This window comes from Chrysemys picta, chromosome 2 (assembly GCF_011386835.1).
Source record: "Chrysemys picta bellii isolate R12L10 chromosome 2, ASM1138683v2, whole genome shotgun sequence".
NCBI classification, from domain to species: domain Eukaryota; kingdom Metazoa; phylum Chordata; order Testudines; family Emydidae; genus Chrysemys; species Chrysemys picta.
Window position 1 is genome coordinate 215616794 of NC_088792.1, and position 72089 is coordinate 215688882.

Sequence of the window (72089 nt, forward strand, 5' to 3'; positions counted from 1 at the left end):
CCTCTAGGAAACAGAAATGTAATTTCCATTGCAAAAAATAGTGAACCAGATCCTCAGCTAATATACTAATAGGCATACATTAATTGACTTCAATGTAGCTATACCAGTTTACACTAGGTAAGGATCTGGCACAGAATCTCTACTACTTGTCTCCAGGAATCTAGTAAATTACTTTGTTTTATTATTTTACAGTGGATTCATTTATCCTTCCCCAAGACAAATATTAAAAGGTACAGGGTACAATTTTTTAAAGACTGCTTAAGTGACTTAGGAGCCTATGCCCCATTGACTTAGGCCCCATTTAGAGGGGGACAGGAATGAGCCCATTGACTTAGGCTCCTAAATCAACTTAAACACTTTTTAAAAATTGTACCCATTATTCTTTGCAGTGGAGTTTATAATTGAATAACAGACAGAGGAATATTGCAAATTTCTAATGCTTTGCTTCCTCTGATTAAGAGGATATCTTTCTTTAAAGTGCTTTAGAGGAGTGGGAAAGAGAAGGAAGACAAGTGGAGGAAAAAGCAGACCTTTCATATTTTTAGAACACAGCAAAGCTATGACCTGAACTAATCACTAGGTGGCATTCTTCTAACACACTGAATCGTTTCACTAGAAACTATGAAGACTTTATTTTCTACAGTAACACTACTAACCAGTCTTCTTCTGGTCTTGTGTAGAATATTACTATTGCTATACTATAGTCTGTATTCATTACAGCCAATTCCATGATATGCACAGCTGGCAAAAGAGTTGTTCTACTATACAATTACTAGAGGTGGGTGATTAACACAAACAGTGACTTGCAAATAAAAGCATTTAATGGAGTCACTTTGAGTGTTCAGTCACTGTGTATTCATGAAAATGTTTGTGAGTTCCAAAGGTTTCATTAATAGTCTGAGGTATGATTATTTGTTTCAAGGTTCATACTGGTAATACATTATTCACTAATCATTGACTATTTTCCTGTTATTTTGTCAGTCATCCAATCAAGGCACAAAAACGATACTATGAGACTTAGGTGACCAATCATATCCCATGAACAACAAAAAAAAGTGAACAGACAAAGTGAAAAATCAATGAACAACCCATATGCAGAATTCTGTTTGCATAAACTATTTGCCAGCCACTTTTGTACATTTGTAGAAATCAAGGCTGATTTGAGAATGACTTATGAACTGGAAAAAGTCTCATGATATATCTGAAATGAATAATTCAACCAATTCTAGTTATCACCTTTTTCCAGATAAATGGGAGAGAAACGGAGGTGCTACAGCTCCAATCTACTACTCCATTTACCCTCCCTTCCCTGCTTTTCATCTACTTCCTAACTTACTTGTTCTAATTTCCCCTCTGTGTCCCCCCATCACTTTCCCTCAATTTTTTCTTTATATATTATGTAAAAAATTACAAACGAAATCTGTGTGTGTAACTTTTCAAACTAGAAGAACTCTGTTTTGTTCTTGCTCTTACACGGAGTCTGGGTTTCCACATACAGTTCACAGTCTACTGAAGTATATATGTAATCTCTGAATCAACCTAACAGAACAATGCTGAGCCACAGAGAGACACAATGATTCACAATTAACAAGTGGTTATGTGAAATCACTTTGCTACAAAACAATGATGTCAGCAATGAAAATATACTGTGTAGGGATATAAAAGAAGGTACTACCCTGTTTCCCCGAAAATAAGACATCCTCCGAAAATAAGGCCTACTTACAGTTTTGCCTCTCGTTGTAATATAAGGCATCCCCCCGATAATAAGACCTCCCCGATAATAAGGCATCCACCAATAATAAGGCATTTTTCATTTCTGAAAAATAAGACATCCCCTGAAAATAAGACCTAGCGCATCTTTGGGAGCAAAAATTAATATAAGACACTGTCTTATTTTCGGGGAAACAGGGTAGCAGTGATTCCCCCAAGTGACAGTGACCCCCTCATAATTTGTCCCCCACACTTTAAAATCCAACAGTTTCACCAAGTACAAAAATCTCTTGGGTCTTCTGTTAAAACTTGTAAGCTACTGTCTGTAGAAAACATTGATTATATCTATCCTGTGAAAGATACTTTATTACTATGTAAAACTTACAAACAATTTAATTGACTGTGTTCTTGAAATAATTGATACAATGTAAACAAACACTATAAGCTGTTAAGTGATTTTCACTTCATTCAAGGGCTCCTAGGACAGACCCCCCACGCTCTGTGATTAAAGGGCCGGGAGTCTCAAATGAATTAGCACACACTCTGAAAGTGGTGGAGACAGTAAATTAAAATATGGTTAAGATATGAAACGTATGCTGATGAATGCTTGATGTACATAAATGGTTAGGGAGGTGCCAGCCTAGAAAGGGAGTATCCATCGACTGAAGAATGTGTCAAGTAGGACCACCAGACAACCCCCTGAGGGTAAACTGGGATCCACCCCATCACCTGGAAGGATGAGAAACACAAACTTTGGACAGTGTGGAGCCACCAGGAATGTGCCACTTTGGACAGGAATGTGCCATCTGCTGATTGAGTCAGCAACAGCAGAATGAAACAGTTCCTATAGACTAACATAGGAATTAATTTCTATAAGAATGGACTCTAAAGACTGATGACTTTGAGTCTCTGGTTCTGCTGCCAACCTCCAGGAGCATCAGGTGCACCTGACACAGACTCGGCTCCATCCTCATGACCAAGATACCTGGCCAGTAACTTGGCATGAGCAACTTCGAGGCTGGTAACTATAACACCTATACAGAACTTGAATGAATGATTGTGTGAATGAACCTCTCTCTCTCTCTCTCTCTCTGTGTGTATAAGAAATAGGTAGTCAAACAATGTTGTTTACTTTTATCTTTTGCTTTATCAGTATATTTACAATAAATGTGGCATCTTTGCCTTATCCCTCTTAATAAGATCCTGCTGGTTTTTATTCTATTGGTATAACAACTGCAGTGTATTTTCCCCCTCCCCCTTTCATTATGACATGATCCTGAGCACCCTCAATTCTTATCTTTACTTATGCTATCACTCCTCTCCCAGGAGAAGGGTTTCTTGAGAGCAATAAGACTAGTTGTGTGAGTAAAGGATACTCACATGACTAAGACTTTGTCAAGCTGGATGCTGACACAATAAGGGAAGCCAAACCTTTTCACAATTATTTTTTTTCAGATAGATGCCCAACACTCATTCTTTAATCTACAGAGGAAATTAGCATGAAGTTGCTACTGCCAATAGCATAAAATCTGCAGTGATGGGCAGCTTGGATATCAAAGTCCCAGTTCTTCAACCTTTACAATAAACCAGATTATGCCCAGCTGCTCAAGTAAGGGAAGAGGCAAGAAGTTCAATACACACCGCTGTTGCACTTCTGTATAGCAGCTGGGCACAACTGCAGTTCTTTTCAGAGTAGGGACTGCTCCCAGCTAGTGTGAAGGTGGGGCTATGATGTCTCCCTGCCTCCGCTCCTGCACAGGCTGGCAGAATGGGTCAGATGCACAGTGGGAAGTATGCCTTATCCCCTAACGCAGCATGTGTGATCCTGCTGCATACTGGGGAGCTCCAGGAGGGACTCTGCCTTCTCGATGCAGCTCTACATAGTCTGCAATAGAGGACTGTGCCTGCAAGACAAGAGAGGTCCCTGTGAGTGATACCTGGAGGATCTAGCGATCTACATGTTTCATTGTGATTTTTGCAGTGTATACAGCAGCATGTTAAACTGCAGCAACAAGCTAGTCAACAACATTCTAGGTCCAGGCCTGCAAACCTTTCCTCATATAAGTAGCCCAACCGAAGCTAATGGAGCTACTTTTGGGTTGCAGGAGAATGAGTAAACATGAAGCAAAAATATAGAAGGGGGAGGAGAGGATGTGCTGTTTTAAAGCAGAGGGAAAAGAGGCAGAATGTAGGAGAAAAATCAAAACCTGGGTGAAAAGGGAACAGAAAGAAGCTGCAGTATGTTCTGTAAATAAGCTATTTTTGTCTGCTAATTGTTGGAAGAGGCAATGACTAGCCTATGTTCTAGCAGACTGAATTCCAATAATGCTCAGCAATTTAAAACCACCTAAGTTAAAGATCTCAAGTGGTGTTATTCTTTCTTAAACCACAAGTGAGACGTGCTGTGCAGAAGTCTTACTGAGAAATTTCTAAAATAAATAATGGCAATGCCCATAAAATCTTCTCTCGCAGCTGTTATCAGAGGCTCAGCAGGAACTAAAAATTGTTGGATTTCATTGTTTTTCATTCCAAGAGGTAGCAGAGCTGTGGTGTCATTTTGCAATTCTATTTACCATCCTGTGTCAATCTTATGCTAGGAGCAAAGTAGTTGGAACCCTTATAGAAGATTCCAGTCTCACCACTTTATATGAGAAAGCAGTAGGCTGAATCTGCAAAGACCACCAACTTGGAGCTATTTAAAAGACAATCACCATTTCAATTAATTTTCAAAACAACAGGCAGTAAGGAAAAACACAAGTAACTATCTATTGATGTTGTCAGATATGATCATCTTTTGCATAGTTGTGTGGGCCTGCAAAATATGTTTTGCCTTCCATTTAAATGCATGGCAACACCTATAATCACAGCACTGTGCAAAAAACACCCAAAAACCCTTACATTATTCCCTCCCCTGGGTTTTCCCATGTGTCCTATCTTCTCTGTCTCAGTCTTTTGAAGTTCTTTAGGGCAGGGACTGTTTCGATCATTGCATGCAATACAGCACATTGCCAAATATTAACCAGTTGAGTGAAAATAATTTGCATAAAATGGTATAAGGATTAGAGGCAGGGTTATAGAAATTTCTTTGGAATATACTCAAATTGTAACAGTCTCATTTTGCATAAAGTTTGTGTGTGTGTGTGTGTGTGTGTGTGTAATCTTTAGGGACCCCAAGCTTCCCAGTGTACAAGTGAACACAATTTCTTAGGCTATTGTGGGTACATAGTTGCCAATATTTAAAGAAAATACAATTCTTCTTCTTAGCATATGTGCAACATGCCTCAGGTGACACGTGACCAGGATTCATCATCAAGTATGGTCAGCTGCTTGGATCATTAATGTCCCCTGGGCAGGGGCGGCTCCAGGCACCAGCGCAGCAAGCGCATGCCTGGGGCGGCAAGCCACAGGGGGCGGCATGCCGGTCGCCATGAGAGCGGCAGTCAGGCTGCCTTCAGCGGCCTGCCTGCGGGAGGTCTGCCGGTCCCACGGCTTTGGTGACAGATCACCTGCAGAAACGCCGCCAAATCCACGTGACCAGCGGATCGCCCGCAGGCATGCCGCCGAAGGCCGCCTGCAAAAAACATAGAGCCACCCCTGTTGACAGGGAGGGAAACATGAATGCTGATCCATGCCCCCCAAAACAATTAGGAGCATATGAAAGGTGGCATGCTCAAGGAACCTAGAATCATAGAAACATAGGGCTGGAAGGGAACTTGAGAAATCATCAAGTCCAGCCCCAGGTGCTGAGGCAGGACCAAGTAAACCTAGACTTTCCCTCAGAGCTGTTTGTCCAAACTGTTTTTATAACCTACTATGACAGATTCCACAAATCTCTCTTACAAACCTATTTCAGAGCTTAACTACCCTTACCGTTACAAAGTTTTTTTTCCCCACTATCGAACCTAAATCTCCCTTGCTGCAGATTAAACCCATCATGTCTTGTCCTACCTTCAGTGGACATGGAGAATAGTTGATCACAGTCCTCTTTATAACAAATATAATATATTTGAAGACTGTTATGTGTCCCCTCCATTTTCTTTTCTCAAGACTAAATGTGTCCATTTTTTTTTAAACCTTTCCACATAGATCAGGTTGTCTAAACTTATCACTTTTGTTGCCCTCCTCTGGAGTCTCTATGATTTATCCACATCTTTCCTAAAATGGGTTGCCCAGAATTGGATGCAGCACTCCAGTTGAGGCCTCACCAATGCTGAGTAGAGCCGGACAGTTATCTCCCACGTCTTACATACAACACTCCTCTTAATACACCCCAGAATGATATTAGCATTTTGGGCAGCTGCATCACATTTTTGACTTATTCAATTTGTGATCCACTAAAACCCCCTGTTCCTTTTCAGCAGTGCTACCACCTAACCAGTTATTCCCCCAATTTGTAGCTGTGCATTTGAGGTTTCCTTCCTTAGCAAAGTACTTTGCACTTGTCTTTATTGTATTTCATCTTGTTGAATCCAGACCAATTTGTCAAGATCATTTTGAATTTCAATCCTGTTATCCAAAGTGCTTGCAACCCCTCCCAATTTAGTACAGGGCTCTTCTGTTAAATATATCTTTAACCTTGGTGCTGGAACTGTGCAAGACATATATAGTAATTTCTGCTGACTCCTGCTGGCAGATAGAACTTGGCTTCAATCAGGACATAAGAGAGGGTGGAGTTCCCCTGACTCAGGGGGAGCTAGGAGCTGGAACAGAAGAGGTCCTGCAAATAACTTGGGGAGCCAAGGTAGGTGAGGTAATATCTTTCATTGGACCAACTTGGGGAGAAAGTTTAGGCTGACACTTACATTTTCTGGCAATTTACATTACCAACTAGCAGATCACACATTGAATTGCTTCTGAAATCCAAGTGTACCAGGGACTCTGTATCCCTCCATTTTCCCCAGCCCCAAAGCTAGCACTCCATTTCCTGGTGTGTCAGCCTCCCATCCCCCCCTGTTTCAGTGCCACCATTCCATCCCCCTCTATCTCAGGGATTTCCTGCAACACCCTCATGCCAGGGGCTCTGCGGGTCCCCCATTCCCCTCTCCCCCCACATCCCAGGGGCTCTTCATGATACCCATGTCCCCCTTGATCCTATATTAGGGTTGCCCAATTCCCCTGCTTGAGGTTCTGGGTGCACCTCATCTCTCCCTTTCCCTCCCATGCCAGGGGCTGTGTGTGTGCACATTCTTATTTCTTTTTTACCATTCTTATTTCTTTTCTGTCTGGGAGACAAGTTATTCAGTGTGACAACATTTTAAAAACTGTATTAGGAGTTTGGGGAGAGCTCAGGTGGAGGGTATTGATCTGTAGGAAGGTGTTAATGTCTGCCATCAACTTAAAAAAAACCCACTATAAACACTTTACAGAAGTGGTTTGAGCTGCTGGGTCTGTTACGTCAATGCCAGTTTCTCTGAGTCCTCCCTGTTCTATGTTTTTGGTTTCTCCTATTCCCCTTCCCCCAATATCAATAGGGATCTGAAATTTTGGAACTGATGCAGGGTTCAAAAGCTATTGCACTACAAACAGACAGACAGACTCAAGTATAATGCCTTGCTTTGCTTGGCCATTAAAGCCAAACCCAAGCAAATGGGTAGGTTTGGGCTATATGTAATGTGTGTTTATATTCTCTATTCTGAACAGGTTGGAAATTCACCTGCTTCTTTGTGATGAAAACACCATCTGTTCAAAGTGGAAGAGGGTAGTTACTGCAGTTCAGTGGAAGAAGTCCTGAACCAGCTGTCTGGACCTTTTTCTGATGGGAAGGCACAAGACGTATCAAGCCCCAGGGGAGAGTGTTGCTAGAGGCTACTGGCCCATAAAAACCACTATTTTGAACCAGTTAGGCATCTCCAAGGAGAATTACTGGCAGAGGTTTCAAAATCAGCTTTTATTTCTTTGGGGTGCAGCTGCATGCCTCTGCCTGACACCAGACAGAGTGGATGACTCATTGGCTCAAGCCAAACACCTGAGCTGTAGGAGAGATGATGAACATAAATAATGGAGTAGAAGTTGAATAGTACCTAGGTGAGTGCACACTAGAGTATGCTAGCACTGGACATCCACACTAGAAAAGCTGTGCAACAAATGGAGGATGAATCACCACCTTGAAAAAGAACAAAGGGACTACAAAGGCAGAAGCAAAGAGGACAAGGAAGCTCACCGGAAAAATCGAGGGAAGAGACTCCAGCCCCAGTCTGTTTTGCTTTTAATGGTAGGGGGCAAACACAAATCTTCCCATTTATGAAATGTGTCTATGGTGAAATCAATGGCCTGGTGAGCACCTGGAGGCATAAGGTGGGGGGAAAAGAGAGAGATGCATAGATTTTTTTTTTTTTTTTTTAAGGCCAGAAGGAATCATAAGTTAACCATCTAAATTGACCTCCTGCATAACAAAGGCCATAGAACTTCATACAGCAAGTCCTGCATCAAGTCCAGTAACATGATCATATATATACACACCATGACTGTGAATCCAGAATTTGGAGCATGCCCAAACATTAGTACAGGACAGCTTAATTTAAACTGCCATTTGTTCAACAGTTCCCCCGCCCCCCCAAATGTACATTAAATTTGGTTGAAGATAAAAAGTAGAAATAATAAGGCCTTCCAAAATACTTGTGCAGTATTCTTTTTCTCTCTTTCATCATCATTCAAAAGTTGAATTCCCAGTATAGCTACTCTCCCCTCCCCCCCACCCCGTTTTGTTGTGTGTGCAAGGAACTTACAACAACATTCTTCTTAGAAACTGGTTCATGAAACTTGTTTGACTGATAGCAATGGTAAAATAATGGCTAGACAAGAGAAACCACTTTAAGTTCTCTTTAAAACAAAGAAAGATTTGCCTTTTTAAATTACTGAAACTTGCAGTTTTGTATAGAGAAGAAAAACAATTTATTGTACATTACTATTGGTTATGCCATAACAAATATGTAGCCACCTAGGAACTTCAGTTGCCCTCAGAGTGCTACACATCACATTCACATGAAAATTCCAGGGAGAGTGGATATAGAATTCAGAACCTACAGGTGTCTACTAGCTGAGCTAAAGGAAAATCTTCATTGGCTATTGGAAGTAAAAGCCTTCTGACACACAGCTGAGCAGTTCCAATTCCACACAGTAGGAGGCAAAGGTACACTATAGAGCAGGGATTGGCAACCTTTGGCACACGGCCCGCCAGGTGTTGGCCGCCACTTCCTGCAACCTCCATTGGCCGGAGTGGCGAACCACGGTTAGTGGGAGCCGCAATCGACCAAACCTGCAGATGCGGCAAATAAACAGACCAGCCCGGTCCGCCAGAGTGCTTACCCTGGCGGGCAATGGGCCAAAGGTTGCCGATCCCTGCTAGAGAGACTATCCCTGCTATAGAGACTAGCTCCTCACAGTAAATCTGCTTCAAAACAGAACCTTCTGTTAAATGCCAGTTACTACATGTTGTTTCAGAATGTTGGTGTCCACAAATGATTGAATTATTGTTGTTTCCAAGCTGGGCCTGCTCCTGCTCCTACTAAAGTCAATGACAAAACTCTCATTGGCCTCAAGGGAATGAGGATCAGGACCTATGTCAAAGTTGCATACTATTCTATATAGAAGCCTTGCAGCCTTTCAATTAAAGATTTAAACAAGTTAAGAACAGAAAAACTAGTCTCATAAAGAAGACTAATATAATTTCCCTTTCAGTTGTAAAATCCTTTATGCTTCTTTCACAAGATTTCTACTGATATGAGGAACAGACAAGAACCTCAGCTAGCAGTAAAGTTGCTAGAGGCCTTGCCAGTATCAGTGACAGGTGGCTCAGTATTGCAAATAGTTATCCCAAAAGTACCTGTCTGTCTATTTATGGTATTTACATGGGCCCGTACCATAGTATCCTTGTGAGGTAGGGAAATATCATCACATGGAGAACTGAGGTACAGAGAGGCTAAGTGACTAGCCTAAGGTCACACAGGAAGCCAGAAATTGAACCCTGAGTTTCCTGAGTCCCAAGCTTATGCCCTAACCACTGAGCAATCCTACTCACCACCAGTAGTAAAGAGAGATGTTAAAATATCTATATTTATTCTGGCAAAATTAATTTCAATTTAAAAAACAAAGCTAAAAGCTTTGGTATGTGAGTCTGTAACACAACATAATACATTGCTAAAACTGTTCTCAAATACTCCACAATACAATCAGTTAGTAGGGGCTCTGGGTTTTTTAAGCATTGGAACACATGATCTCTGGATGTGTGTCCGCATACTAAAATGGTATTGAAAAGAGATAAAGTTACTGATGAGAAAGTATTCACCAGTAGTCTGCAAAATGTCAACAAAAAAAAAAGCGGGGGAGGGGGGAATACATAAACATTAAAACATTTGCTTTTGCTGCAATTTCATTTGAAACTGTAGGCTGTGCTTCTGAATTAATTTTCTAGCTGTGGCACAGCTAATCCCAAGGTTATCTTGTTATATCTACTAAAGATAAACAAAACAAGAGACAACAGAAACACTTATCAACAGAATACTGCACTTTAAGCCCTCATCTGGGAGGGCTTTTCCTCAACAGGAAGTTTTAAGACCATATTCAGTGGCAAATTAATACCTTACAGCTCAGCCCTGCTAACAGGGTGTAATTGGATGAAGTCCTCTGTCCATGCAGAGACCTTGCTGAAGATTGTGTGGTTTTCAGGCCATCTGCAGGCTTAGGGGTCAAATCACTTAGGGACAAAACAATATGGAAGAAATACCACAAATGGAAATCCATGTTGTTTCTTGTTTGTTCCATGAGTTTCTCCCATGGAGGGAAAAATCTAATGTGGATATTGTGAGTGCTATAAAAATCAAACTACTTTGTTACTTGATTGTTTAAAATAGCACAGATTTTCTTGCCCAGGTATCATTCATTCATGTTAAACAGGAGTTGTGTCAAGTGATGTATTATATATACCCTCCATCTTAGACCCTAAAACTGGAATTCTTAAGACAGGAATTTACCCTGGCACATCTGCAAATTTTTAACTTCCAAGATGTTACTAAAGTTGGTAAAGTTTCATATTTAAAACAAATAAATTAATATTTTCTAATTATGCCTCAATCACATTTCCTAGGAAGGGGGATTTGAGGGAGGGCCAACTGGCCAAGCAAGTCCCAATCTTTGCAGTTACACCTCATAGCCACACAACCAGAATGTTCAGCAGCCATTGCCAGAACTTTATTTGATTTTAAGAGACCTATTCAAAGCCCTGTCCTTGGTATGAGGAGGAGGAAAGGAAGGGGAGAGTAGTAATAAGCCAGACCGTGTAACACTTAGGCTTGATCTACACTTAAAATTTAGGTCAACATAGCTATGTCAGTCAAGGGTGTGAAAGAGCCATATCTCTGATCCACACAGCTATGCTGACCTAACTCCTGGCACAGCTGCAGCTAGGTGAATGGAAGAACAAGTTAATTGATCTCGCTACTGTCATTCAGAAAGTTTCCACCGGTTAGGCTGCATCTATGCTCATAGGTGCTGGAACTAGGGGTGCTGCAGCACCCCCTGGCTTGAAGTGGTTTCCATTATATACAGGATTTACAATTTGATTCAATGGCTCTCAGCATCCTCACTATAACAATTGCTCCAGCACCCCATCTATGCTATGGGGTTATGCCAGCATAGCTATGGCACTGTAGCTATTTTGGTATAGTCCCTGTAATCTAGACATACCCCAAGCTCCTGTGTGTGCGCCTCTCTCCCGATTAGGTCTCTGATCAGCAAAGCAGTTAAACTCATGTGTCACTTTAAGCAATGATTTTCAGTGGGACCATTCACATTCCTAAAAGTTATGCGAGTGCTTAAATGCTTTGCTGGGTTGGGGCTTAACATACCACTCTTTGGAAGGAGATATTAGAAAGGATTTTGAAAAGGGAATAGTTATTAGAAGCATAAGCAATGAAAATGCATTTTAAAATGAATGTGACAGAGCTCAGGAATAGATTCTCTCTCTCTTTGCCCTGGTACTTTTAAAGCAAATGAGGAGGGCACACTAGTCAGATCCCCATCAAAATCATAAGTGGTTCTGTGGTTCAAACAGAACAATAGCCTACATGAAATCTCATGACAACAAGGAAATTCATAGCTAAGGTGGGAATTAAGTTGCTAATTATGTAGGAAATCTAGTGTAAACAAAATTACTTTTATGGTGAAAGTCATGATATTAACATGTTGTAAATGGGCAGGACTCACCCCTGCAGTGCCTCCTGCTGGCACCTTCTGGGAATTAGCTCACCAGCCCCGGAGTGCCCTCTGCAGGCCAAAGTCTCACCACTCACTGCTTCTGGGCCCCCATGTCCCTTTCTTCAGGTGCTACCCCAAGGCAGTACACCTACTCTCTCCACCCACTATCCCCACCTCGCCTCCCACTATCCCCACCTCACCTCAGTATATGGCTACTGCCAGCCCCCATCTAGCCCCCGCTCACTGGGGCAGACTGCAGTCTAATTGCCACTCATCACAGGCAAGGAGGGGTTTGGACCTGCTGCCTCTGCCTAGCCTTGGGCTGTCCCCTGCAACCCCAGTACCTGTTTGGTCTTATACTAGGCCACAGCCTAGGGGAGTTTCCAGGCTGTTTGCTCCCCATATCCCTTAGCCTTCCCCCAGCCCTGCTCCACTCTAGGTACCTTCTCTAGCTCCCCAGCAGCCAGGCCCATCCCTCTCTACAGCCACAGAGAGACTGTCTATCTGCACCTGGCTTCCCTGGCTGTTATAGGGCCAGCTGGGTCTGTTTGGGGCGTGGCCACAGCTGAGGCTGCCTCCCCAATCAGCCCAGCCTAAGGCTCCCAGCCCCAGCCCTCTCCAAGGGCTGGCTTTTAACCCTTTCAGGCCGGGAGCAGGTGACCACCCTGCTACACATGTGTACTATTCAAATTCTTGAAAATCTTAATGGGAAAAATAAATTTACTGCACATGAGTGACTTTTAAAAGCTCAAATATCTTGACGTTTTCCTAAAATTTAGAAAATGTACTTCATAGTCCAAAATGTGAGCTAATTGCTTGAGATATATTCAGAAGAGGTTCATAGAGATTAATAGGATTGTCATTAACATCAGTGAAAAGGCTGACCCTTTATTAGTAAAGGGGGGGGGAGATTTTTTCTTTAAAAATCCAGTCTAGAATGGCATCTTTCTATTTACCTTCGCACATCTTGCAAATAGAATCTACACAGAGGACTACTGTAAAAAAGAGTCAGGGGGTAAAATACTTGTTCTTGGCCCAAGACATGGTCATGTTTAAATCCAGACACACTGTTTATTGCATAAAGCCTTTAAAAATAAAGATTGAAAACACAATACTGCTCCAACCTGTAATATAGTGATGGTGCCCCAGGTTCTGCTCTTTCTATGGCATACTCCGAATGCAACGTTTACATTCAAAACTAAAAAATAAATGATAGAATAAGTAATCAAATGAAGGGAATTTTGATTCTGGTTTTTCATTGTCCCTGTTTTGCTGCTGGCAGAATTACAGCTGCTCTTTAGATCCATTGTTCCAGCAGTGGAGCTGATGGCTCGTGCAGTCAATATATCTGAAACAGTTTCTCTAAGTAGGACCAAATCTGGAAGTCTTTAGTTAGAGCCAGATATCACAGGAGGAGGGTCAACACATGTGGGAGATACTATAAGGGCAAGAAAATTCTGTGAGGTTCCTCCATATTATTCCTTTGAAAGGGGAAAGAATTTGCATCCTTATGAACAGTCTGCTGTTTCCTTAACTCTGGTTTCCCTGGGATCTGCAGGAGATGAAGGCCAGGAAGCTTGGGGAAAACTCCCGTTCAAAGGGAGTACAAGTCTGAGTACAAGAAGAGTAAGACCCTCAGGGTCAACTCCTCAGGTCAAGTCTAAACTAAAGTTTGTGGTCCTGTTTTGCCAGGACACCTAGGGTAAATCACTAATGTTTGCATCCTGGAATTGTATCTAGATTTGTATTTACTTAACATCTCTGTAACTCAAGCTAATTGGCAAACAATTAACTTGAGTTAAACCAGGGTCTCAAATGTGTAAATATTTAAGATCTTGTCTAGACTAGAGAAAAAGGCTAACACATTTTAACTAACATGTTTTAAAAATCTAGTGTAAAAACAGGACAAAGTGTATTTTAAACACTTGTGGGGTTCACCTCAGCCTGCTAACACGTTAATACAACTTGTCCTGTCAATGCTAGGGTTTGAATAAACCTTGACTAATATTTAAAAAAAAAAACAAAAAAAACCCCACACATACATCCTTTATCCAAGTATAGATATACCCTAAGGCCTGTCTACCGCTTTTTTGGGGGGGGGGGGGGGAAGAAGTGTATTTTAAAAACACAGTAGCTGACATATGTAATCCTAGTGTGCATAGGGCAAGTTGCAGTTTTAAACATGTTAGCTGGGCAAGGTAAAACTTGCCCTGTCTCCAGTAAGATTTTAAATATTTAGCTACTGTATCACATTTCAAAGCCACATTTTTTCCTAGCATAGAACTATCCTGAGGGCTTGTCTACACAGGGAGGTTAATGCACAGTACAGTTGCCAATTTTGGTTGGATGCACTCCTGGAGGTTTCATCACATGACAATCTTTAATTAAAGATTAATCTTTAACTCCTGGAGGGCTGACAACTCTGCTGCACAGTAAGTCAGGTTTGAATTTAAAACACTCTAGCTATTCTGCACTAACTCTCCATGTGCATACTCTTACTGAGCGCGAAGAGTGCCTTAGTACACTTTCAAAGTACATTAAGCGAATGAGCACAAAAGTGTCTCAGGCTACATCTACACTACCCCACTGTTAGGACTACACACTGAATAGTGGTGCACACCAAAGGACTGCATTGTGACTCCCCTGTGTGGACACTGCAGGTGCTAAAGTTCCTAGTGTCGTCCTCTTCAAACAGGACTACATTAATGCTACCTAGGAAACTTATAGTTCATGGCCGCAGCATCCACATGAGATGTTACAGTTCAGTACTTTGATGTGCACAGCTATTCACACCCCCTTAACCCAAACTGTGGGACAGTGTAGACAAGCACTTATTGAGCAATAAGAGTGTCCACACAAGGAGTTACTATGGAGTGTCTAGTGTCACCAACTACTGTGGACTCCCCCCACCCCCATAAATAAGCCATAAGTGTACACACACAAAGGGCCTGATCGAAAGCCAATTGACTTCAAGAGGGTTTGGATAAAACCTTCACAGGCGTGAGTATGGTGGCAGCCTAGGAATACTTAACACAATTTTTAAAAGGTGTTTAAAATGGTTCTACAAAAAAAGAAAAAAAAATGCTAGATGGTGTTTCAAATTATTGCTAGCTAACTCAATTTAAGGGAAAACACCTATTTTCCTAGTCTAAACAAGGCCTATGAGGGCTAGAAATAAAGTTCCTAAATGAAACTTTTAAATGAAAACTGAGATTCTGATGTAGTCATATCATAACCCTAACCCTAGCACAGGCCCATAGCCAGATTAAGGCATAGGCACTATGTCCTGAATCCTTATTTTTTGAACTATATAGTTTTACCACCAGGGAATTATACTAACTACAAACAGAATATCCATCAACAGTTCTTAAGAAAACACAAATCCACTAGATTAACACTCACAGGCCCAATTCCATAGAAATGATGACCCCATTGTTCTTTTCCTGTATAAAATATATCTGGGTAGCAAATTGTTTTTGGTGAAAAAAACCCTTTCTTTGTGTATCAGAACATCAGCCCTTGTGTCCTAACTGAAGTCCTTGGTCTTATCCATTATAACATACTCAGCATAAATTACTTCTTAAAACTCAGTCATAAGCAAAGCCTGATCATTACTTGTGACTAATCCATTCTCTACTTAGAAAGACATATATGGAGTTAGATTTTTTTTTTAAATGGTTTTCTTTAGGTGACTTAGAGATTTTGTATTGGAACCAATGATGTGTGAACCACTTCAGAAAAAAAAAAATCTAATGCCCTAAAACTAATCTAAACATCTGTGGTTCAGTTCTAGTTATTTAACACAAGTGATGCCTGAAAATAACTTGCTATTAGCATAGCCCATAGCAACATGGAGTCTAAAAGGGACATATACCTCATTTTGAATGATTTACAACAAGACGGCAGAAGAGAATATATCACATGAACACATCTCAGGCCCAGCTACTACCAAGCATTCATTTTTAGAAGAGCTCTGCCACTCCAGTGACATGGCAAAAAAATCCCAACCTGCATGTGAAACAACCAAATAAAACCCATCACTTTAAAGAGGAAATACGTACACTAGAAATTGTATGGCACCGGATTTCAGGCAGGCAGGCAGGCAAAGCAGCTACATTTGTTTATTGAACACATCGTCAGTGCCTAACACATTACTAACAATAACATACCCTGCAAAGTGAATCTGCAGTTTCTCTTTGAAGTCTGTTTCTGAAGTTTTTTTGTTCAAGTATGGCTACTTTTAAATCTGTTATAGAATGTCCAGGGAGATAGAAGTGTTCTCCTATTGGCTTTTGTATGTTACCATTCCTGATGTCTGATTTGCGTCCATTTATTCTTTTACATAGAGACTGTCCCGTTTGGCCAATGTACATGACAGTGGGGCATTGCTGGCAGACGATGGCAGCAATGCCCCACTTCAGAAACAGACTTCAAAGAGAAATTGCAGAACTAAAATTCATTTGCAAATTTAACACCATTCATTTGGGCTTGAATAGGGACTGGGAGTGGCTGGCTCATTACAGAAGCAACACTTCCTCTTCTGGAATAGACGCCTCCTCATCAATTATTGGGATTGAACTACATCCACCCAGATTGTATTGGCCCTGTCAATACTGGTTCTCCACCTGTGAGGTAACTCCCTTCTCTTCATGTAATGCCTGCATCTGTAATTTTCACTCCATGCATCTGAAGAAGTGGGTTTTTTACTCACGAAAGCTTATGCCCAAATAAATCTGTTAGTCTTTAAGATGCCACCAGACTCCTTGTTGTTTTTGATGATAAACTATCCTCTCTCCACTCCTGATCTGTCCCCTTCTGTCCAAACTAAAATGTCAACCTGTCTCTGATATCTCCTCATGGATGTCCAGCTGTCAGTTTAAGCTCAATATGGCTGAAAACAGACACTCAATCTATTGACCCAAGCTCTTCCTTCTTTTCACAGTCATTGTGGACAAAACCTCCATCCTACCCATCACTCAAGCCCATAACTTGTGGGTGGCCTTTGACTTGGCCCTCTCTCCAAGCCCTTATGTTAAAGTAGGTATTTGACTAAAGAGAAGGTGTCTGTTTGGCATACAAGAAAAGGGAGACTGCTCCAAGCATATTGTTCTGGAGCTGGTGTTGTTTAACATCTTTATTAATTACCTGGATGTAGAAATAGAAAGCATACTGATAAAATTTGCAGATGACACAAAGCTAGGGGGAGCTGCGAACACTTTGGAGGATAGAGCTAAAATTCAGAGGGATCTCGATAAATTGTACAACTGGGCTATAGAAAACAAAATGAAATTCAACAAAGACAAATGTAAGGTGCTACACTGAGGGAAGAAAAACCAAATGCACAAATACAGAATGGGGGAATAACTGGCTTGGCAGCAACACTGCTGAGAAGGATCTGGGAGTTGTGGTGAATCACAACCTCAACATGAGTCAGCAATGCGATACTGTAGCAAACAAACAAACAAACCAAAAAACAAATACAAATTTTAGATTGCATAATAGAGGGATAGCATGCAAGACACAGGAGGTGATAGTACCACTCTACTTGGAACTGGTTAGGCTTCAGCAGGAGTACTGTGTCCAGTTTTGGTCACCAATGTATAGAAAGGATGTGGAGAAACTAGAAAGGATCCAGAGGCGAGTGACAAAGATGATCAAGGGGATGGAATGCGAGCCATATGAACAAAGGCTGAAGAGAAGATTAAGGGGGAACATGATGGCAGTCTTCAAATACTTCAAAGGCTGCCTTAAAAAAAAAAAAGGAGAAAAGTTGTTCTTTCTTGCCACAGAGGGCAGGACAAAAGGCAGCGGGTTCAAACTACAGCATAGCAGATTTAGATTCAATCTCAAGAAAAAATTTCCTAACTGTAAGAACAATAGGAGAATGGAACAGACTGCCTAGGGAGGTTGTGGAAGCTCCTTCACTGGAGGTTTTTGAAAGAAGGCTGTATAGCCATCTGTCTTGGATGGTTTAGACACAACAAATCCTGCATCTTGACACAGGTTTTATTAGATAACCCTTGGGGGGTGGTCTTCTAACCCTATGATTGTATTGGAAAACATGGAAGAAAGCATCAAGGAGTCTGGTGGCACCTTAAAGACTAACAAATTTATTTGGGCATAAGCTTTCGTGGGTAAAAAATCCACTTCTTCAGACGCATGGAGTGAAAGTTACAGATGCAGGCATTATATAATGACACATGAAGAGAAGGGAGTTACCTCACAAGTGGAGGTACTGTTGGCCCAGTGTTGACAGGGCCAATACAATCAGGGTGGATGTAGTCCACTCCCAATAATAGATGAGGTGTCAATTAAGCATGAAACTAACTAACCAGACACTGGTTCTTGTTAAGACTTTCTCTGCTAGATTAAATAGTCCTTTAATATTCAGTATTTTCTTCTCTGAAGATAGTTATACACTACACCTCTGTTTATACATCCAAGGCTCACATTAGCTCTTTTTGCCACAATATGACATTGGAGCTCATGTTGAATTGTTTGTCTCTTTTGACCGTACAGTAGAACTCAAAGTTATGAACACCTCGGGAATGGAGGTTGTTCATAACTGAAATGTTCGTAACTCTCAACAAAACATTATGGTTGTTCTTTCAAAAGTTTACAGCTAAACATTAGCTTAATACAGTTTTGAAACTTTACTATTCAGAAGAAAAATGCTGCTTTGCCTTTATTTTTTTAGTTGTTCACATTTAACACAGTACTATACTGTATTTTCCCCCTCCCCCTTTCTCTGATGCTGCCTGATTGCATACTTCCTGTTCCAAATGAGGTGTGTGGTTGACAGGTCAGTTCGTAACTGAGGTTCTACTGTATATCCTTTTCAGAATCACTGCTTTCCAGGATATAGGCCCTCATTCTGTAGGTATGGTAATGTATTCCTCATTCCTAGGTGTATAACTTCTCATTTATCTATATTAAAACATATTTTGTTTGAGTGGCCCAGTTTACCAAGCAATCCAGATTACCCTGTATGACTACCCTGACCATTCATTTACCATTCCACAAACAGTAAGTCATCCACAAATTTTATTAATAATTTTATATTTATTGTCAGATCACTGATGAAAATATTGAATCGTATCAGGCCTGGTATCAGTCCCTGGGGGACCCCACTAGAAACACCCCAATTCAATGAAGATTTCCAATTGACAGCTATTTTTTGTGATCTGTCAGTTAACTGGTTCTAAATCCATTTAACATGTGCTATATTGATATTGTATAGTGATAATTTTTTTTTTAAATCAGAATGTCATGCACTTCTAAATCAAACATCTTACAAAAGTCTAAGTATAATACTTTTATGAACCAAATTTATAATCTCAAAGAATGAAATTGGGTTTGACAAGATCTATATTCCATAAACCATGCTGACTGGCATTATATTCCTAGCCTTTAATCAAGTAAATCCTGTATCAGCTTCTCAAATATTTCCCCTTGGGTTGATGTCAGGGTAAATGGTCTATAATTACTTGGGTCATCCCACTTACCCATTTGAATATTAGCAATCTTCCAGTCTTCTGGAATTTCCCTAATATTCCAAAAATTATTAAAATTTAATATCAGTGGGCCAGAGATCTCCTCAGCCAACTCTTTTAGGATCTTTGGGTGCAAGTTATCCAGACCTGCTCATTTAAAAATGTTTATCCATAGCAGACATTGTCTAACATCCTTCTCAGTTACTAATTACTAATTCTACTATTACTAATAGACTGGAAAAATATTTCAGCCTCATAAGATATGAGTACATCATCCTGCTTCTTTCCAATACAAAACCAGAAATACATACTGAACACTTCTGCCCTTTCTGCATCATTAACCATTTTACCATCTCCATGTTGTAATGGGCCTATACCATTTCTAGGTTCTCTTTTCTTCCCAATGTACTTTTAAAAGCTCCTCATTGTCTGTAGCCCTGCCAGCCACAGATTTTTCCTCTTAGTTGCTACACTTCATAACTTTCCTTTGATATTGATTGCTATCTAGCTACCCTTTTTCCATTTCATAGATATTGCTTTTTGTTTCTAATTGCTGCCTTCACTTTGCCACTGAACCAGGATGGGCTTTTAGCCAAAATTGTCCTCTTTCTTGATAGTGTAATAATGGCGTTTTGGCCATCTAATAAACCTTAAAGAACTCCCAAATTACATTTTTCTGTCTAAATGTTTCCTCCTAATCAATATGACTCAAAACTTTGTTCAGCTTTAGAAAGTTAGCCCTTTTGAAGCACCAAATATATACATGTTGCTGGCTGGCTGATTGTCCTCTGTTTACCCATAGTGAATGTAATCAGGCCAGGATCATGGGTCCTTAGGCAACCATTAGCTTTCAGGCCATTGATTAATCATCTTTATATATCATAAAGAGATTAAAAATAGAGTTACCTCATGTTGGGTGCTTATTCCCTTTTGTGTTAGAAAAGATGAGCAAATCTCAAAACCATATGGAAAAGCTATACGATGTAGACATGTTTGTCTGAACTCATCCATCCTCTTGCAGTCTCCTGTGGGAAACCAGTTACTGCATTTTGTGGAACAATTAGTTTTCTACTGAATGAAGCAATATGTTTTCTACCTTTGTAATAGATCCAGGTCTGAAGTGGGAACTGCAAGTAACAAGACATTTGCCCTCTGGGCTAATTCTTACCATAAGCTTGTGTCATAAACAGATAGTTACGGGTTAATGCCTCTTTTACCTGTAAAGGATTAAGAAGTTCACCTAGTCTAGCTGACACCTGACCAGAGGAACCAATGGGAGGGCCAGATGGTTCAAAGGGAGGAGGAAAGTTCCCTTTGTCTGTTAAGTTTCAGTTTGGACCGGAGTGGGAAAGCTCCAGAATTCAGCCTCTTATTAAGTAGTGAGTATTAGGAAATAAATAGGTTTATGTTTATTTCTTTGTAACCTGTCTTGTGCAATTAGAGGAATAGTCAAATTGGGTATTTTGGGTATTTTTTTGTGTGTGTAACTAAGGGTTTGTCCAGGAGAACATCCTCTGTGTTTGGAATCTGTTGTCTGTGAGAGTAGCTGGTATGCTAATCTCTCCCAGAGGGTTTTCTTTTACCTTTCTTTTCTTTAATTAAAAGCCTTTTTCTTAACACCTGATTGATTTTTCCTTGTTTTTAGCTCCAAGGGGGTTGGATCTGGATCCACCAGGAGTTGGTGGGAGAAAGGAGGGGGGATGGTTAATTTCTCCTTGTTCTAAGATCCAAGGGGTTTGGATCTGTATTCACCAGGGAATTGGTGAAGAGTCTCCCAAGGCTACCCAGAGAAGGGAATTAGCACTTTGAGAGTGGTGGCAGCGGACCAGATCTAAGCTGGTAGTTAAGCTTAGAAGTTTCATGCAGGCCCCCACATTTGTACCTTAAAGTTCAGAGTGGGGAAGCAGCCTTGACAGCTTGCATAGCTGGAGCCAGGGACAACTTAAGGCTGGTTCAGAGCCAGTTCTACACCACCTGGTTCTGGCCACATGTGCCCTGACATCTTCTGTGTCAGAGTAGGAAGGGGGCCATTACCAGCAATGAGGCTGCTCTAAGTTGCTCCAGGAGCTTAACTGGCCACAAGTTCCCCCAGTGTACATCAATCAGCCAGACCTAATTATCTTACCCTCTAAATCCATTTGAACACCATGTTTAAACTGATGGTGGCAGGATGAAGGAGTAAATATATGAAGGCCTGTTATAGCAAATGTAAAGGGCCCTAAATATAATCTGGCCGTGGGTGTTTGAAATTCAGCAGGCAGCAGAAGGGGGCAAAGTATTTTGCCAAGTGTTCCCAGGGAAGATACACTTGACCCTACCAACAAGGGCTTTATCCAGTCTTTGAAAGTCACTTAGTATTTTGCAAACCACTTGAAAAACATAGGCCAAATTCTACTCTCAGTTACACTGGTGTAAATCCAGAGTAACTATTCAAATCAGTGAAATTGCTCTAGATTTACACCTCTGTAAATAAGGAAAGAATTTGGCCCATTGCCCAGGATACTAATGTCTTCCATTCCCACTCTACTTATGTCATAACAGGCTGGTCTACTCACCAACAGGCTATTAATGTCTACACCTTTTAGGCGGCGGCAGGACAGAAGTCTACTTTAAGTATATCGCTAAAGAAATGTTCTTATTCTGCACATCCCTCTCCCCTTTCAGCAGCACATGAACTCTGCATTTGGAGTGCACCAGCCAGTCCCTAGTTGATTGTTTTGGTTGCTAAAAAAAGAAAGAAAAGGAAGCACTCAAAGTCATCTGATTTTCTCTATGAGCTGACATCTCTGAATGCTCACAACAGCAGCAGTAATGGCCTGCACGTGAGATTGAACTGGGGTAAAAATAACTTCTCTCCCAGGAACACTTGTTAATTATCTGTGGCAGAAAAAGCAGGTCAAGTATGCAACTCAATATTATGACGTTCATTCAGCCACCACTGTCTGAAGCAAGTGACAGGTGGCTGCATGTGCCTTCCTCAAATGCTCCTCCAGTACAGTACAAGTTGTGAATGAATAATGTGCACGTAGAAGGCTTCCTGCAGTTTCATTGGGGAAAAAAAAAAATCTTTCCCTAACTAGACAGAGAAAGGTGAGGCTCTCTCTCTCTGCTGCATTTCAGACCATTTGTATTACAATACTGTTTCTTTTAATAGGAACACACACACAAAAGAAAAACCCACCACCACTTTAAGAAATTAACTGCTACAAGTGAAGGGATCTTTCCAGTGAAGAAGCAGCCAGCACCTTTTTCTTGCCTTTTGAATAACCAGTGCAATTTAGTTTTGGCAGCTAATGGCCCAGACCTTCAGCTATGAACAAGGATTTCAAAATGCAGCTTGGTATGGGCACGTGCAAAGGCAGCTTTAACACACTTTTGCACTCCCCTGAGCGTGGGGTGGCTGTGCCCACAGCATTAACTAGAGTGCTGGAAGGTTATTCTAACTTGCCGTGGCTGTCACCAACCCCAAGGAGTCAGTACAGCAGCTAGGGATCCATAGAGCACAAAGATTACCATTACCATCAGCCATGCTCTCTCTGCCAGACAGAGCAAGGGGGTGTGGTGTAGGAGCTGCTACATTCTGTGCCCTTGGAGGCGTTCCCTACACTGTGTGAGCCTCCCGTGACCAGTTATGGTGGCTTTCAAGCTCTGAAGTCTGTAGCTTGAAGAAGCTACACCACAGCCCAAGATCTCTAGCATGAGGTTACAGTATTTAGAGGAAGGGTACAGGTTGAGCACCGACATATTTGTTTGATCTGGACATATTTAACTTTCATCCATTTCTATACAGAACTGCAAAAAAGTAAAAAGGAGGGTGAGGAGAGAAAGTTATACAGGAACATATAACCCCAACCCCTCCCACTCACATTTACTTTTATTGATGAAAATCATGGGTTTCCCTGTCACCCTAATCATTATTCTAATATCTTGTTGCTGAGAGACTGCTGGCACAAGCAGAGATGCTAAAATCAAAATGTGAGTGAGCCACAAGGTTTTGCAAAGATGTTGATTTCTAAAATTAGAGTTGAAGAAACAAATGCTTTCCAAGAAAAGGGTGTGATAGCAGAATTTTATGGCATGGACGTTACAGTGCTAGTGGTGGAAATCTCACTCCGTGGCCAAGCAGTTGCAGCAGAGAGTTTTTAAAAGCTCTATCCTGTGTCTGTGGTGGAAGGTCAGAACATTATTTTCTTGCACTACGTAGGATATTCAAAATCCAGAGCGGAGCAATATCTTGCAGGGTTAGATACTGTGCTGAATCTGTCCTGCCTCTGCTCAGAGACAGAGTTAAATATTTCTCTATAGAAGAAGTGTTCTAGCTACCAGTATTTCGTAGACAAGTCTGATCATATCCAAGTCAGGTTTACAACTTTCATGATGGCAGATATGTCTGGAAAGGACAAATGAAACATCTCCTCTGGTTGAGTTTCTGTCGGCTTCATTCACTGAGGGAGCTTGGATTTGCTTACTGGAAGCTGGATCCATGCCCACCTGATAGTTAGTAAATGTAGTGGGGTGAATATTGGGTCAATTGTTGATTGAGCTGTCATTGAGGCAGATCAGGTTGCCAAAGTAGTAATTGTTATGACCATGGTTATCAACTCTTCCGTTTCTCTACCTTATCTAGGATTATACTGCTCTCATACCATAGCACTTGGACACTATGATTATCTCTTGATGGTGGTGACCCAGTTGATGAAAGTTATTGAGAAATTAATGGTGAAAGTAACACCAGCATCACCTGACATCCTCAGATTTCTTTGATCCTGGTCATTCTGGCTTTTTGGGGTTGCATAAGGCTGGGAAGTTTTGCTAGTTTCATGTAGTAATTATCTCTTTCTGGCAAAGGAGAGAGAATAGGTATGGTCACTGATTGTCTTAGATACTTCCACCTTTAATACCTTTGACCTCGAGGTTTTGTTGTCTTATCTGACTACTGGTTGGAAGAGAAGGATTTCATTATTTTCATCTCTGGTCTTGTCTATAGAAGGGACTTTTAGTGGAAAAATTCCTACTATTGATAACACCAGTTCAGTGAACCAGTGCTAGCCTCAGTAGGACCCCTAGTGTAGACAAAAGTCTATCAGAATCTAGCATTTTTGCCACCTAGTCATTTGAACCTCCTCTTCAGCTGAGTTAAGGAAAGCAACAGTGAGAATGTAAAATTCCGTAGCATAGAGATACCAGAGGATGGTGGGCAATTTCTGATGTGCTCCGAGGGTATTTATGTTGCAGTCTGTAGGGTTCTCTTCTACCACTGCTTTTATTCAATGTGTATGCAAGGTTCTTGAGGGACACAGCAAGATGTGTGGGCTGTGAGGCTAACACTATGTGGATTATTTGCAGCTTTATGGCAGTTTTTTTTTAAATTGAACTTGGACAATGCTTTGCTTTCTCAATGTCTGGCTAAGAGAAGATTTGGCCAACATTGAATTGGTTGGTGTTCAATCCATAAAACAGAGGTGAAGCTAGAAGGTTGGGGAAAGTCATTTAGGGAAAATGAAGAGGAAGGTGTCCACTCATTATTGAGGGAGCCTGTCCAATTTTGTCTGGCACTCCGAAATGGTGCAGAATGCAGCTGCTGCAGCATGGTGCAACCTGCCCTCTTGATAACATTCGCTACAGGGAAACTATACGAATCATTTGAAGACTGCACTGGCTTCTTATTTCCTTGTAGGTGCTTTTCAATGTTTTTACATTAATCTTAGAAAACTAGCTAGCTGAGCTCTCCATGTGCCATGGCAGCTGTGTCTAGCTGAGGAACTATGGTTATTAGTCTCTCTAGGTTTAAATATCTTTGTGCTAGGACCACAGCCCCAAGGGCATTGGTTGAGGACCCTCAACCGTGGAATTCAATGCTGATAGTGGACCTCCACAGGCCAACGTTGTTGACCTTCAGGATACAGTATGCGAATGTTCCATTTTCACAAGCTTATGCCCAGGATGGTATTTTGAATGTAATACAATTTTATCATGGGATAAAATGAATCATTTTTATACATAATCCAAACAGAGACTGTGTAATGCAGGCTTTTAAAAATTGGGAAGAAAATAAAGACTTTTTATTTACAGTAAAGGAAAGTTGATTAAAAATGTAGTGTTTGAACTTCCAACTTGTGTGCAGTGCAGTAAACATTTCTGCAAGACATTTGTTTTCTGTGGCACAAAGGGGTCATAAAACTAGCCTAACTGACCAGAAAGGGAACCTCGTGAGCAAAGAGCCTGTGGAACGAGCCATAAGCCAGCTCACTAGGAGACCTCCTATAGATGGAGAGGGTTGGTTTTGCGGGGGAACCGGGGATGGTTCTAGCAATGGGAGAGGGCATAGCTGGAGTGTTGCTGTGCTCTCGGAATCTGTAGCTGGAATAACAGTCCCTTGGGGTGGATACCAGTCAGGATTACTTAAAGCAAACTTGAGCCTGCATTGATTTGTGCTGGGAACCCAACTGGTCCATGGATCAGAGATGTGCAAAAGGTAAGAAAGCAACCTGTACCTCTCCCTCTCGGGTCCTGCACAAAGCCAAGTTCACCCACACTGAGGAGATTGAGCATTGAATTGAACCTCAAAGATTTTTATAATTTTCATTTCTTGGGGATCGATGACAGTGCTTTAAAAAAGGTGAGTTAAGTCATCTGCAAGAGGTGGCAGAATTTTTCCTGAAAGGATCTCGAGTTTCCTTACTGCGGTTGTATTGCTTCTATGCCCCCTGCACAAAATAAACTTCATGTTCAGCATGAAAGGATTTTCAACTCAAATTAGCTGCTTTCCAGCTTTGTGAAATGATAAAATGTGCCAAACAACTCCAGAGGGCAACAGCTAGTAAGAGCTCAGAATAGCTTTCCTCCCTTTTGAAAAAAATAAATACATACAAGAATGTTAAGCTTCCAAAATAGCCACCCAGGAAAGGATTTCAGAGCACGTTGCACAGAGGCATGTAGCTGCCTTACCCTGTCAGTCTAATGCATGAGAGCAGGCAAACTCTATTTATAACTATAGATGTCAGTGGAGTGCAAAGACGGAGGCGAAAAAAAATGGAGAGGAGAAACAATTCTGCACTACAGCAAAAGTTGCCCTTTGTGTTTCCCTGCAGAAAATATCGACCTAAATATCAAGCAAGACCATGAATTGTGCTATGTTTAAATTAAAGATAACTAGCACATTTTTAAATGAACTAACTGTAGGATGATGCAGTGAATATCCCCAATCACATAGGTATAAAAGAGGCATTTTGCATCTGCTATTAATTATGTTAAGCATTCATCTTTTTCTTCATTTAAGTTACAGTAAATGCTGAAACCTCTTCATACCCATGATTTCAGGAGTTTAGTGCATAAACCTACTACAGTGTCATTACAAATACTTGCAGATCACCTTCCAGCAAGATACCAACAGATTTGACTGATGAGGAGCTCAAGATGCAGCAATATTGTATGACTTCAGAGGAACACAGGAGTGCTATGCTGGATGAGACCAGTGGTCCATCTTGTTCAGTAGGGCTGGTCTACACGGTCACAGTAAGTTGACCTAAGTTATGCTATTTCAGTTACATGAGTAACATAGATGGAGTTGACGTAGTTTAGGTCAATTTACCACAGTGTCTTACTCTTCTCGGCGAGCTGGAGTACAGAAGTCGACGGGGGAGCGCTCTGCCATCGACTTAGCGGGTCTTCACCAGACCTGCTAAATCAATACCACTGAATCGATCACAGCAGTGCTGATCTACCAGTAAGTGCAGACAGGGCCTCTGGTCTTGGAAGCAGCTAGTATCAGCCACTGTTGGAGGAAGGTACAGGAAAGCTTGTGGTAGACAGCTATGTTATAATCTGCCCAAAGGAAAAATTTCCTCCTAAAACCCCAGTGATAAGGGACTGGCAAAAACCCTGGAGTATGAGGATTTATAGCCCTACCACAAACTTTTGGTTTTTTATAGTTTCCTGTTATAATTCTGGATCTTTTTGTTATCCATATTAGTGTCCAATCCTTTGAGTCCAACTGAACTCTTGGCCTCATTGATAGCTTGTTGGGCAGGGGAAGTGCAGTCCGCAAGTGGAATAAGTATTTTGCTTATTATTCATGCTACCACCTGCCTTCTGTGCTTTTGTAGTCACAGTTAGAAGTTATTGTTGTATGCATTTCCTTAGTTTAAATTAATTGTAACTAGCTAATTATTACATGCAATTATGGTACATCTTGTTAAGTATCAATAAGTCAAACAATTGTGATGAGCAATTATGTAATTATACATAATTACTTAATGGAGTGATTATGCAAAAGTTCTTATTAAGCTTTCAAGAAGGAAAGCAGTGGGACTGGCTGCTACAGAGTCAATTTCACAGATGACATCACAGCATAGATGTTGTGTGGAAGTGCTTGGATTTGGCTGTGAGTTAGCCAAATACTGGCCCACTTTCTGCCTTAAATGCAGAACTTAGCTAAATCCACAAAACTGGGGATATAGCTGTGGAAGTAAAATACTACTTTTTGCAAAACAAAAATAAAAATAAATAAATAGAATTTAACTGAATATTACCTTAACAGCATAAATGTAGAAAGGGAAGTCTAAGCACTGACCAACTGTAGTCTGCATTTTGTAACAATGGCCATTAAAATATCAGGCTGTAGGATTATGCCCTGAGCATTCAGTCACAATCAGGAGTGGGAGAGCATTTATCCGCTGGGATAAGAAAACACTATGCTCTCCTGGATCATCAGTAAGATGTTATATAGCAAAAGAGGAAAATGGCAAAAGAGAAAGGCCAAAGGAGGTGGTGAGAAGGCATAGCTGGTATGGAAAGAAAGAGAAAACAAGAGACAGAGACAAACAAAGGAGACAAGGAGAAGCATAAAAATTAAAAAAACATTCTGCCAGAAGTGGTTCCCATTGTGCATCCCAGACAACACGTCCAAGTTTGTTTTTTCTTTCACTTGACTCCTTAGCTGCATATCATGAGCAAGCATCTAGCCCTCTCTCACACATACTGTTTGTAGGGGAAAATGTTTTTTCCTACAACTTTTCTTGCTGCACAAAATTTGGAGCACCTCTGAACTGATGTGTGCTGACAGTCTGGCACTTTTCCTGAAAACAAAATCCTGACCTTGTCATCTGCCTGCTAGAATCAAAGAGAGAAGAGTAGGTGATGACGCTTGAGGCTGCATCTATATGGGAGCTAGCAATCACCGCCCAAGCTATAGTGGACATACTTGAGCTAGCTCTCAATCGAGCTAGTGCACTAAATATAGTAGTGTAGTGGTAGCACAGGCAGCAGTGGCACAGACTAACCACCCCAAGTACAAACCCACCTGAACCCTGTTGGGTATGTACTTAGAGTGGCTAGCACATGCCGCTGATGCCTGTGCTACCATGACTACACTACTCTTTTTGTAGTGTGCTAGCTCAAAGGAGAGCTAGTGCAAGTATATCTGCATAAGCTGTGACTCACCCTCCTGCCCTCCTCCTCCTCCTCCCCCCCGCCTCCAACTAGTAGTGTAGACACAGCCTGAGAGGAGCAGAAAAGTACATTGGGTCTGTGTCTGTTTGGAGCGCGATGGAGGTGTGTGTAGTTTATACATATATACACATGCAATTATCATGTACTTCAGGTTACCTGTGTGATATGGGGGAGGGAGAGCGAGAGCTCAGTGGTTTGAGCATTGGCCTGCTAAACCCAGGGTTGTGAGTTCAATCCTTGAGGGGGCCACTTAGGGATCTGGGGAAAAATCAGTACTTGGTCCTGCTAGTGAAAGCAGGGGGCTGGACTCGATGACCTTTCAAGGTCCCTTCCAGTTCTAGGAGATAGGATATCTCCATTTATTTATATTCTCCTGACTGAATGCACAGGGTTAAGTCAAAGGTGTCTGTTAGAGGAACCAAGGAGGAAAATCAAAACAGTGACACAGAAAAGAGTCCCTGAGGAAACAATGGGGAATATTCCCTTCATGGCTCCATCCCAGCTAAGAATGATTTACTCTTCCAAAGACTAAGCAGGACGGGTTGCTTCTCACAGACAGAGATGGGGTTAGCAGAAAGTTGAAGGCAACTTTCAAGTGCTTGCAAAGAAAGAAATAAAAGGGCTAACGCCCAGAGATGCAGTCTAAGATTGGAGAGATCATTGGATTTCACCCTGAGTGATCTGCAGTTGCCAGGCCTGTCACCAGAGGGTGCACTTCAGAGGGACAAAGGAGTCTAAGGCGGGGCATTCATGGTAACTTCCATTGAAGTCAATGATAAAACTCCCATTGACTCCAAATGGGAGAAGACCCATAATGATGAACTGCTATTCTCCAACTATCGCTGATTCAAACAAACATCCTCATGCATACCCTGGCCTAGTGTAGCCATTGCAGTCATCCCAGAGTCCATTGTCCACTGCCACAATACGGGGGCAAATCTTCCGTGAAATTTAAGGACAAGACAAAGTTAGAGGAGCCATGCTGAGGAAATTGCAAGTCTGACATTGGAGGAGTGTTTAATAATGTTACAAATTTTAAAAACTTCCCTTTTTTCCCTTACTGATTCTTATGAATGAAGTTATTGCTATTTCAGATTAGATTAGTGACCCTTATATAGTCTCAACTCAGCTGTATCCAGTACCCAATGCTTCAAGGAAGGTGCAAGAATTCCCGTAGTGGACAATTATGAAATAATCTGCACATAGAGAAAGTTTTATACTAACCCTTTCCATTAGTGGTTGGCTTGCTCCCTGAAATATGAGGGTTGATAGCCCTAACTTTTCAAATCTTATCTGATGTTACTGCTTCTCAGTGAGATCTTGTGACAATAGATTTCCACAATTTAATTGTGTGCTGTGTAAAAAAAGCACTTCCTTTTTCAGTTTAAAAGTTACCTTTCAATTCCGTTTACAGTCACTTTCCTATATTGAGAGAGCAGATAGGAGCATCTTATTTACCTTCTCTACACTATTTGTTATTTCACATACATCAAGCATGCTGCTTACTATTAATCTCCTCTTTAAACTGCATGGTCCCAGTCTTTTGCCATCTTGATTCCAGCTTTTGAACACCATAAAAATAGGGTTTACAATTTTTTGTGATTTCTCAGCTGATGGAACATTGCCCTTACAGCATAATCTTTAGTGATTCAAAAAATTGGGTAGAAAAAAAATCCCCAAACTTGTACATTTCCAATAAAGCGGGGTTAAAAAACCATCACTAAATCTCTAGAAATGGGTTTACACATAAGCCAGCTGCACTCCCAGAGCCATCAGATGTATCATCATTAATAAATGGGGATGAATGATGAAGGATTTCTAGGGAAATGCAACCTAGGTGGAGCTACTATATGGTGGGTGCAAAACTGGTTAGAAAACCATTCCCAGAGAGTGTAGTTATCAGTGGTTCACTGTCATGCTGGAAGGACATAACAAGTGGGGTCCCGCAGGTATCAGTTCTGGGTCTGGTTCTGTTCAATATCTTCATCAATAGATAATGGCATAAAGTTTGCGGGCGATACCAAGCTGGCAGAGGTTGCAAATGCTTTGGAGGATAGGATTAAACTTCAAAATGATCTGGACAAACTGGAGAAATGGTTTGAAGTAAATAGGATGAAATTCAATAAGGATAAATGCAAAGTATTCCACTTAGGGAAGAACAAACAAACAATCAGTTGCACACATACAAAATTGGAAATGACTGCCTAGGAAGGAATACTACAGAAAGGGCGGGGGTGGGGGTGTCATAGTGGATCAGAAGCTAAAATGAGTCAACAGTAACACTATTGCACACAAAAAAAGGAAACATTTTGTGATTTATTAGCAGGAGTGTTGTAAGCAAGACACAAGAAGTAATTCTTCTGCTCTATTCTGCATTGATTAGGCCTCAACTGGAGTATTGTCTCCACGTCTGGGCACAACATTTCAGGAAAGATATGGACAAATGGAAGAAAGTCCAGAGAAGAGCAACAAAAATAATTAAAGGTCTGGAAAACATGACCTCTGAGGAAAGATTGAAAAAATAGGGTTTGTTTAGTCTGGAGAAGAGAAGGCTGAGGGGGCACATGATAACCGTTTTCAAGTCCATTAAAGGTTGTTACAAGGGAAAGGGAGAAAACTTGTTCTCCTTAACCTCTGAAGGTAGGACAAGAAGCAATGGGCTTAAATTGCAGCAAGGGAGGTTTAGGTTGGACATTAGGATAAACTTCCTAACTGTCGGGGTGGTTAAGCACTGGAATAAATTGCCCAGTGAGGTTGTGGAATCTCCATCATGGGGAATTTTTAAGAGCAGGTTAGACAAACACCTGTCAGGGATGGTCTAGATAATATTTAGTCCTGCCATGAGTGCAGGGGACTGGACTAGATGACCTCCTGAGGTCCCTTCCAGTCCTGTGATTCTATGATTCTATGTACAGGCCCAAGGATTTCTTGGTAAGGTGGAGTGGGCGATGTTCCTCAAATCCAACAGAGCTAGAGAACAAGGAAAGGAGGCTTAAACTTAATTAATTCCAGGATATCTACAGGGAGGCCCTGCTCCTCATGGCTGCCCTGAGACCCAGGACTGGCTCTAGGCACCATCAAAGCAAGCATGTGCTTGGGGCGGCACAATTCCCAGGGCAGCATTCTGGCCATTTTTATTTATTTATTTATTTATGCACTTGGGCAGTTGTGCTCTTGGAGTGGCAAAAAACCTAGAGCCAGCCCTGCTGAGACCGCCTCTCCCTAGTAGTTTGCTCCCTGAAAACTGTACTGCATTGTCTCTTCCACTACAACAGTGTATTCCTACTCTATCTGGGGAAGGAAGTGTTGGTCAGTGATGTGCTAAGTACCACAGTTGCTTGTTAAAGTATTTAAACCCTTTTAGCAGGAGACCATGATGTTTCTCCTCTTACAGTCCAATAGGTCTTTCCCTCCACAATCCCAATAGCAGCTGAGCCTCAGCCATACAACACTAGGGTCTCATGCAAATTCCACTGAAGTTCTTCAGTGAGCACTGGAGCAAGCTTCTAATATACAAGTGCTTCCATGATATGAGGGGCAGGGAGAAAAAGTTGTTTGCACTCCCTTCTTTTCACTGCCCTGCTGGTTGTCCTTTCCTTACCCACTTCCTCTTCTGCAGCACAAAGGGCAACTATCTGTCCCTTGGCTGCTTTTATTATAATTAAAGTTTGATTTCAAGGTAACCTTAAGGTTTGTGTGTTACAAAACCAAGCAGCCCAGTACCAGTGAAGTGGGCTTTGAAATATCATGAGTAGCAACACATGGACATAATGCAAACCAGAGTCAATGAGGCCAGTCTAATCAGCCAGACCATTTACAACAGAGGGCAAAGGCCAATCCAATCAGCCTATGATAGTAGAATTTAGGTGGTGTGGGGGAAGGTGCTGGGGAAAATAAATCTTATTGTGAAATGTGCCAACTTATTCTTATAGGTCACTCACGGGCTGAGGAACTGCTCAAATACCACCAGCTTCTGTAATTACAGATGTCCTTTGATCCTGCCTTAGCTCGAAGACCTGTCAAAACGGCTTGGACTAGTGTTCCACATCTTAGAATTTAATAAAAGTGACCTTTCCCTCTAGTTAATGCCACTTGGTTCCATTCTGGCCACTTAACCTCTCAAAATTCAATTTTAGAAGAACTCATCATGCCTTCCCCCCTCCAGCATCAAGACAGACATTATGTAAATAAATGGCGAATAATACTCTGTTCCAAATTGTGATTTCAGCTGTATTGATGCAAGTCCAGTATAATTCCAATGGAGTTATTGGAGATTTGCAACAATTTAAAAGAATAGAATTGGACTCTTTGTTTTTCTAGTTTCATGGTGGACGTTTCCATAAATTAACTTTTAAATCTGAAAGCCAGGATTTCATACCTGTGTGTGTCACGTCATGCAACAATGACCCCACTAAAACGAGGTGATCCTAGGACCAACCTTAACACCAGCTGTAAGTTTCAAAATCCTGTAGAGGTAATTGTAGCATCAGTTTTCAGAGGGAGTTTTGGACATTCAAGGAAAACACAGTATCAGCCCTGTTTTATTTTACTGTAAAAAACTGCTCCACATGCAGTGCCTTTATGCTCTGTAACAAGCCAGCATGAAACAAAGCTTTTTCACTGCATAGAAATGTTGTCATGCTCATCTCTGGGGGTTGCCAAGTTTCAGCCTTTATAACCATTGTCAAACTTTGTCCGTGTGCTGCTGAAAACAGCTTAGACATCTTCCAGTGATTCACTGATACTCCTGCCCAGGAAGACTGGTGGTGCAACACAGGCCTTTTAAACCCAAGAACCAGGCTCCTTTGTATGAAATAATTGTTTTCTTCTCAAGTGTTCTGTAGGAGATAGTTTCTTATTAATAAAAAACTGAGGGTTTCATTCTGGGAGGATTATATACTCTCTCTGCTAAGATTGTGGTCCATCCATTGTCCCTGCCTGCGAGATATCTGTGGTGGAAATGAGTATAAAATACATTCACACCCACTTATCAGAACACTAAAAGTATCTAAGTAAGTTTAAGAGTGAAGAGGGAGTCGAAATTGGTGCCACTTACATATTTGTGGGCAGGCAGAAGGTGGTTTGAGTAGCAAATTGTTTTGCCTCCCCCAAATCTATTTAAGCTACACCAACTTAGACTCTGAACTTGTTCTTTTGTCTCAGTACATGCTTGTATACAGCAAAGTGCATGTTTTATTAAAGCGAATGTTAAAAAATTATATAATACACAGGTTAAGAAAAGAGAGTGTCTGTACATCTGGGTATAGTGCTTAGATTATCCAAAAATACAAAGTTTATTTTAAAAGTCAAAATATATAATCAGCAGTAACCCAAATTTAGGTGAATAAATTTCATGATACAGTTTAGATATTTGTACTACATTAATAAACAATCCTTAAGAAAATGTTTACTTCGAATTCCTCCTGTGGTTAGATGTTTGGCTGTGTGTGTGTGTGTTCTCCCTGTGTGCTGCCCCAGCTCTGCGCAGACAGCCGGCACAGCAGACCTTGAGCAAACCGCCCAATGACCACAAGATCCGTTAAGGTACAAAGGCGCCACGCCAGGTTTATTGTTGACAAAGCACAGTAATAGCACCTGGCAGACTCTACAAGGATTGAACCAGGGACCTTTAGATCTTAGCCCCATGACAATGGATGTCAGTGAATGGCGGGACTTTCCATTCCCCCCCTCGTCTGGACAAAGATACTCCCTCTGAGATCTCTCTTTATTCCCTGATACAAACAAGTTACTTACTGCTTTTGACATATTAGTTACTGCTCCCTGACATGGCTAGCTATCACTACCTTTTACTTGTTGATTTGATCAAAACATCTCTATTATGTACGGTCATCCTAACTTTATCATTTAAGAGGGGTCAGTGTGTTTCTGTTATTCTTGGGGAATGGTTTTGTACCATCCTTGATATCGGGATGTTCTGGTACCACTTGATATCAGGATGTGTGTGCGTAAATACTCTGTGCTTAGCACTTCTTAGGAATGTGTATTTCTGCAACACCAGCCCTGTTCTTACCAGATACTGTGAGCAGGTCCAGCCTCATACCAGGCCTCTGATACAAGGGCTTATGTCTCAGGCTCTCTTCCTACTACACCTCCATCTCAAATCCACATACAAATCCAGACTACTGTATAATGAACAACTCAGGTTAAAATCATAGAAACGTAGCAAAAAGCATAACGCTTAAAAAGTTGCTACCATTTGCCTCATTATACAGTGGTGCATCAAAGCTGTATGCGTACAGACAAGAGCCTCTCAGAAATATGGAGATCCTTAGCTGGCCTAAATCAACACAGAACCAAGAACCTAGCCCAGAAATCCATCTAAGGAGGTGCTAAATGGAGCGAGGAAGAACCCCCAAGTTTAGAACAACAGGTATAAAGAATGTGAGAGGCAATGCTGATGGTGCTTTCTTCTGGAAGCTATTAAGCTGAGAGGATGTCATTTTATTTGTATATGGGGGAAAGCCTTAGTTATAAAACTGTTAAAGTTGACATTTTCCTGAAGCAGCATAATGGGCCTTATCTGTTCTAGGCAAACCACTCTCTGCTTCTTAATCAATATGGTTAAGCACCAGACTGCAAAATAATAAACAAATATTGATTTCCACTGAGGTGAATTTCAAGATATATTAGGCTGAGAAGTAAAATATTGACTAAGGATCTTCATGTAAATAAAGGTAGCTTTTGAAGCATATTTTCGGCTAGAAAGTGTTTATTTTGTTTGTAGAGCTCAGTTGGGTCAGGCTGTGCAGAAGGGTAGGAATAGAGGGAATTACAAGCCTTCCCCCCCCCAAATCCCCCACAATTCCCTAGCTTTCAGAGGCCAAACCCAAAGCCAGCCCATTTATTCTTCTCCAGTGTCTGCACTAGAGGTCATAACTCATAGCTCCACCATCCTACCATGGTCTTTCTTTAGGAATGACCATAATTTTTGCCTTTTTCCATGAATCTGGACTCTCATTCCCTTGCAATATACCATTAAACAAATCAATTAAAATAGGGACCAACACTTGCTATAGAGCTCTATAAGACTCCCCAGAAAATGCAGCGGGACCTGAAGCTTTGCTGAATTTTAAGTTCTTAATTATAACTTCAACATCCCCTGTTGTTATATGCCTATCAAGAGCTGCCACATCGTCCTGTGAGAGCAGAGGTAGTTTTCAAACTTCTCAAACAATATCTATTTAAATTCAGGATTTGGATGTTCTGAAGCTACAAAGTATAGGAAACATTAGCAAATGTTTTAGATTTGTTTGATGCTATTAAATCTTCCTTTTTATTTCTAATCAGAGGGATGGCTGATTTAGCCTGTTTCTTTTTTTAACTTTCTGGTTAAAAGCATGTCTGCTTTATTGCCCTTTTCACAATATTTCTGTTTGATATATCTCTATTTGCTCAGCCTTACCTATTAGTGACAGCTTAATCTTCTCTCTTATTTCATTTATTTTCTTACATACTCATTTAGAACCTGTAGATTTGTCTGCTTTCCCAAACAGATCTTTAACCAGACTCTTCTTCAAGACCACTCATCTTTTTGATGTATGATACTTTATTTATAAGGATCCCCTTCATTTCACACCCCACAGAACACTTTTATTGATCCCTTCCTTATAATTTTCTTCTATATTTTTATGAAAAAAATCTTTGAGCTCTTGAATGCTATGGGGGCCATACAACAAAGTTCTATTCAACTGCCCAGCCCTGTTTTCCTACTGAGCTCCGATCTTTTAATATAATATATGCAGGGGCAGATCAGACAAAGTTAGAACTCCCAGACAAGCTTTTTTAGCCATATTAGCCTAGAAACAAAAAAATTACATCAATCCTGGAATAAGATCCATGAGTAGCAGAATAAAATGCATAGTCCCTGACATCTGTTTCATCTCCTGTGAGACATCCACCAGATCCTCATTTTATAAGTGATGCAACAAATTTGCACTTGCGCCTCTCAAATGCCCTCAGTGTACATTCTGAGATCAATTCAAAGTGGGAATAAGCACCTCATTACAATCCCCCCGCAATAATATCCCCTTCCCTAAAACTTCCTGAATCCCTAAAATACTGATTAAAAAAAAAGAAGCCTGCCCTTGATTGGTGGTATATACATTGGGCAAGTGGAGATCTTTACCTTTAAGGACCCCTTAATTAAAATACATCAGCCCTCTGTATGTTTTAGTTGTGCTGAAACAATAAAAGGACAGTGTTTAGCAAAGGGTATTGCAACGATTCTTCTGTTAGCATGCCCTGGAAAGACATATGGTAGCCCCATGTCCAAGAAGTATTGAGGTATTTATCATCCTCTTTTTTCAAGCGTGTTTCCTGTGTGCAATGAAAATCCTTTTTCAGTGGGCAGAATCCACCTTTCCTCTTTGTTGGTTTGTTCATCCCCTTATCATTAACAATCTGGACATTAATAAACTCACCCATCCATACCAAGTCTGTTCTAGACCTTTGTTAAGGTCTAGAACCTTAACAAAGGTAGCCTAGCCAAATGGCAAGTCTCCATTACATTTCGTGCTTCTTTAAAAGTAAGACATTTTAGATAGAGTTTCCATCATAAACACAATTTTAAAACTCTCACATATATTGCTTTTCCTTTGTTTAAAAGAACCTATATTGTTGTACCCTGATCCTGAGTCTGATTTACTATGCATTTTTAAATTGAGCCCTAATTTTTATTAATATAATCTTTTCTAGTAAAATATACCAACACTTAATATCCGTTTCTGTTCTCTTCTCCCGTTACTCTCCCTCCCTATGCATTCCCTCATTGTCACCTGGTCCCCACTAGCTGTGAGCCGAGGCTCGCCTTACTTCCTCCATGGGCATGTTAGTTCCCTGCTGGAAGTGGATTTTCTTTAATTATATAGTCTTAAGAAACAAACCTCCCCTAATTTTATCTAACATCGGGCATTATGAGATAATACCATTTTTGAGTTCACTTATTCTGAAAGTTTGCCACCATAGGTCACTCTTCTCCAACAAACATATATTTTGGAATGTTTGTGATAACTCTAAAGTCAAAGGAGAGATCTTGGTCTCTCGCTATTTTATTACTTTCTTATAATATAAATCACAACATTAAGTTAACTATAATGTTATACCTGTTAAGTATACGGTACACAGAGTAAGATACCCAGTGTGCTATACAGTCCTGCTTCCATTTAACTATATCCTTTTATCATTACAGCCACATGTATATAATATCAATGATTTATTAGAATGTCTTAGCTCATATGCTAATCTTGTTTTTCTGGACCTGGACAGTTACTTCTGCTCTCATGTCTATCCTGTTGTCTTGATGATGCATTGTTGAGCTATTCTGGCTCTTTCCTCTCTCTAATTCCCAGTGATTTCTTGGTGACCTATAGGACCGATGCCTTTGAGCCTATTCAGATTGTTCTTGAGCTGATTTGCCTAATCTGACTGTTTCCCTTCTTTTGGCTCTGTGACAGACATATCTGTCCTTCCATTTAAAGGACAATCTAAATAGGAATCCCCATTTGTATCTTATATTGTTTCTAAGAATTGTGGTCACCTGGTATAGTTTCTTTATTCTTCACACAACACACAGTCAACATGTGGAACACTTTGCCAGAGGATTTGTGAAGGCCAAGACTATAACATGGTTAAAAAAAGAACTAGATACGTTCATGGAGGATAGGTCCATCAATGGCTATTAGGCAGGATGGGCAGGGATAATGTCCCTAGCCTCTGTTTGCCAGAAGCTGGGAATAGGCAACCGTGGCTGGATCACTTGATGATTACCTGTTCTGTTCATTCCCTCTGAAACACCTGGCATTGGTCACTGTTGGAAAACAGGATACTGGGCTAGATGGACCTTTGATCTGACTCAGAGTGGTCGTTCTTATGTTTTCACTTTCTAAGGTTGAGGTTTTCTGGGGGGGGAAATTTTAGATCAGTTAAGAATCACTGGTTCAGCTCTGTTCATCATGGCCCTCAGTATTTTATCCTTTTCTTCATAATGGTGTGATCAATATAAATGTGATCTTTATTGCCTAGTTTTAATGTGTCATGGAAAATATTGTCTAATGTGTCCAACAGAATTCTTCCTTCAGTCTCCTCTCGAATACCTTTAATCCTTACGTTGTTCCTGTGTTATCTAATTTCCATGTCTTCCAGCTTTAATTTTTTTTCTCAGTTATTTGGCTTTCATCTAGATTAGTAATGCGGCCTGACTGCTCATTAATTCTGTTTCCACATTTGATATTTTCCCATTGATCTCATTAGTTTCATTTTTTATAGCTTTAATGTAAGACTGAAACTTTTTTATTTTTAACAGTAGAACCCTCAGGTCAGCCTTCGTGCCTGGCACTTCTCCACCCATCTCCATAGTTTGTTTGCTGGACATGGAGTTATCCTCTTTTGTGGCGATATCTTTGTTTTTTCAGGGGACACAGATTTTTATATTGGAGAATCTCTTTCCTAGACACCTAGATCTTATTGTCTTTTCTCCTTCCTTGTTGCACTTCTCCCAAGATGGCAGCTGCCACACTCCCCCTTTATTTGACCTTTCCAAAATGGCCACTGCCACACTTCTTCTCCCAGCCACAATAGTACAATTTTAATTATTTTTTTTTTAAAAATCTTGTGCTCACTCACTGTCTCTTTATAGGGTAATGAAGGTCTAGTTCAACATCTCCAAGCTTGCAGAGTCATTTTTAATATGATGGCAACTTGATTCTGTTGCTGGATTTTCTTCCCTCCCTGGGAATGGGATCTGTCAGCTCTCTTCAGCTTTCTTTTTCCCTTTTCAAAACTGGCTCCACAGGTGATTATTCATCTTTAGGGCACAGATCTGTGGATTCAGGTGGGCTTGGTTCTTTTTATCTCCTTAAATTGCTTACATTTAATTCCCCTTTGTTGCAGAGAGCTGGATTAAATCACCATTTTGTGTGCTAGCTTACCCATGCCCCCTTTAACAGTGTTTTTACAGGTAATTTTAAATAGTGTCTCAATACTGCAAACACTTGCACATGTGACTTTATTCACAGTAATCCAATGGGTATACGCTTATGAGTCAAGTTACATATGCTTAAATATTTGCAAGATCAGGGCCTTAGCCGTTGATATGTCAGCTAACACAGCACTCAGTTAAAGTTACATTGTAAAAAGTGACTGCCTATGAGTGGAGGCTGCATTATATTCGGTAAGGGTGCAATCAAAATCCCAAAAAACATTTCAGCTCCAGTCACTTCTCAAATTCTAATAGTTCTCTATAGGAATTAGCTTATTTAAAATTCAAAGCCAATTCTTCCAGCGTTGACTGAATTTGTTTGCATCATTTTTTTTTTCTGGAAAGTATTACGATTGATTTAAATTAGAAAGCACCCTCCTCCCTGGTAAGGCACTCATGATGCTATATAATTAACACACAAACACTGTAAATTATGCAACAACTAAACCAAAACAAACACTAAAGAGCTAAGAGTTCATTAATGAGGGAAGCAACAACAAAGTTTAACAGTTTGTTCTTAAAACTTTGGCCACATGTTACTCCTATGCAAAGAAAGTCACATACTGAAAGGGCTTTGAAATTCAGTTTCACTCCGAGTTTCTTCCAGATTGTTCCATTACTGGGATGGGGAGGCATTGCCAATCTACTATGATACTGACAATGGGTTTTGCCTCTTAAAGCCACAGTTGTCCCATGATCTATACAGACACCCACTGGGTACAAGAGCATCTGGGCAGAAGTTCTGAAGCCACAATTTAGCACAGGGGAGCATTGTACAGAGAGTGGCAACTCTCCAACACAGCTCTCCTGAGCCCTGTCCACATGGAAGAATATCTGTAGCATATGAGAGAAAGCAACAGAATCCCTGTCTCTTTTCATCCATTGGTTTAGCCTCTAAAATGCCCAATTTTGCTACCATGCAAACTGAAGGTTAGCATCAGACCCTGTATTGACTTTGGAGTCATTACTCCTGATTTTTGCCTGTCACTGAGAAGACAGAGTGGCCACAAAGTCCCCTCCTAGCATGTACTGGGGCTTGTGTGAAACCTGGAATGGATTATTTGGGAGTAGTCCAAACTCTTGCGCAGTAACATGGAATGAGATTCTCAAGCACACTAAGTTCACCACATATAATGGGGTATTTTAGGTGGAGGAAAGCAATTATTGACTGAATTAGCCACAGCCAATTTTTCATGTTCCAGAAACCTCTGCTAAGTGCAAATTTAGACCATCATGGAAATAGTCTTCTATGCAGACTGAGTTTACTTGAAAGGTTATAACCCAAGTTGAGGTGATAAGAAAAAGCCTGTTTTCCACATGCTCACTTGCACTCAGAAATGGTATTATAAAGTAGGCGTGGCTGTATCCTAGTTTTTTTCTGCTTGAGTTTTGACTCTTGCATTAAGCAGTCACTTTTGCTTCCCCATTTGTTTGCTCTGTATAAATAGGTTCAAAAATAAGGCTAATTCTATGGCCTTCTCAGGATATAATACATTTTACTTTGTCCCATTGGTAGCACAAAAATAAAACAGGCCTGCTTCTTATCCCTTTTAATGGAGATTTCAGCTATTTGCATAGTTGGGTATTAAAATAACACCTTAAAGGATGACTGGTGAAGATATTAGACAAGACAAGACAGATAACAAAAACTACCTTTGACGTAGCTGGACAAAGTCTCAGCAGCATTAATGGTCATATATGTAGTGAGTCATCAAATGATGCCATTCCTATTGCATGATTCTGGTATTAATTACTTAAATATTTTACCAACCTGGATTTTGATCCAGCTGCCGTTGACTTCAGTGGGATTACCACGGTGTGTAAAGGTGAGCATGTGCATACAGCTGCAGGATTGGGGGCTTATATTTTAGAGTGAGGATTTTAAATGGTGCAGAAGTTTTGTGTTGGCCTAGTGCGATCTTCATAGGAGTAAGCAGCGCTATCTACTGGTTAACTTCCGCCTTGGAGTGAATGGGTGGGGAGAAGCTGAGCTTTCGTATACTCCTCCACGCACTCAGGTGGTACAGAATGCTATAGGACAGCAGTAAATTACTACCCCCAGCCCCTACAAGCAAGGAGGAAAGGCAACAAGACTCAGATGTGCATCTCTGAGCCACAATGCCTCCAGGAGCTACCCCTGGGTTTGGTACAGCTTACAGACCACCCCCTGCTCGGGTTTGTGCCTAAGGTTACAGTCTATTCCTAACTGGATGTTCAAGTTTATAGTAGTGGGAAATTGTTTGGTATATGTAGTAATCGTACTTTTAGATAGGATTATTGGTATGTATCACAATTCAGGGCCATTGCACTTGTATTCCCCCTCTGTGGTCTGGCAAGGCCCAGTTTTAGGCTTCTGGCTCTCCAGCTGTCACCACTCTTGTGCAGAAACACACCTCTCCTCTGCTCCTGACTGGTATATTTCCAGGGTACAGTTCCCTACCTACACTGAATTCCCCAGGAAGTTAGGCTTCCTAAGCAGACCTGTTTTGCCTTCTCCTCAGAGACTATAAACAGCTTAATTGCCCATAGTTTAAGTCACCACATAGATCTTTCTAAGCAAGCACATTTTTCTTAAGGTGAAAGCATTACAAAGAAAACATTAAAGGAACCTACACATCTGCTAATAAACTTACCAGAGATCACCAAACTCTAACAAGGGTTCTGGCAGAAGTCATCCTTCAAACCCCACACAGAAGTTGTTTGGTGGTTACAAGTTCATAAAACCTTTTTCTCAGAATAAGAACCCCTATGAACAAGTCAGTCCTTCCTACTATTCCCAGTAAGAATTGGGCCTCCCTTGGACAGAAGATGCTGTCCATTTGCTGGATCCAAAAGCAGACCCTCAGTCAGTTTAAACTCTGGCTATTTAACCAGAAGGTCTTTCCTTCTCTGACCTCTGGAAAATCCAGTTTGAAGGGCATGGACCTTTTCCCTTAAGAACCCTAACCCTAGCCCAAAGCATCCTACCCTTAGGAACTGTAAAGCTGGGATGGGGACCCTAAAAGTAACCTGAAAAGAACTACCCTTAGGAATCCTGACCCTATCCCAAGCAACAGTACCCGTAGGAACCCTAAACCTTGGGTAGGGACACTTAGAAATAGGAACCCAAAAAATAACCTGAAGAACACTACCTTCAGAAATGCCTCTCCAGAAAGTGGTGTCTCGCTGGGGGTGCTACAACCTCAGTGAATTTGCCATATCGCCCCTCATTGTTCTTAATTTCTAGAGAGGGTGCAGTTACTCTTCCCCATGGAAATACATACAATCCCTGGCCCACAATGATACATTGCAGGGTTATAAGGACTAGCCAGCATGGATTTGTCTAGAACAAATGATCCCAAACCAACCTAATTTCCTTCTTTGACAGTGTTACTAGTCTAGTGGATAGAAGGAAATCAGGAGATTGTAATATATCTTGATTTTAGTAAGGCTTTTTACACTCTCCCATATGATATTCTCATAACCAATCTAGAAATGTGGTCTAGATGATATTATTATAAGGTCTGTGCACAACTGGTGGAATGACCATACTCAAAGAGCAGATATCATTGGCTCACTGCCAAACTGGGAGGGTGTATCTAGTGACGTCCCTGAGGAGTCAGTCCTGGGTCTGGTGCTATTCAATGCTTTCAGTAATAACTTGAATAATGGACTGGAAAATATGCTTATAAAATTTGCAGATGACTGGGAAAGGTTGCAAGCACTTTGGACGACGGGAATAGAATTCAAAATGACATTGACAAATTGGAGAATTGGTCTGGAAGCAGTAAGATGAAATTCAAGACAGACAAGTGTGAAGTACTTCAACTAGGAATAAAAGTCAAAAGCACAACTACAAAATGGGAAATAAATGGCTAGGCTGTAATACTACTGAAGAGGATCTGAGGGTTATACTGCATCACAAATTAAATACGAGTAAAAATTGTGAAGCAGTTGCAAAAAAGGCTAATATTTTGAGGTGTATTAACAGCAGTGTCATATGCAAGACATGGGAGGTAATTGTTCTGCTCTACTTGGCATTGGGGAGACCTCAACTGGAGTACTGTGTCCAATTCTGGGCATCACACCTTATGGAAGATGTGGACAAATTGAAGAAAGTTCAGAGGAGAAGAACAGAACTTTCTAACTATAAGGGTAGTTAATCTCCTGAATAGGCTTCCAAGAGAAGTTGTGGAATTCCCATCATTAGAGATTTTTAAGAACAGGTTGGACAAACACCTGTCAGGGATGGTCAAGATTTACTTGGTCCTGCCTCAATGCAAGAAGTTGGACTTCATGCCTTCTCAAGGTCATAGCTGTCAGTGTGAAAAAGAAGAAAGAAATTGAGCACAGATACACATGAGTTCCACTGTGGCCATTACTGTGTCCTCCTTTTGTACCATTGGATGTTTCAGGAACTTCTTGAGTGCCAGCTCTTCTGAGCTGTATTAGAAGCAAAGCTGGATAGACGGAGGTCAAGAAAATAAATGTATGTTTTGTTATAGTTTCGTAGCACTTGGTTAACCTGGTTATGGGAGCTGGGAAGGAATACGAGCACCCCCTCGGAACAATTCCTTCCTGAGAAGAAATTGTTAATTAATTGTGCACTTTGCACAAAAAGTCACAAGTGTGGTGTTAATGCCACAGTTGAATTTTATGCAGAAATATTTGAATATTTTTTATTACCCATATAATACATAGTGTGCTGGTGGATGACATTTTCAAAGTTCTGACAATCCACCTGACTGCAAAATTCCAACAGAATGATTGGAGTGCTGTTCTCATCGTAATATTAGTAACTAAGGCACTGTATTTAAATTAAACATTTTGAGAATAGCTAGTGAGAGAAATACTTGAAAAAAATACTTATTGGAGGAGGCCCTGAAGAGACACTTTACTCCTCCTCCAAATATATCATCTCCTTGAATTCCCCTGAATAATCCATTGGAAGCACCATAAGTTCACTTTAAAGTCATGGAATATTGAACAGAGTGTGTTATAAAGACCTCCTTAATGTAGCAATATAGTTGGGACCATGTTTCATATCCTACTGGTTCAGACATCATAATTTTGATTTTCGCTTTCCACTCTTTTTCCCTTACAGCATGTGGTGAACAGCCTGAGACCCTATCCCATCCTTATAGCACACAGATTCTGACTTAGGCCTGCTCTATGCTAGAAAGTTTTGCCACTAAAACTTACTTTCTCTCAGCACAGCCTTGCATGTGTCCGTGCTCAATTTTGAGTCCTGATAACAATAGGGCCGGCTCTAGGTTTTTTGCTGCCCCAAGCAAAAAAATTTTTGGCTGCCCTCCCCACCCCCCAGTCCTGAGCTCCCTGCCCACCAGTGCCCCCCCTCCTGCACCCCCTGCCGCCCCAGCACTGGGCTCCCCCCCAAACGTGGGATCCGCTACCAGCACACGATGGCTGAGCCCTGGCCCAGCCGCGACTCTGTCCCCATGCGGGTGGAGCTGCTGGGTGGCGCGGAGCGGGAGTACTTCCAGGTGGTGGTGTGGCTGCAGGGCGGCACGGAGAACACGGCCCCCTCCCTGGGCTTCGCAGCACTGCTGGTGGCCGAGGTGGATCAGTTCGTGCTCACCGCCCTCACCCCCGACATGCTAGTGGCCAAGGACCTGGAGAGCCCCCCGGACCTGCTGCTCTTCAGCCTCACCGCGCCCTGGCCCAGCCCCGGCGGGCAGGAAGGCGAGGATCTCCGGCTGCGGGGCTACCTGCTCAGCACCAACGAGCCCAGCCGGCCACTCACCTCCTCACACACTCCGGGAGCCCCTCTCGCTGCCGACGCAGCCCGGGCTCGGCTCCAGGGGACCCCGCTTCCCTCCCTCCCTGGCTCCTCACACTCTGGGCAGGGCCACCCAGAGGACTCAGAGAGCCTGGGGCAAAGCAATTTCGGGGGCCCCTTCCATAAAAAAAATTGCAATACTATAGTAACGTATTTGGAAATGTAAAAAATAACTAGTGAAATACATTCAAAAATTAATTTGTAATAATTTGAAAATACACTAAATACATTATTTAAAAACATTAAATGCTTTAATGTTATGTATACATTTGCAATTACATAATGTGCTGTTGCTGGGTGATGGTGATGGTTGGTGCCAATGGGCTGTCGCTGCCTGGGGGTGGTGCTGCTGTTGCCCAGGGCTAGGTGGGGAGCTGGGCTCTGGGTTGGGGGGGTGTCGAGCTCAGAGGAGCTGGGCTCGGAGCTGAGGGTCTGGGCTGTGGGGGGGGATGGGGCCGGGGAGGTTCCCGACTCAGAGGGGCTGGCTCGGAGCTGGGGGTCTGGGCTATGTGGGGGATGGGGTCGAGGGGTTGCCTAGCTCAGAGGGGCTGGGCTCAGAGCTGGGGTCAGGGCTGTGGGGAGGATGGGGTCGGGGGGGTGCCCGGCCTCGGCCCCTTTCCATGCCGCTTACCCCCTCTCCCGGACAGCGCTGCCGCGGCGTGGTGTCTCCAGTGGGGCCTGAGTTCCTGCCGCTTAGCCGCAGCTCACAGCCCCGCCCCCTTACCAGCTGAGACGCTGGGGGATGAGGGAAGATGGAGGCGGGGGGACCTCCGACATACTCATGGGGGCCCCTGCAAATTGTCCCACTTGCCCCCCCCCCGGCGGCCCTGACTCTGGGAGCCCCTCTCGCCGCCGCCGCAGCCCAGGCTCGGCTCCAGGGGACCCCGCTTCCCTCCCTCCCTGGCTCCTCACACACTCCAGGAGCCCTTCTCGCCGCCACCGCAGCCCGGGTGGTGGCAGCAAGAGGAGCTCCCAGAGTGTGTGAGGAGCCGGGGAGGGAGGGAAGCAGGACCCGGGATGCAGGGAGGGAGGAGGAGTCCTGCTGCCGCTGCCGCTCCGAGTCTCCCCAAGGTGGCGTGGCGTTTCCCCGAGTGGGCTGTGCAGGGCGCCGCCGGGCTGGGCAGGAGGTGCGGATCCCAGCTTGCACACTGACAGGGCGAGTGGCTGGGCCAGGGCTGGCTCCCGGCAATGCTGGCCCAAGCAAAAAAATTAAAAATAAAAATAAAAAGAGGGGGGGCGGAGTGCCACCCCAAGCACATGCTTGGAGGGCTGGTGCCTAGAGCCGGCCCTGTTCTGAAGTCTCACTGTTTCTCACTTACTACTTCCCCTAAAACTGAAGAACTACTTTCATCATTTCTCCTGGTACTGACAATAAGCGTATACCTCTATAATTAGTCAGATCAGCAGGCTCTCCTTTGTCCAAGATTTCTACCACTATTGCCTTTAGCCAGTTATCTGGTACCTCCTCTTGCTCCCACATCATCTTGTATATTCTGAAAAAGTTCTGGAAAGAAGAGGCTCAACAACTAGAGTGGATGTCAAGAAAACAATATACAGAAAAAGTTAAGTTGTATGGAAACAACCAGGACAATGACACAAATGGTTTAAAAAACAAAACAAAAACCACAACTATTGGCAAATTGACCACAAATGCAGAAAAGATGCTAGAAGTATGGAAGGGACATTTTGACAAAGTGCTGAACCCTGCTGTTCATCTAGATGCAAGCAGTCTAGATATGCTTGATGGCATGCTAAACAAACCAGGCAGCTTACAAGGCAGAATGGATATCAGAAGAGGAGGAAAGAGCAGTGAAGCAGTTAAAAATGGGAAAGCTGCAAAAATCAATTAATAGCTGAAAAAGCCAGTGGGACAAGTGCAATAAAAGTATTAGAAAAAACTTGACTAATTTTTCTTATGTAGACACAAGACCTTATTGTATTAGGGGCTAGAGCGTTTGTTGTCAGGGGGTACATTAGCACTGGTGGAAGTAATGGCATAAGCACTAGTGAAAGAGCACTCAGGTGTTTTTAATCACCATCTCATTAAAAACCTGCTATGAGTAGGATTAACTGATAAAACACACTAGTGGCCAATGTATCCTTGTGTTCCGATTATGGTTAGCATCTGTGAACCTGCAATGATAGCACAATATCACATTTCAAATTGCCCAGCACAGCCAGGTAGTAGCAATCAGTCTGTTTTCCAGGCTCCCTGCTGGGTTAAGGCCATTATATTTGATTCCCTTTGCTGGCACAGACTGTGCTAACAAATCAACCTATTATTCATTCACTGACAATTAACTTACTCTTCTCATTGCTGGTTTGTGCTGAAAAGTGACTTCTTTTCTTAAGGCTACGTCTACACTGCAGAGTGTTGTCGCCAGAAGTTATGCCACTTTAATTAAACCACTGTTGCATGTCCACACTGTGCTCCCTGTGTCAGCAGAGTGCATACACACTAGCAGCTCTTGCATCGACACAGAGAGCAGTGCACTGTGGGTAACTATCCACTGTACAACTGGCCGCAGGGTGCTTTGGGAAGGGTTTGCAACGCCTCCTGGGGGCAGGTACATCGTCACATGATGCAAGTTTCTCAATCCCATTGTTCCACAGACATCTTACTAGATTGCTTTTCAACTGAAGTGGGGGGAGGGGAAAGAGTGTGTAGGATAGGAAGTGTGGGGGGGAGCCAGTGTGTGTTGGGGGAGAGGGTGTTGGTAGGCTGTCTAGTAAGTTCAGACAGCCTGCAGAAGCAACTAGTCCTAAGGCAAGGGGAGGGGAACACACCCTTGACATCAGCCCCCACCTCCCTCCCTGGCTCTGCACAGCACAGCAGTCACACACACGTGTCCCTGCCAGCTGCCTCTGTGTTCAGAGTGTGGGAGAGAGCAGGAGCATTCCATGTTAATGTTTTGCTCTTTGCTGCCTGGAGCGGAGCAGCACGCTTAGCTGTCAGAATGGAGCTTTGAAAAGGGAGGGCTGCCAAGTTCAAAGCAGTGAGCAGAGCGGTCATGGCAGGCATTGTGGTATACTGGGGGAAGCCAGTTCTGGTGACATAATGAACAGCAGCATCTACACTGACACTTTGTTGTTATAACTTCGCCGCAAAAAGATTTATGCCTCTCCCTCAGGTTGGTTTTATTTTGTCATTGAAACTGAAGAGTTTTGTCTCCAAAAAGTAACAGAGGGTCCTGTGGCACCTTAAAGACTAACAGAAGTATTGGGCGCATAAGCTTTCGTGGGTAAGAACCTCACTTCTATAGATGCAAAAAGTGAGGTTCTTACCCACGAAAGCTTATGCTCCAAATACTTCTGTTGTCTTTAAGATGCCACAGGACCCTCTGTTACTTTTTACAGATTCAGACTGACACGGCTACCCCTCTGATACTTGTCTCCAAAAGTGGCTTTTCAGGATGTACACCTCCACTGTTTCGCCACCAAAAGCTGCCTTTTGGTGAAAAAGTTTGGCAATGTAGACAAGTCCTTAGAAAGTCTTTATAAAAACGTTAATATTTTTCAGTTCATACTGGTGCTTTCTGATGTACCAGTAATTAGTAAAATTACTTGGATTGTAAGCTACTAGGGCAGGGACCATGACTTCTGTGTCTTGTACAGTGCTGAGCTCAGTACAGATTCTTAACAAAGTATTAATAATGGAACATAGAATACAGCCCAAGACCTTTCAACAAACCAAAAACAATAGGCAAAGCCATGGATTCATGAATAGCGCAAACATTTTAAAAGATGGCACACTGTCTTTCAAACATGGCTTTGTGTATATTTTTTTAAAATTCAAACATTCAGTGAAGAGCAGCATCAGCACATGGTAAAAGGCAGATCTGAAACTACCTATAGTGCTCTCTGTATTCCCCTCAGGATGACCACCTGGCTTCTTCTCTGATACTCCTTCAACGTCACATCAGCCTGTGACTCCAAGATCATCATACAATTCCGTGTGTCACATGAAGTGACAGTTCCACGCAGAGTTTTCCCCAGGCACCAATCCCTCACTTCAATGACTGTCTTCACTGGGGTCAGATTGTTTCATGCTCTGGGGCTAGAAAGTGAGTGAAGCAAGCAAAGGATCATTCTTGTGCATGTTCTCTACCACCTCTCTATATTCCCCTCTCCTCCTCACTGCAGTTCAAACATGGTCATTGTATTTATTTAGCTTTAGAATTCTGTCTCTCCCTGCTTTTTAACACCTCATTTCCACAGGCACAAAGCCAGTAACAAGTACTTCTCACAAGGTAGCCAGGAAAACACTTCCAGTGGAAATACATGTTTGCTCACAAAAACACGTATTTACACAAATAACGGCTTTCCTCCCTCCTAGTCACCCAGCTGTGCTAAGAGATGCAGGAGGGTTTTTTTTATTTTCTTGAATGAGATCTGCATTTCTTAAGTTTTCCCTCTTCCTTCTATCTTTAGTAGATCTGTTGCAGTCAGGGATGCTACATCATTTTGCAGCAGCAGCTTCGCATACTCTTCAGTTTACACCAACTTTTGGCATGGATTGATTTCTCATAAAAATGGAAGGGGAAAAAAAAAAGATCAGTCAAGTTCAGGTGCTTGCCATTCAAATTTCTCTGAGAAAATACTCCTGTGAAAACTGGTATTTAGTTTTCCACTGAGACCAGTGTGTGCTAATATCCATTACTGATCACATCAAAACACCATACAAATGAACCTTTCCTTGAGAGAATCAATTTTCTCAAGTTCCATATTCCAACATGAGAATGAAACAAGTCATAAAACTACTCAATCTAAAAATCTGCTGTCACCTTTAGCACCAAAGAAGACCATGTGATCTACAGAGGCAACATCACATGAACACAGACCTAGTAGGTAGGAACACCTGAGAAGTCAATGGAACATTTACACCACTTGAGGATCTGCCTTGTTTATTTTCAAAGTATGTCTACAAAGTCCTGTTTCCCTGAACACAGTACAAACAATCAATGGACAATTTCCTTGCTCAGACATCCCCAAGTCTGCCTCTCCAGTGAGTTCTGTGCCCAAGAAGGTCTGTCAGTCTGTTTCCTCTCAGGGTCACACTCAACTCCTCCTGGCTTTCTCTCTCCAACACACACAGGCTGTAACCAGTGTCCTAGCCTCTGTGTTTGCAACCAAGAAACTCCCTATTAATCTATTTGGGTTAAGTGTGGCCTGCCACAAGGCAGTCTTGAGCAGTAGCAACTGGGGTCTGGAGCTGTTTTTACTAACTAAAAGGGGTTGGATCATTCTTTCTGTTGACCCTGAAAGAGTTCTTGGCACATCCATGTCTGTGATAGTCTTTGGATCCAAGTTCCACCCAGTGGAAGCCATTGCACTTGCAGAATATGTATCCCTGATTCCAGCCTAATGCTGCTTCCCACATTTTATTTATCACATCCTTTTCTATACATTTTCTTTTAAGTCACTATTTGGGCCCCCTATCCTGCTATTTGCTTCATGTGGGTAGGGTTCTGCACCTGCACAGAACCCTGCTGAAGGCAATGGGCTTCCACACAGGCTCAGCGGTCCAATCTTATGGATCCAGTTGCAGGATTGTGACCCCGCTGAGTAACAAAAAGGTAAATTTTATTTACAATAGTAAGTACAAAGAGTAAATAATAGAAATAGTAGCAGAAATATATACATTAACTTCCAGCTTCAACAGGTTCAGGGTTATTACTACTATTGTGAATAAATAAATAATATTTTACATTTCTAAAGCACTTTTCATCTCAGGATTTCAAAGGAGCTAAACTCTCTTCCTTGACCCACATTCACAGTCTATTGTTCCTATCTCCAGTAACTTGGACTGCCAATAAACCTTCTTACCAGATCTATTGAAGTGTATTTAAACAGCAGAAGAACTCACTAGGAGCTCTGGCTCACTCTAGTCTCCAATTTCTCTCCCTCAAGCCCACTGTGATCAGTGTGAAGGACTTTGCCCCCTCTCTGGTTCAAGTAAGAACACCTCAGCTGTCTATGCCAAGTTATTCCTCTCACCAGTCAGTTCCCACAACCCAAAGTATGCACAAGGCACCCTTGGGAATTACCATGGTGATACCTGATGTTGCCTCCAGTGCTTAGACTTTTCTGCATGTGCTCATGCTCAATACATTGATGTATTTATAGTTTATTATGGCACTTAATTCCCTTTGCTTATGAAAATGTGTTCCTTTAGAATAGATTTAGGATGAAATTTTGCATGAATTCTCACACTTATTCCAATGACCCCATAAAATCTTGCATTTGACAAAGGCAGAACCATCTTCAGTGGCTCTTGAGCTACCTTTATCCTGGCAGCATTCCCTTTCTTTCTCTAGCCATTTTTCCAAAAAAGGTCAGTGTTACCCACTTCTGCTATATCAAGTACAATCCCTTCATTTATAAGTATATGAACACACCAATGTTGCAGTCTTACTAAAGTGATATGTTTCAAATGATCAGAGTAACATTAAAGGCACTTCATAATTTTAACAGGTGGATGTTTTAAAAGATTGTCGACTAAACTACATTACTTATCTTCATTGCAAGATGCAACCAACACCTATATAAGTTATACCATCATCTTTCTTGCATTCTATACCTTTTAACTAAGAATTGACACTAAATATGACAATGGCCTGTGCAAGATATTGTAACTTTCCATAGATCTGTGGAAATAATTCACTCACAGGTTACCACCTACAGCTATATATTTTCTCAAATTTGAAGTTATTGCACAAATATTAAGACACCTGTATCCACTTAATAAAGTTTAGATATATGTACTCCCAAAATTGTCTTCACTCTATACAATGCACTTTATCAGTCAAAATACTGACATACAGTTAGAACTAATTAAATGCTGACAGAACTGGTTTATCTTGATTTACAAGTTAGCAACAGGAAACCTGCACACACTCTTGAAAGAGTGGCAGCCGTGTTAGTCTGTATCAGCAAAAAGAACAAGGAGTACTTGTGGCACCTTAGAGACTAACACATTTATTTGAGGTGCCACAAGTACTCCTCGTTCTTTTTATTTTTTCAAAAGACAGTCCTGAGGAAGAGCTCTGTGTAGCTTGAAAACTTGTTTCTCTCACCTACAGATATTACCTCACCCACCTTGTCTCTCTAAGTTAGCAACTTGTCATTTACTGAAGTGAGGGAAACAGGCTGGACTCAGAACAGGATTCTGTCTACCTGAGGGCAAATTCTGCCCTCACTTCTGCCACTGCAGGTCTGCCATGAATAGAAGATTGGAGGCCCAGTTATGGGCTACACATCCTCTCCATGGTGCAGAATTCTGCTGTTTGAATGTTCTTTTACACCAGCGTTTAGGAGACACCTGAGGATTTTTCATGGTTGACCAAGTATCAATGGCTAGATGGATCCTTCCATCTTCTACCCATGCAAAGAGGATGCATTGGGCCACAGGACTATTCTTCAACCATTTCAGTAGTCCCTGGAAAGCAACACTGCAGCCACTCCATGATCTGTAGGAAAGAATTGCTTTCCTCTGCCCCTCCCCTCATCAGCTCCTGAGGCCAGGCATTCAGGGGTGCTGGAACAAGTTTTTTAGTGGGGGTGTTGAGAGCCATTGACCCAAACTGTAAATACTGTATATAATGGACTCCACTTTAAGCCAGGGGCACAGCAGCACCCCCAACATTCCTACTTCCAGCACCTATGCAGGCATGTAGGAACGGTAATGGATGACAGGGAATGGATCACTCAATTACCCTGTTGTGTTCATTCCCTCTGAAGTATCTGGCACCAGCCACCCTCAGAAGACAGGATACTGGGCTATATGGACCATTGGTCTGACTCAGTATGGCCACTTTTATGTTCTAACATCGAACAACCCATGCTTACAAAAGGGAACTAAACAGATCCTTTCTGCTCTACTTTAAAGTGTGAAATTAAACAGTAGACTACACTTAAAAGAAACCGAACTGGAAAAGATGGATGACGGACAAATAAATAAATGGGTGCCATGTATTCATTTATATTGATAAGAACATCTATGAGCATGGATACTGAACACGCCCAAGAAAATTTAAAATGCTTTATATGTTCTGGTTACTATGCCAAAATTTCACCCGTTATTTATTCTTTAAATTAATCCTAAGCATCTTTTAGGAGTATGTACTTTGTCTTTATATGCTTAATTCCTTGCTCATTAATTGCTCTGCACCAATTAATATTAGTGAGTATTAAGAAACAGGTCTTATAGTATTAAGGACAAAAGTTTGATCTCCAGATCCACACTTGCTTACCTCACAAACATATCTTCAGAGAAACCTGTTCTGGATTGAAATACTTAACTGTTTCTCTTCAGGTATCTTCCACTCCCGAATATTTTAGCTCCAGATCTATATGCCTGTCACATTTCAGACAGGTGGAGCCAGCTCCTCAGCTTGTGTAAATCAGTGTTGCTTTATTGACTTCGATTGATTTACAGCAGCTGAGAAACTGACTCCTGAACTCCCACAGGTACTTAGCTTAAACAGAAGTCATTCTTAATACAATATGTCACTTATTCATGAAATCTGAAAATCTCTTCCAATCTGTTTAGGAATGCAAGCTATTCCAGACCTCAGGTAGTATAACTCACTCTCTGCAGTGTTCTAGGAAGATGTAACCATGCCTCAGTAGGTCACAACTGAGCAGGGCTTTGGAGCTGTGCTCTGGCTCTGCTCCAGCTCCAGGCAAAAACCTGCAGCTCCGCTGCTCCAGCTCCGGGCTCTGCTCCAAAGCCGTGCAACTGAGGATGTCAAATTCAGGTTGAACTGCTGAGAAATAGGGCAGAAACACGCCAAGACTGGTGGCTATTCCCCCCTAGAATATACCAAACCAGCAGGAAAAGTAAACTTCTGTTTCACCACACTGGCTAACAAGAAGTTATAAAAGCAGTTTCCTCTGGTATTCCAGTCCTTGTATTTATTACCACTGAAAACACTGGATTTAAAGGCAAGTGGTTCTTCACAACCAGTCTCATCAACTAAAAGGTTCTTCTGATCCCAAAGGACCAGCCACACACCCAGGTCAATATATAACTTAGATCTTACCCAAAAAATCATGCTGAGGCCAAACTTTTAGTATCTAAATTCTCAAGGTTTAATTATAAAAAGAAAGAAAGGTGAGAGTTAAAATTGGTTAAAGGAATCAAATACATACAGTAATTGCGAAGTTCTTGTTACAGGCTTGTAGCAGTGTTGGAACAAAACTGCTGGCTTGATAAGACTCTGGTTGCTTCCAAATCATTGGAAGGTCCTCAGTCCATTGGTTAGAATGCTGCCATTAGTGTAAGTTCATAGTCCAGAGGCTTGGGCAGGAAAGAGACTGGAGCAGAATAGAGGTAAAATGGAGGAGTTTCCAGGGCCTTTTATATCTTCTGCAATGTGGAGGGAATCCCATTGCTCTTACTGTGGAAAAGTACAGCAAGAAGCAGGCCTGCTGACTGGGGGGAGGAAGAGCGGGAGAGAGCACAAAGGGGGCAATTGCCCAGGGGCCCAGGTGATTTTAAAAGGGCCCAGGGACCCCCGGGCACTGCCACAGTAGCAGTGGCCAGGAGCCCCGGGCCCTTTTAAAATCGCCTGGGTGGGCCGCAGGGCTTCTAGGTGCGTGAGACTGCTCCAGGCCCCCCCATACTTTGGGGGGTCCCGCAGGCAAACGTGATTGGCCAGCGCAAGTGGTCCTGGAAGTGATAGATTCTTCACTTCCACCCTGGGCCCTGCCCGCCCAGGGATGGCCCTGGCGCCCGGAATTTCTGTCAGTGGGCCTGGTAACAAGATGGGAGTTTGGAGTCACATGGGCAAGTCATTTCACCTTGTCACAGCAGGTGTAGCTAAAGGTCTATTGACAGTTAAATGTTCTTTTGATGGGCCACTCAATTTGAATGGTTTCAGAGTAGCAGCCGTGTTAGTCTGTATCCGCAAAAAGAAGAACAGGAGGACTTGTGGCACCTTAGAGACTAACAAATTTATTAGAGCATAAGCTTTCGTGGACTATAGCCCACTTCTTCGGATGCATCCGAAGAAGTGGGCTATAGTCCACGAAAGCTTATGCTCTAATAAATTTGTTAGTCTCTAAGGTGCCACAAGTCCTCCTGTTCTTCAATTTGAATGGTCCCTCCAAAATATGCTGGCTAACAACCTTGTGGATGTTACTCCAGGAGCAAACATTTAAATTCAGGTAGAAAGTCAATACTCAACTTCAAATACAAAAATGCTACATGCAAACAGTTTTTTTCTCTTGAGTTTTGTATGCTTATGAAATATGCCAGTCTAAGTGGTAATTCCTCTAGCATAGCCAGCTCTGCACCACCCCATATCAACCCCTAGCACGGGGTCGTGCTAGGGACATTTTGGGCCCAAGCTGGCTCCAAGTTTTCCTAAAGACAGGGAGAGAGTAAAGATGGCTTAGTGACACTTTTGCCTTATCCTTTCTCTTTTCACTTAAGTGCAGCTGAGAATCTGGGCCTCAGTGTCTAGTAATAGTGCTAAGTAGCACTAACAACTGATGGGTTTATTGATTTGAATATTTTTCCACTAGGAAGTGGACTAAGAGCATCAACACATTAACTTTTGCTTGTGATTACTAGCAACTTGAACTGGATTTAGATAGGCAACCTGGTGCTGAAGAGATTCTATATTATTTCTATTACAAATCCCCCAAGCCATACCGTCTCCCACAAAGCCAACTGCTTATACAATTACTGCACACCTGAAAAAGCATGAAGAATGCAATTAGCTCTACAGTCACACAGCATGAAGGCTCAAGAGACAAACTTTGTCAACATTTATTTTGTAGCCACTGAGCAGAACTCCTCTTCACTTTCTGGACTTGATGTTGTTCTCATGCAGCATAAGCATATTTGCCTAACTGTAAACACAGATGGAATGGAATGGCTTAGAGTGTACAAGTATAAATTAGGAGATAAAAATTGAAAACAACAAAATGTAGGCAGAACATCAGAAACATTTTCAGTGGCAAGAAGACACCCAGTCCAAAGTCAATTGAAGATCAGTCTTTCAAAGAGAGAAGTGTGCCTACCAGTTGAGCTAGACTGGATGCACTATTAAAATATTCTATAGGGAGTAATTCTGCAGTGGACTAAATGACCAAGGTGGGTGTTTCCCTGTCATCTCTCACTTCTCCTGCTATCTGCCCTCAAATTGTCTATGATTTTTGAAAAGTGAAAATCTGTATCACAGATGGACAAGTCTTCACAAAAGGGAATATGCACCAACAGTAGGGTTTGAGATTTGAGTGTTACATAATAGGAAGTGTGAAAACTGACCATTTCTACCCTTTGTTTCCTATTGTTTACCAGTTATTGATCCATGAGAAGACCTTCCCTCTCAACCTATGAGTGCTTATTCTGCATAAAGAGCCTTTGGTGAGGGGCCTCGTCAAAGGCTTTCTGAAAGTAGACTACATCGCCCTTGTCTACGTGTTTATTAGAATTCTTTGAGGAAGTCAGATTGTTAAGGCATGATTTCACTATACAAAAGCCTTCTTGACTCTTCCCCCACATATCTTATTCATCTGTGTATGAGAGTTTTGTTCTTCACTACAGTTTCAACCAATTTGTGTGGTACTGAAGTTAGGCTTACTGGCCTGTAATTGCCAGGAGCCTTTTTTAAAGCTTAGTGTTATGTTACCTATCTGCCAGTCATCTGATCCAGAGGCTGATTTAAGCAATAGGTTAGATACCACACAGTTCTGCAATATTATATTTGAGTTGCTTAAGAACTCTTGGGTGAATACCATCTGGTCCTGGTGACTTACTGTTTTAACTTATCAATTTTTGTTGATCAGTTAATTATCTAGTTTTTTTTTATTAGGATGGGCAGGTCTTTTCCATGTCTGATTTCTATAACAAAGTTCCTCAGTCTTAAATGGAAGACTGTTTTTAATGAAAATGTCTAGGCACTGCAGTGGCAGTTTTAAAAGCTAATAGAATGTTAGGGATCATTAGGAAACAGTAAGCTAATAAGAAAAAAATATATATAATGCCGCTATTGAGATCTATGGTATGCCCACATCTTGAACCCTGCATGCAGTTCTGGTCACCCCATCTCAAGAAAAAGAGCATTAGAATTGGAAAAAGTATGGAGAAGTGTAACTAAAGTGATTAAGGGTAGGAACAGCTTCCATATGAGGAGAGATTAAAAAGATCGGGACTGTTCAGTTTAGAAAAAGATGACTGGGGTGGGGGGAGAAATGTGATATAGGTCTATAAAATCATGAACAGTTTGGAAAAAGTGAATAGGGAAGCGCTATTTACCACTTCACATAAACACAAGAACCAGGGGTCACCTGATGAAATTAATAGACAGCAGGTTTAAAAACAAACACGAATACTTCTTCACACAATGCAGTGAGCCTGTGGAACTCATTCCCAGGGGATGTTGCAAAGGCCAAAAAAATAGTTGTTTTAAAAAATAATAATAATTAGATAGTTCATGGAGGATATGTTCACCAGTGGCTATTAGCCAAGATGGCCAGTGATGCACCTTCCCTAACTCTTTGACTACCAGAAACTGGGACTGGATGACAGGGGATGAATCTCTTGATAAATGCCCTGTTCTGTCCATTCCCTCTGAGTCATATGGTATTTGTCACTGTCAGAAAATAAGACACTGGGCCAGGTGGATCATTTCTCTGACCTAATATGGCCATTTTTATGTTCTAGAAAAAAAGAGCCAATTGTATTTTTTGTGCTCTCTTTAATGTGCAGTAAGAACAAGAAACTATTGAGTCAACCTCTCCAGATAGAATCCCCATTGCATATTCTCTACTAGAGAAACAAAAACAAGGCCAATTCAATTAAGGTGGAAGTGGGCTATTCTCAACAGTTGACAAGAAGGAGTGAATACCAAGGGGGGGGAATCAGTTTTGTAGTGCTAATGAGGCCAGTGTAATCAAGGTGGCCCATTTCAAAGAGTTGACAAGAAGGTGTGAGTATCAGCAGGGGGAAATTAGTGTTTGTAGTGACCCATCCACTCCCAGTCTTTATTCAGGCCTAATTTGATAGTGTCCAGGTTGCAAATTAATTCCAGTTCTGCAGTTTCTGATTGGAGTCTGTTTTTGAAGTTTTGTTGTTGAAGAATTGCCACTTTTATGTCTGTTAATGAGTGTCCAGGAAGACTGAAGTGTTCTCCTACTGGTTTTTGAATGTTATAATGCTTGATGTCTGATTTGTGTCCATTTTTGTCAACTGTTGAGAATAGCCCACTTCCACCTTAATTGAATTGGCTTGTTGGCACTGACCCCCTCTCCCCCCACTTGGTAAGGCAACTCCCATCTTTTCATGTGCTGTATATTTATACCTGCCTCTGTGTTTTCCACTCCATGCATCTGATGAAGTGGGTTTTAGCCCACAAAATCTTCAGCCCAAATAAATTTGTTAGTCTCTAAGGTGCCACAAGGACTCCTCGTCATTTTTGCTGACACAGACTAACATAGCTACCACTCTGAAACCTCTCTACTAGAGAGTAATTATAAATGACATAAGCAATGAACTTCAGTCCTTTTTCTTGTGAGACACGGTGAGTGAGGTAATATCTTTTATTGGACCATCTTCTGTTTGTGAGAGAAGCTTTTGAGCTCTTCTTCAGGTCTGGGAAAGGTACTCAGCATCACAGCTAAATACAACGTGGAACAGATTGTTCAGCACAAGTAGTTAACATACGGCTAGAGAACATTCAAGGTGAGGTAGCCAGTTAACACCTCTTCAGTCATAGGACCAAAAAACATCACAGCTTGTTGTAATAAACCATAAATTCAGGGTCTTTGTTAAATCAATGATTTTCAGTGTCCAGCAAAGTTATGAATTCAAGCTCCTAGGCTCATATTTTGAAGGTGTTTTGCAGGTTTTCTAGGAGTATGAAGACAGAGGTCAGCCATAGAGTGATCATTTTGTGAAAAAGTGTTCACCCACAGCCTATTCCACATAGTCAATCAATTTCATTGTCAGGAACATTTCCCGATCAGTCTCTTCCTTTAGCTCCATCTCAACCCTAAAATATACCTTCTGGGATCACCCTTCCCTGAACAATTGCTTCCCCTCTTTAGTATTTACATCTTTCAAAACACTAAGGATGCCTATCATATTCCACTGCAGTCATCATGTAGCCACTCTACAATATAGTATGTAGTTATTTAATATTGATAGTGTGGTAGGGCTGGATTGTGCTGAAAACTGGACACATAATAAATAACATTGCCTGCTGCAAAGAGATTACAACCTCCCCAGTCCTTTAATAGATTGTTGTTCTCGGATTTCAAACACTAGAATTTGTTAGTAAACAACTGTGCCACGTTATTAGATCCCCTTAATAGCTTTTATAGAGTATACAGTAACCTCCATCTATATTTCCTTTGGATACTTACGTTGTGGTAGCCTCTGAAGATTTTGATGGTTCTGGGATTAGGGTTCTTGTAATAATTCGGTTTAGTGATCACTTTGCAGTTTAGGGGTACCTAGACCCCTTGATGCCACATAAGTGTGTTTCCAGTATAGGACTGGAAGTTGAATTTCTATTAGGATTTCCAGCATTCCAAGAAAGTGGAAAGGTCTGATGCCCTTTGATTACGAGATTCAGTGATCACAGGGGGGCTTGGGGAGGTCAGTGAAAGAATGGGATGCAATCTAAACACGTTTGGGACTAAACAGTCTAAATGGCTATATGTCTAGATTTAAATCTTAGCTGTTGTGTTTGTTGGCTGTTTCTGAAGGAAACTATGGACACATTATAGTACCTGTATTGACACACTGCAAAACCTTAGGTTTTTTTTAAAGACAAAGACCATGCTGTGGTGATTAACGCTCACCTCAAGTACTTTAAGTGAACCTTATGGCAGAATTGTACACTAATAAACTTTGCTACATTGTCTGAATGTCCCATTGTGATTAACTCTTTTTAAAGGTCATTTTAAATGCACCAGGTACAATATCCCATATATATATAAAAATAAAATAATCTTTTAATTTTCAAGATGTATAGGTCTCATTGGCCATTAAATTATCTTCCAGACTGTGGGCTTCCAGCTAAGCTGTATTTTCGCTCAGTCCCTGCTGTTCCCCGCCTAAACATGAACACAGATGTCAGATAAGCCAAATTAGTCATAATCATTCATCCAGTGCTGAAGCCTGGCAATACCATACTTTTCCCTCCAGGCCAGAGTAGTGAACAGTCAGAGTTTGTCAATCAAAAATAAATAAATTGGGATGAGAAAGCCTCCCTAGAATAGACTTTTCAATAAAAGTATATCAACCAACATCGATGTCTTGGCTTTTGTTTGGTCTTTTTCCTGTTGGGATAATTGGGAGGGGGTGGGATAGGAAATGGGGTACTGAAGACAGAGGTTATTTAATAATTGGGCCATGAATATGTCTGGAAAAATGCTGATTTGTCACAATTGAAGTGTTCTACAGGAGCATGTTTTAAATGTTGGTTTTTCCTGCAAAACAGAAATTGTGAGTTATGGCCAGCTCTAGTGAGCATCTATTCAGCAAGACACTCATGTGCTTAAGTCGTTTGCTGAATCAGGTCTTTTAAGGTACATGTATACCCTCAGTGTTTAGAAAACTTGTGCTTTTGTGTAAATTGTATGTATCTATTACTAGGTTGCTACTTGAACATGGACAACAAGGTTAATTACACATGGCATCATTTTTTAAAGTGTAGAACTCATCTTTACAATTCTGAAAGAGGTTCAAACAAATATGTGAATCTTATTGACAGATAGATCCAGTTTACAAGAGCTGCAGAAGATAACCATGAGTAAAGAGGACTTTTTTGTGGGGGGAGGGGGGGAACAATTAAAGATCCATGGATATATAATTGCTGAGCAGCCTTCAGTGTTCTGGGAAGTACTGCAGTGACTCTGTGGCTCCATAGACTTCAGATACCAGTTCACATAGGCCCAGATCCTCCAAAATATTTAGGTGCCTAACTTCCATTGAACTCAATGACAGTTAGATGCCTAAATATCTTTGACGATGTGGGCTATAAACTTCACAGCTATCAGAACAAAACTCAGGACTTTCTGCTCCAGAAGCCACTTGAGCTAAATGAACTATTTTAGCTGTAATAGTTGTATTAGGGCTTACACAACTGTGCACAGAACAGCGAGTAGAATAGGATATGATCATACTCTTGACCTGGTCTGAAATTTATTATGCAGAGGGAAGTGTTAAAAACTTTACATGCCATCCACTAGGTTGGGGTTCCATGCCATCAGTAAGGATGATCCAGAATTAAAATATTTTGGCCAAACTGCAACCTGGTGTTCATGTGAAGGGGTGCACAAGAAGCATCCTCTGGGCAAATAACAGCAGTACCGGTGTGCAGGGATTGCTTAGTCATGGCTCACTCCAACAAGAAAAATTAGCCAGAAAGAGTCAGGGTCATTACCCTGCCCTGAGGCAACACTAGCATGATGCTATAATGAGAACAGAAGAGAATCTGGTTCTTTATGAATTCTCTTATGCTGAAAACATTCCATAATGCTCCACAATAATACATTTAACCACTGCCGATTTTTTTGAAAGAGAGCTTTGAAAATAAGGATACATTGTATCCAAAAGGGAGGGAACAGCAACAGACACCAGCCTATGGTAATCTATTCATGGTAATCTATTCAGTCGTCATGTTAATTAAAAAAAGATCACCTAAAAACAGTGCATCCCAGTAGTGCTGCAAAGGGCATGGGACAGTAGTCTGGAACCATCACCAGCTTTCCCCCCCACTTTTTGGTTCTCATCTATGGAACATCCTGGTTACCCAAATATCCAAGCCCTAAATAAATCCACCTTATCCCAAAGCCCAGTTTTGTCCACACAATTCCAAGTCCTAGAGAGGCACCAAGCTATTGCACTGGGTAAATACTCTGAACTTTGTACTGAATGTGAAACTGCACCCCTATATTCTTCCCAGACTATTGCACTGAGCAGCATAGGTGCCGACTCTGTGGGTGCTCCAGGGCTGGAGCACCCATGGGGAAAAATTGGTGGGTGTTCTGCACCCACCGACAGCTCCTCACCCTGCCCCCCCACCCCAGCTCACCTCCGCCTCCTCCCTTGAGCGCGCTGCCGTGTCCTGCTTCTCCCCCCTCCCTCCCAGTGCTTACGCCGCAAAACAGCTATTTCACACAGCAAGTGCTGGGAGGGAGGAGGAGAAATGCAGCACACTCGGGGATTTGGGGAGGGGTCCAATAGGGGCAGGGAGGGGGTGGAATTGGGGCAGAGCCATGAGCACCCACCGGCACCAACAAAAGTTGGCACCTGTGCTGGGCAGCACAGTACAGGGAGAAGGTGACTAGCCCTCTGTGGAGAAAGAAGTGGTTCAGGACTATTTAGAAAAGCTGGACGAGCACAAGTCCATGGGGCTGGATGCACTGTATCCAAGGGTGCTAAAGGAGTTGATGGATGTGATTGCAGAGCCATTGGCCATTATCTTTGAAAACTCATGGTGATCGGGGGAGGTCCCGGTTGACTGGAAAAAGGCTAATATAGTGCCCATCTTTAAAGAAGAGAAGAAGTAGGATCCGAGGAACTACAGGCCAATCAGCCTCACCTCAGTCCCTGGAAAAATCATGGAGCAGGTCCTCAAGGAATCAATTTTGAAGCACTTTGATGAGAGGAAAGTGATCAGGAAAAGTCAGTACGGATTCACCAAGGGCTATTCATGCCTGACTAACCTAATTGCCTTCTACGAGGAGATAGCTGGCTCTGTGGATGAGGGGAAAGCAATGGACGTGTTATTCCTTGACTTAAGCAAAGCTTTTGATATGGTCTTCCACAGTATTCTTGCCAGCAAGTTAAAGAAGTATGGGCTGGATGAATGGACTATAAGGTGGATAGAAAGCTGGCTAGATCATCGGGTTCAACGGGTAGTGATCAATGGCTCTATGTCTAATTGGCAGCCATTATCAATGGGAGTGCCCCCAGGGTCAGTTCTGGGGCCGGTTTTGTTCACTATCTTCCTTAATGATCTGGAGCAGTGTTTCCCAAACTTGGGACACGGGACGAGGGACATACTGGCCGCCGCTTCCCGCAGCTCCCATTGGCCTGGAGCAGCGAACCGTGGCCAGTGGGAGCTGCAATTGGCCGAACCCGCGGACCCGGCAGGTAAACAAACCGGCTTGGCTCACCAGGGGCTTTCCCTACACATGGCTTCTCCTTTAGAACATGAAGTCTCTGTGCCCTACAGTCAGCATTCTCCACCTTTGGGTGGGCTGGCAGTCAACAAGCCTTCACAAATTTGTCTTTTTGTTCCTCTTTGAGTCCCTCTCTGAGTCTCTTCCCTCCTTCCCCCCTCAATTTCTCAGACTTTGTGTTTTTAAAGGGCTGCATCAACCTTTGGGTTCTTTGTTCTGCTTCAAAACCTCATCCCCGCAGATCACCTGGAATATAACTGGATTCTTCCAGCTCAGGCACCCTCTTTAACAAACCCATTGTCCTGATAGAGCAGCGTCATTACAGTGTTAATGATTCCTTTTGTTTGTTCTGTAGCTTTTTCCAGGTAGGGTGTATGATATGTGACTGGGGACTTGTCTGACTATGGTTGATTTATTATGCATTGGAAGTGGAATTATATAAAGAGTTCATAAAATAACCAATTCATAAATTGTACATAGGCAGGTCTTCCAGGCTTTTGTAGTACTGCTAAAATCAATCCTTGGCTCTTTATTTTTATGCATACACAGATAGTGCTGTATAAAAACACCCAAACAGTGTATTGAATAGTTGGGATTAAGTGGCCAAATCTGGCAGCCAATGGGAATTAATCAAATGACTAAAATATGTAAAATCCACCCCAAGGTTTTGATCATTAATTTATTATTTCCATACTTAGCAGTTATTAAGGAAAGCATGCTTGGGAATTGATATCTCTGTTTCTCAAAAAGAACAGGAGTACTTGTGGCACCTTAGAGACTAACAAATTTATTTGAGCACAAGCTTTTGTGGGCTAGGAAAGCTTATAGTCAAATACATTTGTTAGTCTCTAAGGTGCCACAAGTACTCCTATTCTTTTTGCGGATACAGACTAACATGGCTGCTACTCTGAAATCTGTTTCTCAGTTTTCCCATGTGTGAACTGGGGATATTTGCCATCTTTTTACAGAGAGAGATAGCTCCTTGCACCCTTTCTCCACTCCACCACCACAATGCATAGGAGTCAATCATAATTTTATCTAAATTCTCTAAACTGGACAAGGTATAATACAGTACCGTACATTGTATTTAACTTACACATTTGTAATAGACAAGCTGCTAAGCCAAATGCTCCCTTTGCAATTCTTGAAGAAAGTAACGTTTGCCAAAAGTTTATGTATTATACATTTTATTTGTATAGCTGAACATCTGTTGAATAAAACATTTTCCTCAAAAATTAACCTGGACAGATATTTTTTGAGGTTCTTTCAGGGAAAAGAACTGTTTGAGTTTTATGATTAGACAAGCTCAAGAAATATAACAGATGAGTTTATCTGGAGCTGAATAAGAATCTGTGATTTATAATTCAGGAGACTCAACTTCTTTACATGAGTATAATGAATTATAGAAATATACATCACCTGCTGACTGCAAGAACATAGTTGTACACTGTATAGCCAGTTGCAAGCTTTTTTACTGATTAAAAGAAGACTGGCATTTTCTACCCTATTTCTAATCCTCCACAATGGATACTTCTATATTCTCACTTCTCCAAAGTTCTAAGAATGGAGTTTAACTACAATTCCTACAGTAAAAAAATTAATTGGACCAAAGTTTTTTGCTTATTCAACTCCATGGCTCTAGAATTCTCTTCTGATCAGAGTTAAAGACTTAAAGAACATGGCCTATGTCATTTAAAGCTAGCATGTTTTGTTATTAGAGTGCACCATACGCTTAGATTAGATGTGTGACAACAGTGCATTATTGTTGTAAGGGAGGGATATAGGAGTCCTGTTAAGATTGTCTTTCTTCCATCACCTTCTCTTCCCCCACAATTCCATTCACACAGACATTTTCCACACACACTCAGCATATCTTCTCTGTGATCAATCCAACCCTTACATCCTTCAGCCAAAGATCCTTTTGAATAGAATGTGATTGATTTTATATGCCTCTGTTTCTTGATACAAAAATGTTCCTATATTCTGCACCCACATCACCTCAAGCTATGATCATATAATATCTCATCAGCTAATCATAGTCAGAGGCGCAATAATTTACACAAACGCACCAATGCAAACAAAATGTAATCAAGCTATTTCTCCTTCGCACTGGGAAGAGAGAGTGAAATAGATAGTTTTTTCCCTATTTTTTAAATACTTGGGAGATTCAGATACTCTGGTAAGGAGGGCCACATAAATAGGATGGATGGAGAACTACTAAGGAAAAATGAGGTGCTGTCAAAAGCGGGAATAGATAAGCACTTTTTCTTCTGAGCCAGTATGGAGCCAAAGCTCCAGTGATAGGGGGTTGTTGGAGTTGACACCTTCTCTACTGAGGATGTTAAACCAAACTCATGACTAGAGCTGGCCAAAAAATTTTCAAAGGAAGAATTTTCCATCATTTTCACTGAAATGAAAACATTTGATGAGAATGTGCCAATTTTAATGACATTTTTGACACAAAAACATTGAAACAATAAAAAATTGAAGGGACTGTTTTCTTTCAGCTTTTGTCTACACTACAAAATTATGTTGACTTAAGTTACATCAGCATACAGGCACCACAGTACCGTTTTTGCATGTCCACATTACACTCCTTGTGTCAGCCGTGCGCATCCTCACTACCAGCGCTTGCATCAATGCAGAGAGCAGTGCACCGTGGGTAGCTATCCCACTGTGCAACTCACCACCATCTAGTTCAGGGTGTTTTGGGAAGGTTTTGCAATGTCTCATGGAGCCAAATGAGTCATGCAGGGGTGACCGGTAGCATGATTTCAACATCCCCTAATGCAGTGTTCCACATTCTGTAATTTCATCTTCATGCTGTAGTGTTTCATGCCTGATTTCAAAATCCCCACAAACCTGCACATCCCTCCTCACTGTCCACCATCTGGGTCAGAAGCATAAATCCTGCACAGCTCTGCAGTATTGTGATGACCATTATGAGCATGGCCTGCCTGATCCTGCAGTATTTGCAGAGCTGCCGGAGGAGAGGGAAACATGGTGATTCCTTGGAGGCTAGATTGCTGTGGGAACTAGAAGCAAAAGTTGTTGGTAGATTCATGGAGATGATGGTGCACTGGTTCTGGGCCTGAGAAACAAGCACTGACTGGCGGGATCGCGTCATAATGCGGCTTTGGGATAATGAGCAGTGGGTGAAGAACTTTCGGATGCGCAAGGCTACATTCCTGGATCTGCATGCAGAACTTGCCCCAGCCCTCCTGCACAGCGACACCAAAATGAGATCTGCACTGACAGTGGCAAAGTGAGTGATCACTCTGTGGAAACTTGCAATTCCCGATTGCAACCGATCAGTCAGAAATCCATTTGGAGTTGGGAAACCCACCATGGGGGTTGTTGTGATGAAAGTGTGCAAGGCCATTAATCACATCCTGCTCTGAAGGACTGTGTCTCTGGGCAACATAGAGGATGGTTTTGCAGCAATGGGGTTCCCAAACTGCAGTGGGCCAGCAGATGGCATGCATATCCCTATTTTGGCACCAAACCACCTTTCCATAGAGTACATTACTAGAAAGGGCTACTTTTCTATGGTATTGCAAGCACTGGTGGATCACTGGCCACTTTACCGACATCAATGTGGGTTGGTCAGGTAAGGTGCATGACACACACATCCTTAAGAACACAGGACTGTTCAGAAAGCTGCAATCAGGAACTTTCTTTCCAGACCGGTGGATTACCACTGGGAATGTTGAAATGCCAATAGTGCTCCTGGGAGACCCAGCCTACCCTTTGCTCTCATGGCTTATGAAGCTGTACACTGCCCACCTCAACAGCATCAAAGAGTGCTTCTACTACAGGCTGGGTAGATACAGAATGACAGTTGAACGTGCCTTTGGTGATTTGAAAGGTCACTGGTGCTACCTACTATTAAAATTGAGAAAAATATCCCAATGATTATAGGTTCCTGCTGTGTCCTGCATAATATCTGTGAAGCAAAAGTTTCCACCGGGGTGGAAGTGGGACAGCTGTCTGCTGATTTTGAGCAGCCAGATACCAGGACTATAAGAAGAGCTCAACGTCGTGCTATTAGGCTCAGGGAGGCTTTGAAAGACCATTTCAATAGTGAACCACTGTAATTTGTGTTGCTGCACTGTGCTGTACCTGGCATTTCTCTTTTGCATCCCAATACGAACCTTGTAATGAGTGCTGTATTTGTAGTCATAGAACGTTGCAAAGGCTGTTCTTACTGTTATCTGGGAATGATGTCAGCCCCAGCCAGCATATGTTGTGAATTAATAAACATGAATTTAGTTTCTGTAAATACTTTTATTCCATACTCATGCAAACAGACACATTTGTAACTGAATAGAACTTAATCAATAAAGGGGAAAGAACTTTTGAAGGGGACACAACACTCATTTCCATTTCACAAACACATACACCAACCGTGTCTTCCACAGGTCAGTGTATGTGCAGCTCTGATTGCCAGTATTCTCCCCTGGGGTAGAGTGAGGGCCTGGAATGCAGTTCTCTATGGGCTTCAGATGAAGGCAAGCACGGGACAGTGGAAGGTCAACAAGAGTCTGCAGCATGTCTGTTTGTTGCTTGAGTGGCGCTAACATCTCCTGCTGCACGTCCCTCTCCTTTTCCTGCACCAATCTCCTCTCTGTTCTATCCCTGGCCATGCTGTCCAGGGGGGTGATCCTCCAAGCCCTGTGCTCAGTATCCAAAGCAGCGGAGGCTTGCAGGATCTCTAGGAACATGTCACCCAATGTCCTCTTCCTTCTCCTTTGCAAATCACCTTTTGTCCCTTCTTGCCCTTTCCTTCTTGTCTACCCCTTCTTTCCCCGCAAACTCACCATAATTGGACTTGCCCTGACCTGTGTGCCAGCCAAGGGACAGTGAGAAAGAGGTGTGTGTAACTTTTGTGATTCACGTCTGTGAGCGCACTCACAATACCGTCTCTCTTCATTGTATCTTTGCCTTTTGTAGATGTGCCCTTGAGAACATACTCCTCCACACGGGTGGAGCGCCTCCATCAGATAAGGCAGTGACCCAGAAGGAGTAAGGAGGATACGTTTCATGAGGCGCTGCAGTCAACAGATGCAGCACAGAACGAAACAAGACCATGGAGGGAGACAGTTAATGAAAGACTGAGGCTGGATAGCCAGGAAAGGACACAGGGGCAGGAGTGGATGGTAAAGCTCCTCGAGGACCAGAAAGATATTGAAGTCCCTCATTTACCTTCAATCACAGCAACTCTATGCCTGACTCTCTCTCCAGCCACTACAGAACTCCAGTCCATGCCATCCCCACACTCCCCCACTGCATTCATCACGTGTTCCCAGTCCCTCACAGTATCCTGTGCAGCCCATGCCTGAGGACTGGTTTCCCAAAGAAAGCTGGAATTACACTCAGCTGTGAGAGCTCTGTTCTTGTTCATGTCCCCTGTTTGATCAAAAGTTTGTGTTTGATACTGTTATTAAATCTGCGTCTTTGAAATTAAATTATTCTTTATTTGAGAAATACATACAAACATACATCGTTCAGTGCTAACATTGAAACACATTGGCTATGGGTAGGAATATTTGCTCCTTGCAATTAACACTCAAGAAGCAAGCACTACAGGGGTAACTCATGGCGGCAAGTAAACATTGCCTGGCCGAATGCATCACATATAGACACATTTCTGGGAATCATTGTCAAAATGCTCTTTCAAAGCCTCCCTGATTTGAATAGCCTCCCGCTGCACCCCTCTAACTGACCTTGCTCAAAATCAGCAGCCAGACGATCAGCCCATAGGGGAAAACTTTTCCCCCTTTGATTCACAAATATTATGGAGAGTACATCAGGCTGCAATGACCACTGACAAACCAGCCAAAAGGACAGCACCAGCGACCTTTTAATCAGCCAAAGGCACATTCAATGGTCATTTGTAGGACCCTACCAAGTTCACGACCATGAAAAACGTATCACAGACCGTGAAATCTAGTCTTCCCCCATGGAATCTAGCCTTTTGTGTGTTTTTACCCTATACTGTACAGATTTCCAGAGGAAAACCAGTGTTTCTCAAATAGGGGGTCCTGACCCAAAAGGGAGTTGCAGGGGGATCACAAGGTTATTTTAGGGGGGTTGAGGTATTGCCACTCTTACGTCTGTGCTGACTTCAGAGCAGCGTGGCTGGAGAGTAGCAGCTATTGTCCGGGAGCCCAGTTCTGAAGGCAGCACTCCGCCAGCAGCAGCGCAAAAGTAAGGGTGGCATGGTATAATATTGCCACCCTTATTTCTGTGCTGCTGCCTTCAGAGCTGGACAGCCGTGTAACCAGGGAAAATTAAAACTAAATGAACCCCAATATGCCTCTCTGTTTCCCTTTTTACAGGTACAGGTTCTTGGTCTAGTTATCAGAGTCTATCACCTGAGGAAGCAGCTCCTGTGTCCCACCCTCTCTCACAAGTGTGGTGTAGGAAAGAGGAGAGACAAAAGTTATGTTTGAAAACAGGTATATTAAGGATTGGTTACATGAAAAGGGGTAAGGGCAGAACCACAAGTAAACACATAAAACTCAGCAAACAGTGGACTGCAACAAAGGAGCTTAAGCTCAGACCCAATATACCCCTACTTTGGCAACAAGAACATAACAAATCCCCAGTATAGCCTACTGCTAATCAGATGTCATCTATGGGCAGGTCAGATGGTAGTGAGCGGTGGGTCCAGGACCTTCTACCCTCGGCCAAACACTGGCCTTTGGGGAAGAACACTGGGTCTCGGCCTCTGGATGGTGACAGGCTGCTAGAACTGAAGTTAGTGGATGGTGGACCAAAGGACCCTGTATGGCAGGTAAGTTGATAGTGTCACAGGATCCTTCACAGCTCTTGATCTGGAGACCCACGCAAAAGCCCAACCGCACACAACTGTCTGCTGGATGGACAGCCCTGTGATGATATGGCACAGTTCCTTATAAGGAGTGAGTGGCGGGAAAGATCTGAGGGGATGGCAGTTACAAGTCAGTTTCAACTGGTTTGAATCAGCCCTCACGCCTCAGCTTTGGTGCCTTAATTTTCCCACCTTTGGGGACAAGATGGAAATTCGACTCCATATTGGAAAATAACAGTGTCCATATGGATGAGGGGAAACAATATAAAAATCCTATCCTAAACATTTTGAATCATTTATCCTATGAAATCACCAACAGCCGGACAGTGGCAGCTGCTGACTGAGGGCCTAGCTCTGCAGGCAGCAGCACATAAGGAAGGGTGGCAATAACATACCATGCCACCCTTACTTCTGCGCTGCTGCTGGTGGCGGCTCTGCCTTCAGAGCTGGGCTCAGCCAGCAGCTGCCACTCTCCAGCTGCCCAGCTCTGAAAGCAGCGCGACCGCCAGCAGCAGCACAGAAGTAAGGGTAGAAGTACTGCGACGCCATCCCCCACCACAACTCCCTAAAATTACAACACTGTGAAATTTCAGATTTAAATAGCTGAAATCATGAAATTTATAACTTTTAAAATCCTAGGACCATGAAATTGACCAAAACAGACTGTGAATTTAGTAGGGCCCTAGTCATTTGACCCCTGCTGAACCTGTTGTTGAAGTGCTCCTTACTGCTGTCTAGGTTCCTGGTATAAGGCTTCATAAGCCACGGGAGCAAGGGGTAGGTGGAGTCTCCAAGGATCACTATGGGCATTTGCACATCCCCTATTGGAATCTTCTGGTCTTAAGAGAAAGTCCCACCAGTACAGCTTTCTATACAGTCCAGTGTTCCAAAATATGCTTGCATCATGCACCTTCCCTGCCCACCCCACATGGACGTCAGTGAAATGGCTCTGGTTATTCACCAGCGCCTGCAAGACCATGGAGAAGTAACCCTTTTGGTTAATGGACCCCATCACAAAATAGTTGGTGAGATACGTGTTCCATCTATCGCCCCTCCATAGTTAGGGAATCACATTACCTCAAAGCCATCAATTATTTTCTTGACATTACCAAAAGTCACAGGCTTTCATAGCAGTAGGCGATTAATGGCCTGGCACACTTGTATCACGGCAGCCCCCATGGTGGACTTTCCAACTCCACACTGATTTGCAGCTGACCGTAGCAGTCTGGAGTTGCAAGCTTCCACACAGTGATCGACACTCGCCCTCATTCTGGTGTCCTTGCGCTGCAGGGCTGAGGTGAGCTCTGCACACAGTTCCAGGAAGGTGGCTTTGCACATCCAAAAGTTCTGCAGTCACTGCTTGTCATCCCGTACAGGCATCATGATGTGATCCCCCCACTCTGTGCTTGTTTCCCAAGCCCAGTACTGACGGTCCACTGTGGCAAGTTTGTCCATGAATGCCAGCAGCAATCTTGAATCATTTGTTTC